This window comes from Quercus lobata, chromosome 6, assembly GCF_001633185.2.
Source record: "Quercus lobata isolate SW786 chromosome 6, ValleyOak3.0 Primary Assembly, whole genome shotgun sequence".
In the NCBI taxonomy this organism is placed as follows: domain Eukaryota; kingdom Viridiplantae; phylum Streptophyta; class Magnoliopsida; order Fagales; family Fagaceae; genus Quercus; species Quercus lobata.
The window spans coordinates 27,923,136-27,994,855 of NC_044909.1; the positions used below are offsets into that span (position 1 = coordinate 27,923,136).

At 37.7% G+C, this 71,720-nt stretch overlaps 5 protein-coding genes across 7 annotated transcripts in view; 2 read left to right on the top strand and 3 right to left on the bottom strand.

Annotated features, from left to right (window-relative positions):
- Positions 1–2,367: 2,367 nt before the first annotated feature.
- LOC115993683 (probable aldo-keto reductase 2) lies at positions 2,368–6,964 on the bottom strand. Its single transcript, XM_031117631.1, has 5 exons — positions 6,599–6,964; positions 6,316–6,516; positions 4,273–4,445; positions 4,092–4,194; positions 2,368–3,132 (listed from the first exon to the last, which is right to left on the bottom strand). Exons 1-5 carry the CDS (start codon positions 6,815–6,817, stop codon positions 2,794–2,796), a joined length of 1,035 nt encoding a protein of 344 aa, XP_030973491.1. The 5' UTR covers positions 6,818–6,964; the 3' UTR covers positions 2,368–2,793.
- A 9,732-nt stretch (positions 6,965–16,696) lies between these two features.
- LOC115950064 lies at positions 16,697–19,281 on the bottom strand. The gene is made up of 4 exons (XM_031067314.1): positions 18,112–19,281; positions 17,855–18,025; positions 17,304–17,782; positions 16,697–17,227 (listed from the first exon to the last, which is right to left on the bottom strand). The coding sequence occupies exons 1-4, from the start codon at positions 18,911–18,913 to the stop codon at positions 16,697–16,699; spliced, it is 1,983 nt and encodes a 660-aa protein (XP_030923174.1). The 5' UTR covers positions 18,914–19,281.
- A 4,392-nt stretch (positions 19,282–23,673) lies between these two features.
- On the top strand, positions 23,674–39,975 carry LOC115993597 (phosphoglucan, water dikinase, chloroplastic). The gene is made up of 19 exons (XM_031117535.1): positions 23,674–23,973; positions 24,291–24,912; positions 28,317–28,403; positions 28,483–28,614; positions 29,713–29,838; positions 29,923–30,101; positions 30,406–30,490; positions 31,250–31,414; positions 31,501–31,553; positions 32,154–32,362; positions 32,493–32,611; positions 32,908–32,978; positions 33,143–33,260; positions 35,567–35,653; positions 35,762–35,848; positions 35,938–36,014; positions 36,171–36,336; positions 36,426–36,537; positions 38,753–39,975. Exons 1-19 carry the CDS (start codon positions 23,768–23,770, stop codon positions 39,655–39,657), a joined length of 3,606 nt encoding a protein of 1,201 aa, XP_030973395.1. The 5' UTR covers positions 23,674–23,767; the 3' UTR covers positions 39,658–39,975.
- A 5,354-nt stretch (positions 39,976–45,329) lies between these two features.
- Positions 45,330–47,322, top strand: LOC115993837 (rho GDP-dissociation inhibitor 1-like). Its single transcript, XM_031117811.1, has 5 exons — positions 45,330–45,982; positions 46,083–46,149; positions 46,391–46,609; positions 46,714–46,838; positions 46,934–47,322. Exons 1-5 carry the CDS (start codon positions 45,719–45,721, stop codon positions 47,012–47,014), a joined length of 756 nt encoding a protein of 251 aa, XP_030973671.1. The 5' UTR covers positions 45,330–45,718; the 3' UTR covers positions 47,015–47,322.
- A 15,074-nt stretch (positions 47,323–62,396) lies between these two features.
- Positions 62,397–71,720, bottom strand: part of LOC115993743 (MACPF domain-containing protein At4g24290-like) — a 13,171-nt gene continuing 3,847 nt past the window's right edge. For all 3 annotated transcript variants that reach the window (XM_031117712.1, XM_031117711.1, XM_031117710.1), the window contains exons 3-8: positions 71,692–71,720; positions 67,423–67,621; positions 67,261–67,338; positions 66,984–67,167; positions 65,637–65,803; positions 62,397–63,312 (exon numbers count right to left, since the gene is read on the bottom strand). The exon at positions 71,692–71,720 is cut by the window's right edge and continues 210 nt beyond it. In XM_031117712.1, coding sequence (XP_030973572.1) covers positions 62,605–63,312; positions 65,637–65,803; positions 66,984–67,167; positions 67,261–67,338; positions 67,423–67,621; positions 71,692–71,720 — 1,365 coding nt within the window. In that variant the 3' untranslated portion in view covers positions 62,397–62,604. The remainder of the gene's footprint in view (positions 63,313–65,636; positions 65,804–66,983; positions 67,168–67,260; positions 67,339–67,422; positions 67,622–71,691) is intronic.

Sequence of the window (71,720 nt, forward strand, 5' to 3'; positions counted from 1 at the left end):
GTCATACAAAGGAAGATTTGGTTCTGAATTTATTTTTAGAGGGTGAGTATTTGCATCACTAAATTGGTGTCATGACTGTTTATGATTAATTCGATTTTAAGAAAGTCTTATGAATATAGCCAAATTTGGACCTTTAGTTGTTAAAATGTTCATTTTTAGACTTTCACATGGAGGGTTATGTGGTAGGAAAGCCTAATGGGCATCGCACTATGTTCATGTTGTCATGATTAATTCTGGAAGTATCATTTTGGCTGGTTTGACCCTATTGTAAGATCAAATATAATGCAAGGCTTTCCTTTCTAACCACATACATTATTGTAGACCAACTGTTTTGAGTTATTGGTTTGGTCTAAAAATGCTTGATTTTTTTTTTTTTTTTGGGTTGCTAAATAAATTATTTTGATGAAAATTGGTTGTTTTCTAGTGACTTTCTAGAACCTATCCTCCAATGAGAGAGAAGAGCCTCTAAGAATTCTGCCTGCCAATTAGAACTATGGATTTATTATTCTTTAGGGTAGTTAGGGTTAGATAAGGGAAGATACTAGGACACATATTTTTGGTATGAAAATAAAAAATTTAAGTCCTTGATTTTCCTTTTTGGAGGTGTATTACATTCCTAGATGCAGCTGATTGCCGCATAGGGTCCTTAATTCAAAATACACACTAACAGTAATGGCATTGACCGGAACTAAGTCCTTATTGAATACTATTATTTTTCCATTAAAAGGGTTCACGCTTGTATTATTTTAATAAAATTTGGCTTAACATTGTGTATAATGTTTAAGGTAAATTGCAAATTCTAAAAACACTCCCAAACTTTAGGAGTGTAATTTGCAATTTTTTCCTAATGTTTACCAATTACATGAGTCAATAGTGCCGTATTGATATAATAGAATAATGTAGGAATAATCTATTATTTATACTAGTGTGTAATCTTGTGCATATGCACAGGTACATTAAAAAATAATCACAATTGCACATATATATATATATATATATATATGATTTAGCAAAATTGAACTCCAATTACCCTTCAAAAAAAAAAAAAAACTCCAATTAAAGTTCAATTTAGAATCTAATTAAATTTAGACACTTTGATTTTTGTACCTAATAAATCATTTGACACACAAATTTAAAAATTAAATGAGATACGTGACACAAAATTATACTCAAATTTAGAATTTAATTAGATTTTTTCTTAGTTTTGGCTATTAATATATTCTAATGTATAACCCGTGCATATGCATGATACAATTAAAAAAAAATTACAATTACATAGGATTCAAATTATACTCTATTTCTCTCTTTTATTCTTTTATTTTTTATTTCTTTTGGATATACACATGAGTTTACCCTTTCTTTTTTTTCTTTCTTTTTTTCTTTTTTGTGTTTATTGAGTTTTTGATGATTTATTTAGATTAGATCCTTCATCTTTTGCACCACATTAACTCACCTAAAAAAAAACCCTTAATAGGAGTAGGAGTAGGAGTAGGGAGTATTTGGTTTCCACTTTTTATAATTGGCGTACCTACCCTTATATATAGTTTAGTTAAAATTGATCGTCAAAAATAATAATAAATTATGCATGCAAAAGTATTTTAGCAAATGGTTTAAAGACCATGACAATTTGGAATTAAAAAAAAAGGGTAAAATATATAGTTAAATTGAAAGATATATCAAGTATACCCTAATTTTATACATATTTATAACTAGTAAAATTTTCAACTCTATAATTATTACATAGTTACTTATTTTAAATAAATAAAAAATTATTACCAACTAGAATTAAAAATAAATACACTAGTTATTAACCATGTGCATAACGAGTTCGTGCCTAAGGCTAATAGTAAATAACTATCCTCGGTTTATTTCGCGGTAAAATTTTTATAGAAAAATATTTTCAACATTTTCTCATATTTGTTTCATTGTAAAAATTTTTAAACTTTGAAAATACTATTGATTTTCAAATCCCTTACAAAATATTGTAAAAATTTTACCATAAAAACTTAGTAAAACATTTTAAATTAACACACAGCCCCTCCCCCCCTCAATCTGGTGGTTTGGTTGCCAGTCCACAGGGCTAGGCTACCATAGCCGCTGATCCATGATTGGAGTGCTGATTCCGAATGTCCGATCATCGAACCTATGATTCCAATAGCTGAACCACCGGTTTTGGTAGTTGGCATTTAAAAAAATTTACATGTCATGCAAAATACCTAAAAATATTTGTGAAATCATTTTACAGCAAAACAAACAGAGGTAAGTGCATTCTTTTAATTCATGTCAAACTTTAAGCTTACTTTTGCAAACATTCTCTACAAGACTATAGCAATAAAATTTTCCATACAAGATCTGAATAGTGAAGCATGAACCAAATATTTATCTACTAATTTCATGAAATTGAACATAATAAATGGGTTAATTATAACTATTAACCCAAAATTATGAATCATTTACAATATGCCCACTTCCAAATTTGCATTCCACACCATAATTTGAGATTAATTTATAATATCCATCCCAAGAACTGAATTGAGGTCCCAATTAAGAGTTTAGTGGGAATCTATCCACCCTAAACAATAAAAATTCCACAATTGACTCCTGAGCACTGAATTAGGGTGATGATAACAAAATTTCGAAGTTTAGGTGTACACAATAAAGGCCCCTATAGTTTAGGAAGGAGATACTTATTTTCTGAGCAGTCAAATGCTCAACACACTTCATCAATGACATTGAAAAAATCCATGAGGTTTCCAAGTGGTACTGAGACAGAATGAAAGGCTTGTGCAGTGCTTACAAAGCTTTCCATGAAGAAAGTGGTGGAGTTTCAGAAATCTTCCAAGTTGAAGCACCTTCTGCATATCTGTCACCCTTAACGTCATTCTCGGAAGCAAATGATTCAATTTCAGCAATTTCTTCTGGTGTTAGTCTGACAGACAGTGCTCCAATGTTCTGGTTGAAGTTTTGAATCTTGGTGGTTCCTGGTATGGGACACACGTCCTTCCCTTGGTGATGAACCCAGGCCAATGCTAGCTGTGATGTGGTGCATCCCTTCCTCATTGCTATTTCATTAACACGCTCAAATATGGTCTTGTTATGCTCCAGATTTTCAGGTTGGAACCTGGGTAAAAACTGCAAGCATTGAATACATATATCATTTAAATTCTGAGTTCACTGCATAATAAATGAAAATCACTATAACACTACATATTTATAAAGACTGATGTCACCGCAGATAATTTGAAGGAAGTAGTGTTGTGCATAAAAGCAACGATGAACATACACCTCAAACAATTTCTATGGCTATAGCCTCATTCTTCAAGTCTCCAGGCATCCATGCTACCATATGCCTGTCAATTGAGGCAGGCTATGCTTACTTTATTCAGGTCATTAGCATGATGTGCCATTGAAGTATGTGCAAATATATATTAAAACGACTGATGTGATCAAACCAGCAGAGTCCAGCCTCCAAAACTTTCGTAAATGACCATAGACAACTTATGTAGGTTACAGAAAATACTTAATTACATCTCTTATGATCAACAAAATAGCAGGAATCAATTAATCTATATCCATTTCATGAAAACAAGCTTTCTGTAAAACCAAAAGGAGTTGATAGGAAAATATTCAACTCCTGGCAATATCTTTTTATTTCAGGTGTAATGAGTTAGGAGGAGGTGAAAACCATCGAAGAAAGGAACCAAATATTCTGATGGGTGACATGAGAAATTGAGGTGAGCTAGGGTTATGCAAATACATAATGAACACGAGATATTTGCACTACAAAGATTTCAGCCAATATTTAGGCATAGAAAATCATTTGTTAAGAAAAATTAGGACTATTTCTATTTGGATATTATTATCACAGAAGAAAATTTTGGGCATAAGTCAAGTTTTAGATAGAATGACGACTGCTGTATGGTTAAGAGAAACAGGAAAGCAAACTGAATAATTATCTAAGCCAATGGTTTCTTGCAAGGAAATAAAATCTTGGAGTATTCATATATATCACTGATGATGCTATAAAGGTGTCATTCCTATTGTATACTCAATTGAATTTGAAGCTCAACAGTTGTGGTAGATTCACAAACCTTACGAACATCATTGTCCGTCAGATTTTCAACAACCTTAGGCCCTGAAGTAAAGAATCCTCGTCCTAGAGGACTGTATGAAACAATCCCAATGCCCAGTTCCCTGCACAATGAGGACAAAATTAAATTTTGAATCTTAATTATTCAATACCTTAATATGCAATTGTAATTGACACCTCACCTGCAAGTAGGAATTATTTCTTCCTCCACATCCCTAGACCACAAAGACCACTCTAGCTGCACAGCAGTTATGGGATGAACCGCATGTGCTCTTCTAATTGTTGAGGCAGAGGCCTCAGATAGACCTATGTACTTGATTTTACCCTCTTCAACAAGTTTCTTGAGTTCCCCAACCTTATAATATATAGAAGAGAAGAATTAGGGGAAGCTCAACAGCAAGCTTCTTCAAAGATGCATAATGGGACACTAATTAAGGTACAATAGTGGCAACGAATGTAACCGCTAAGCTAGCATAAAAAAAGATAGCTGTAACATAACCATTCTACAAACAACAGCTTTTTTCTATGTACTTAGACTAATTTAGAATACAAGAATGGTGAATTACAAGGCTCGCCAGTCATTATTTGACAAGCATTACAGTTTAACTTATCAAGAAAAGCAGGACAATATAGGCTCATGAGTACATGATCTTTAACAAATGGTAGTTCCATTTTTCACATATTTCATAAATAATCATAAAAGAACTGAATGATGGTAGTTACTTAGATGATGGCTTCACTTTGCATAGAATTCATAGACTATCCTAAATTTCAAGAATATATTTTGGAAATCCTAAATCCAGTATATATATTAGAAATGAAATCAACATGTCCCATGCACATCCTAAATTTCAAAAATATATTCTGAAAATTGATTAATCTGGAATTTGCCTAGGATGCAGTCCAAAACATTTTGGATGTGGAAATATAAATATGAACAGGGTGAAAATGATTTCTTGTAGCCTCATTCCACATTACATAATCAGAGAGAGAAAGAGGAACCCTCATTAATTTTATTCTTTATTCAGTTCAATTGAGTTTTTTGTTTCTTAAAAAAAAATGTTTGAAACTTTGGTTGCCTCATTTTGATGAATTGATTGAAGTAAAACAAATGAGGTGAGCCTTAATTGGTTTGCTTTTGGCCCACAAAGTAATTGATGTTATATCCCTTATGACAACAAAGTCATACCAAGATATTCATTCATTGCTGTAAAACCATCATGGAAGAGTAACATAAGTTTTCAGCTCTTACAAAATGAACTAGTCATAGAGTCAAGTGAGAAAATGAAGTAATCAAAGAGGCAAGAAGATAATTTTAAATGTTTCCACCTCCACAAGTACAGAGTGGTGAAGGAAATCCATGTAGCATTTCCTGTTTAGAAGGTAGCAAGTAAAAGGCTTAGAGTAATATGCATGGGGGAGTAGTATTCCAAGATGAGAGTGAAAATGATTTTTCTTTTTTTTCTTTTTTCTGAAAGAGATTCCTCACAATTTGGATCTTCAGTCAAATGATCTTAATATCGTATTTCAAGGATATATATGATATGACTCTTAGACTCTAACCCTACGTTTGGATGGTGGGAGATGTGGGAGAGTAGAGGAGAGGGGAAAAACATTCCGCCTACTTTTCTCCTCCCCTCATAGAATATTCCGGCCATTTTCCCCTCGTCTCTCCTCCCATATCATCCATTCCAAATATACAGTAAAAGAGAATTTATCAAAAGAAAATAAATCGAAAGATTAACATTGGATAGGACTCAAAACAGATTCAGAACAAGCTGTTCAAAAAAGAATCAAGAAATTAAATGATATACAAAGACAATAAGCTAAATATCATATAAATGCATGACAAGAATGGATTTCTCTACTCCTAACATTGTGAGGTCAATCCTGAATCAAATGCAAATTCTCTGTTTCCACTAATTCTTGTATAATAAAGTCCAATTAAACCAATTTTACAAATCAACAGAGTTAGACTTTAAAAAAAAAAAAAATCTCAAATAAAATAGTTTGGGCTAAATGAATACCTTCCCGTTTTTAATTAAAGTATCAATGCTCCATCAATGGCAAGGATGGTCTCAAATCTCAAGGTTTTATGTCCAACGTTCCTTGTTGTGTTGGAATGAACAATTAATATATATTAACGTAAACATGTGGGAGTTATAAGTATCTTCCACAAATATATATGATGCTAATTGAGGAGGTAAGAATTAAGTTAAACTAACCGTGACTTCAATGGGAACACGAGTGTCTATGCGATGCTGGTAATAGAGATCAATAGAGTCAACATCAAGGCGCTTCAAGCTGGCCTCACAAGCCTCTCTCACATAAGCTGGATCACCACGGATCTCTCTCTTCCCATCCACAACCGTAACACCGAACTTTGTTGCCAATTCTACCTTCTCTCTTAGCCCTCCCTTCAAAGCCTGTAAGAAAGCGATGGTAACAGTAAAGAAAAGAAGGTGAGAGAGAGAGAGAGAGAGAGAGAGTATTAATAAGTAAAAGTACCTTTCCAAGGAGGATTTCGTTGAGGAAGGGGCCATACATGTCAGAAGTATCGAGGAAGGTGACACCAGTGTGGATGGCATGATGAATGAGAGAGATCATGTCTTGTTCGGGCTTTGGAGGGCCATACCAACCGGACATGCCCATGCATCCTAAACCTTGCGCTGACACTTCCAGTCCCTGTGAACCCAGCTTTATCCTTCCAATTCCTGCGGAGGCCATCTTTCTTCAACAACTACTATTAATTAGTTTTAGCTGCAGAATGAATGTGTTTCTTCTCTCTGCCCCCCTGTATTTAAACTCGTCGATATCCACAGCCACGGGGGTTGAATTTGAGTGGCTTTGTTTATTTATTTATTTTCTGAATTTTTAAACTTCAAAATCCAACCACCCACTGCTACAATTATGGAACTGCTGCCGTGCGTAAGGACATACGACAGGTAGCAATAATAAAATATAAATAAAAATAAAGTCTCCGTTGGCTTTTTCACGTCAAAAATGAAGATATTAAAAAAGAGTTTTACTGTGTGATTTAATTTTCATATTTTATTTAATTAATCACCGTTGGCTTTTAAGTTTTAATGTTAAAAATGAAGATATTAAAAAGAGTTTTGTTATGTAATTTAGGGTGTGTTTGGATAAAACTTATTTTACTGAAATTGAAAATTAAAAACTGAAAACATTATAGCAAAATAATTTTTAAATATGTGAATAGTACCGTAAAACCCATTTTTAATAAAAAAAATGACTGAAAAATGAAATTTATAGGTCCTAAACACTGTTCACAGACCCATAAAACTGATAAAAGTGGGTTGAAAAGTCAATAAACGACGGCTAGTGTTCATGAACAGTAGCCATTGTCTCCCAAAAAGTGTGAATAGCAACAGGAAAAAAAAAAAACGTCAAAACGTAAACGCAAGACACGGACTTGAGATAATCCATATCCAAACTCTCACTTAATCATCACATTTTATTTAATTAATTGATGATATGATAGTTTCTCCTTAAAACAAATCGAGATTTTAGTTAAAAAAAAGTAGTAGAAGTAAGCCAAATCCATTAAAAAATGCTAAACCAACAACTTTTTCCATAAGGCCCACAACTAGTTCGCATGACAAGTTATAAGTGGTGGAATAAAAGTGATGGGTTCACAACTCCACCACTAACAACATGCCACAAAAGCAACTTGTAGTAGAAGTTATGATAAAGGCATTACTCAAAGATATTTTTATAATATTCTATTATTAGTTTCGCACAATCTGTAAAGTAAACATAAGACTAACTGTGCGTTTGGCAACAATTATTTTTATCAACTTATTTTACTATTCAATTTATTTTTGCTACTATTCATGAGCCCCACTGCATTTCTTGGTACTATTCATGAGGTCTTACTGTACTATTTCAACTAACTTTTACCTTTATCTACAGTGCTTTTAACAAAAAAGTTTTTAATTTCAGCAAAATAAGTGGATCACAAACAAACCCTAAATCTACCTACAATAATAAAATATTTTGTTCTTTTTTACAATAAAGAGTAATAATTATTAACTAATAGAACTTGGGGACAAAACCAACATTTTATTTCTCTCAGAGAGAGTTTTACAAATAAAATATTTTTAAGAAAATATTTTCATGTGTTTGGTGTAATATGTAAAAAATTTCAAGCACAAATCATCAAAACCAGCAGCTTGGTCACTAGAACTGCTAGTGTAGGAGATTCGATGATCAGATTGCCATTCCGGCTACTGGAACGGCAACTTTGGCAACCAAATCGCCAATATTGGACCAACAATTTCGGGTATGTGATTTTGGTTACCAAACCACTAGCTCCAACAACCTAACTGCTGGATCAACGGCTCCTGTGACCTAACCACCATAACACAATCTCCAACAACAAGACCTTTCTAACAGTGGCTTTAACAATCGAATCGCAAACCTAAGCACCAGATTTGTAAAATGTTTTACCAAAATTTTAAAGGTAAAATGTTTTACAACTTTTTACAAAGCATTATATGATCAAAGGAAAATATTTTACAAGTTTTACATACAAACAAAAATCTAAAAATGTGAAAACATTTTATGGAAAATATTTTATTTCAAAACAAAAAAGCGTCAATTTCATAACATGTCGAAGTAATCGACTGTGAGTAGTGAACACTTTCTGTCTACTAACTTTTACTTTGACCCAACTCTTTTTTTCTATCACCCACAATCGATTACTTCACATTTTGTGAAATTAGATGGAAAAGTAGGTATGGTCAATTCTAGCTAATGTGACATATGTAATGCGTTTAAAATTTTTGTTTTAAATTGAGTTGTAAAACATGTGTCCTAATTCTTAAATTTTGTATATTCGTATTGGACTATCCTTGTATCAAAATACAGTTCTTAAATTTTGTATTTGACTAAATTATATTTTTTCTTTAGTCAATATTTGTTAAATTTTGGCATACCATGAAGAAATAATTAAGTGTCATAAAGTTGTAATTCAATATTAAGAAAGGAGACCCAAGATCAACTCAAGTAAAAGGAAGTGTCTGAAAGCTTGACACATAATCGATTTATCGAGCTATGTCTCGACAAAGTCTCAATCAATTGGGTTTCAAGAATCCTAATTCTTAATCAAACCCATTAAGACAGCTCATGACTTGGATTTCGAGCCTTACTAAAATATTTAAGAGATCATAAGAGTCAACTAAAATAAGAGAGAGGGAGAGAGACTTTTATCCTTACCTAGGGTTTCTTTAACCTAACTCTCTATTCAACATCTAACCGAAGATATCAAAGAAAATCTGAAGAACAATTTGTATAATGATTGGTGATCAAGTTGAACCCACAGTGCCTACACATACAATTTGCTTTAAGAATCTTTGAGGTGGTCCTTGAATTTGTGAGCAAGAAGTTCATGTTTGGCAGAATCTAGATTAAAAGATGATAGAGAAGCGGAAAATAATTCCCATCTCCAGCTCGTCCAACGGGCTCGTCCAGAGCCTACAACGCAGGATTGATCCCAGAGTTTATCCAGAAGAGGAAGAAGCGTCCATGAATAATAGCACCACTCCATAAACTGTCCTCCATGAGGCATGATCGTCCATTGGGTTCGTCCATGAACAATCGATAGATATCTTTGGACGAACCAAACCGTCCTATGCTAGACAGACAGAAGCTCAACACTTAGACTTTCAACAAACCCTTCGAATAAGTTAACTTCCATTAGCGGTTACAATTTTATATCCGTTGAGGTAGTTAACTCCGGAGTTGTTGGTTTCCACAAATCCTGGAACGGTTATTGGACAAGTAACCGTCCCAGGCTCCCTATATAAGGGACCGGTCTGAACCCGACAAAGGTAAGATTCTCACTCAGACAATTTTCCAAAATACTTGGAACTTCCTTCTCTACAAAACTAACTTCTCCATCGGAGGGGGTTCGACCGGTCTTCTCCGGTCTCCTCTTTGATTGCGTTTCCTTCCTTGCAGGCCATCAACCGTTTCGATAGCCCACCGAAGCCAGGCCATCCACCTTACTGATTCGGAGCGATATCAGTTGGCGCCGTCTGTGGGAAACCGAAGGTTGTTTTGCGACTTTCTTTTCCGCGACAAAGGGTTAGGATGGTCAGGACCAGGTCGAGGGCTACTAGCCCTGGCCGTCAGGGAAGCAGAGGCGCTTCAAGTGATCCCCAGCGTGATCGCCAATCTGCACCAGTCATGCAGACGTCATCCGTTCAGAATATGCAATCCATGGCGGCTGCAATGGCGGAATTGACTCGCCAAAACCAGGAGTTAAGGATGGAGATCAGTCAGAGAAGACAGACACGTGAGGAACACGCAGGACAGACACAAGGCCATGGTGACAAAGAGAATACTGAGGTTGGAAGCCAGTTTAGAGGCACCACTTCACGGGTAGTGCCACACTTGAAAGAGGAGATGGACCAAATGAAGAAAGTCATGGAGGAGATGAAGGAGAACATGAGGAGAACTAATCCTATAGAGGATTTGGTCCACAGAACAGATTCTCCTTTTACGGCTTCCATCAATGGCCACCCCTTACCATCAAAGTTCAAACTGCCTTCCCTGGACTCGTATGATGGGACGCGTGACCCCTTTGATCACATTGCAACATTCAAGACGACAATGCACCTCCAAGGGGTCCCTGATGAAATCATGTGTCGAGCCTTCCCTACTACCCTTAAAGGCCCGGCACGAGTTTGGTTCAGTAAAATCCCCCCAAGTTCCGTAAGTTCTTTCGAAGAGTTAAGCAAATTGTTTGTTAACAATTTCATCGGGGGACAGAGGCACAAACGCTCTTCGTCCAGCTTACTGACCATAGAACAAGGGGAGAACGAAAGCCTGCGGTCATTCATCACTCGCTTCAACAGGGAAGCCCTTAGCGTGGACGAGGTGGACGACAAGCTTCTACTGGCAGCCTTCCACAATGGGATTAATTCGGATTTATTTATCCACAAGCTATACGAGAAGGAGCCGCAAACCATGGCCGAGCTCGTCCATTCGGCTCAGAACTTCATGAATGCAGAAGATGCAATCATAGCCAAGAAGAGGAAAAGAGCTGAGAGGATGGAAGCGCACCCAGCTCGACACTCAGAACAAGCCCCTCGTCCAAAGAAGGGACGGACGGAAGATAGAAAGGAACGAGATGGCAGGAAGACAGGTCCCATGGGAAGAAGCCAGAACTATACGCCCCTGAACGCTCCACTTAATCAGGTGCTCATGCAAATCAAAGACGATCCTTCTTTAAAATGGCCAGAGAAGATGAAAGGGGATCCCAACAAGCGCAATAAGAACAAATATTGTCGCTTTCACAGGGACCATGGGCATGACACGGATGAGTGTTATGACCTAAAACAGCAAATTGAGAACCTTATCAGGCAAGGAAAGTTGAAGCACTTTGTTGGAAGGGATCGTACAGATGAGAAGCTGAAAGGCAAAATGGAGGAATCATCCCGGCCCCCACTTGGAGAGATAAGGATTATCGTTGGAGGGAACCTGATGGGGCGATCTTCCAAGTCGAAGAAGACGTATCTCAAAGCGGTACAAAATGTCCAGCTCTCTGGACGACCACCAAGGACGAGATTAATGGACGAGCCAACCATTTCCTTCACCGATGAAGATGCTGAGAGGATCCATCACCCGCATGACGATGCGATCGTTATTACACTGCTCATTGCAGATTATACAACCAGAAGAGTGTTAGTTGATAATGGAAGTTCAGCAGACATATTGTACTACCCCGCCTTCCAACAGATGAGGCTTGGACGAGATCAACTTCGTCCAGTATGCTCACCGCTGATAGGATTTGGAGGAATGAAGGTGCAGCCCGTGGGTACCATTACATTACCAGTGGTGGTAGGGTCATACCCGCAACAGATAACCAGGGAAGTCAATTTCCTCGTGGTAGACTGTACTTCTTCATACAATGCCATCATCGGAAGACCCACTCTTAATAGTTGGAAGGCGATAACCTCAACCTACCATCTATCAGTCAAATTCCCTACGGAGTACGGGATAGGACAAGCACAAGGAGATCAGTTGGCAGCTAGAGAATGCTACTTAGCCATGATGGCTTTGGACGAACAGATGCAGACAATGAGCATCGAGGAGAGAAGAGTTATTGCAGAGCCCACGGAAGTGTTGGAAGATGTTCTTTTGCAAGAAGATGATCCTGAGAAATTTACCAGAATTGGAACAGGTATGAAGGAGAAGGCAAGAGAAGACCTCATCCAGTTCCTGAGAAAAAGTATTGACGTTTTTGCATGGAGTCATGACGACATGCCAGGAATCGACCCAAGTGTGATCACTCATCGATTGAATGTATACCCCTTTTTTAAGCCTATCCGTCAGAAGAAGAGGGTATTCGCTCCCGAGAGGGACAAGGCAATCAAGGAAGAGGTTCAAAAACTAACCACGGCAAAGTTCATTAAGGAAGTCTATTACCCGGACTGGTTAGCCAATGTGGTGATGGTGAAGAAAGCTAATGGAAAGTGGAGAATGTGTGTAGACTTCACTGACTTGAACAAAGCATGTCCCAAGGATAGTTATCCTCTGCCACGCATTGATCAATTGGTGGACTCTACTGCTGGCCATCAGTTGCTGAGCTTCATGGATGCCTTCTCAGGATATAATCAGATCAAGATGGATGAAGCCGATCAGGAAAAGACTTCCTTCATCACCAGCCAAGGCTTGTTTTGCTACAAAGTGATGCCCTTCGGCTTGAAGAACGCAGGGGCAACTTATCAAAGGTTAGTGAATCATATGTTTCGTCCACAAATAGGACGGAATGTGGAGGTTTATGTCGACGACATGCTTGTGAAGAGCATAGACGAGGGAAGCCATCTAGACGACCTACAGGAAACCTTTGAAACACTTCGGCGATATAAGATGAAGTTGAACCCAAGCAAGTGTGCATTCGGAGTATCGTCGGGAAAGTTTCTGGGGTTCATGGTCTCGCAAAGAGGAATTGAGGCAAATCCGGACAAGATCCAGGCTATATTGAACATGGAGCCACCGAAGAATATCAAAGAAGTCCAATCCCTCACAGGACGAGTTGCCGCCTTGAACAGGTTTGTTTCGAAAGCCACAGATAAGTGTTTACCTTTCTTTAAAGTCCTCAGGAAGGCATTTGAGTGGACGGACGAATGCCAAAGGGCCTTCCAAGACCTGAAGGACTATCTCACAACTGCCCCATTATTAAGTCCATCCGTGCAAGGAGAAGAACTGTACTTATACTTAGCGGTGTCCCCACACGCCGTAAGTTCAGCTTTAATCAGAGAAGAGGGGAAAATACAGAAACCGGTGTACTACACTAGCCGGGCACTCAGAGGAGCAGAGGGAAGATATCCGCTCATGGAGAAATTGGCTTTTGCGCTGATAACGGCTTCTAGGAAGTTGAGACATTACTTCCAAGTTCATGTCATCAATGTCATGACGGACCATCCGCTTAAGAAGGCAATGAACAAGTTGGAAGCCGCAGGACGACTGATTCAGTGGGCAGTTGAACTTAGCGAATTCGACATTCGGTACCAACCGAGAAATGCAATAAAGGCTCAAGCCTTAGCAGATTTCATCGCAGAGTTCACTCCAAGTTACGAAGACCTGGGGGAAGGAGAGTACAACAAATGGGTCATCCATGTAGATGGATCATCTACATTATATGCTGGAGGAATAGGAGTTGTTTTGCAGTCGCCGGAAGGGGACAAATTGAAATACAAGGCCCGTCTGCAATACCAGACTACTAACAATGAAGTGGAGTATGAAGCCCTTTTAAAGGGGTTGGAACTGGCCAAATCTGTAGAAGCAGACACAATACTTGTCATGGGAGATTCTCAACTGGTCATAGGCCAAGTCAATGGAACATATGAAGCCAAGGAAGACAGAATGAAGAAGTATCTAAGGAAGGTAGTACGCCTTGTGAAGAAATTCAAAAAAGCAGATTTTGTTCAAATCCCAAGGGAAGAGAATGTAGAGGCAGATACTCTGGCGAAGGAAGCATCTGCGAATGAGGCGTTGGACGATATAGATGGTGTATACTACATGCCAAGTATAGACCTTCCAGAACTGATGCAGATAGAGGGAGAAGAAAATTGGATGACTCCAATAGTGTCCTACTTAAAGGACGGAAGGCTTCCAGAAAAGAAGGACGAAGCTAGGAAGCTCAAGGTCAAGTCAGCCAGGTATGTGCTTATGGACGAGGTGTTATACAAGAGAGGTTTTTCCCAGCCTCTCTTAAGATGTTTGGCCCCAGACGAAGCGAATTACATGTTGAGGGAGGTTCACGAAGGAGCATGCGGGAACCATTCAGGAGCCAGATCACTCGTCCATAAAGTCATCCGTAGCGGGTTCTATTGGCCAACCATCCAAGCTGATGCTAAAGCATATGTCAAAGTATGTGATCAATGTCAACGCTTCAGCAACATTCCCAGACAACCAGCAGAATATCTCACGCCAATGATGGCCCCTTGGCCTTTCGCGCAATGGGGACTAGACATTTTGGGGCCCTTTCCGACTGGAACTCGGCAAATGAAGTTTCTGGTGGTGGGAATAGATTACTTCACAAAATGGGTGGAAGCCGAACCCTTTGCCAAAATTACGCAGCAGAATGTCAAGAACTTCGTCTGGAAGAACATTGTATGCAGATTCGGAGTACCTAGAGTACTAGTGTCTGACAATGGACGACAGTTTGACAATACACCCTTCAGGGAATTTTGTGAACAGCTTGGAATGAAGAACCATTACTCCTCACCTTCCCACCCACAGGCCAATGGCCAGGCAGAAGTAGCGAACCGATCCTTGCTGAAGATCATCAAGACTCGGCTCGAAGGGGCAAAGGGAATATGGCCGGATGAATTACCAGGTGTTTTATGGGCTTATAGAACGACAGCGAGAACTCCAACAGGAGAGACTCCTTTTAAACTAGCCTACGGAAGCGAGGCAGTTATACCAGCAGAAGTACACATGACGAGCCACAGGGTGAGGAAGTATCAAGCTGAAGAAAACGAGGAACAGCTCCGTCTTAACCTTGACCTTATGGACGAGGTCAGGATGGATGCAGAGCAGAGGACAGCAAGGTACAAAAATCTAATGGCAAGACAATATGACGCTATGGTGAAGCCTAGGCGTTTCAACATAGGGGATCTCGTCTTGAAGAGGGTTACCTTGGCAACAAGAAACCCGGCCTACGGGAAACTTGGCCCAAATTGGGAAGGACCTTATAGGGTTATCAACTGCAAAAGGCAAGGATCCTACTATTTGGAAGCTTTGGATGGGCGGAGGCTGGAACACCCTTGGAATGTTGAGCACCTCAGGAAGTACCATCAATAAGTGCTGACTCTTCACCAGTGTCCTTGGACGAGGTATCCGGACGAGCAGAAGTGTTTACTACTATTAAGTGTTTTTAAGTATTTTAATAATCCCCTAGAAAGTACATTAGTGTCTTCACTTTTGTGCTATTCATGGATGAGTTGGTTTGTATTTCTAATTCAATAAGGCACTAGCTCATGAGCATGTGCCATGCCTGTGGACGAATGATTACATAAGTTTGGGTTTTCAAATATATATATTGTTTTAAAGTATATTATTGGAATCCTTATATGGTCATTTAGATTGATCCGCAAAAAAGAAAGCGAGCATGGACGAATGAAATCCTTGGACGAAAGGACATATCGTCCATGAGCTTTCCTCCAAAGGAAAGATGAAAAGGTACATCCGTCCAAAGCAAGAGACGAGATGAAACCTAAGCTGAAAATGAAGCTAAGGTCTATCCGTCCGTAACACAGGACGACATGGAACCTAACCCAAAATTGAAACTAAGGTTCATTTCATCCGTCCAGAACATAGGACGAGATGAAAAATAAGCTGAAAATAAAGCAAAGTTTCATCCGTCCAGAACATAGGACGAGATGAAAAATAAGCTGAAAATAAAGCAAAGTTTCATCCGTCCAGAACATAGGACGAGATGAAGAATAAGCTGAAAATAAAGCAAAATTTCATCCGTCCAGAAGAAAGGACGAGATGAAAAGGAAATACTCGTCTAGACCTCAAGACGAGATGAATTCCCAAAAGTGTTCGTCCAAGACGCGGACGAGCGAAGACTTCAAAACTAGCTTAACAATCCATTACATTGGACGAAAAATCGTTAAAAAAGTCTAATCATCAAGGACGACAAAATGATCGTCCATAGTTTCGGAATAACGAAAAATCTAGGCAAAAGGAACCAATTTACTTTCTTGGTGATGTAATAAAATTCACCCCCATGCCCAAGACGAGGTGAAGTAAATTCCTAGATGGACGAACCACACATTGATGAAAATAAGAATTTCATACATAAAGCTGGAAACATATATATTCAAACACAATGGAAGTAAAAGTAGAAGTATTCATTTCTTTCATGAAATTCTAAGGGTGGACGACCAACGTCCAAAAACCCCTTTAGTTTTGAATATGAAAATGTATATAAAACTCGTCCATAATCCTGGACGAGATGATTGTACTTGCATAAACTTTAAAAAAAAAGGAAGAAGTAAAAAGCCCAAAACAACAGGCACTTCTATGAAAAGGCAAATAAAAGTAAACTTTCTAAGGAAATAGATTTCACTTGGGCAAGCTCGTCTTGGGATCGTCCTGAATGACTTCAGTGTTAGCATCGTCCATGATGTTGACGTCCTCGGAACTCGTCTGCAACGCGGAACTCTCTGTAGCAAGAGGGAGCTTGAACGAGTTGAAGTCCAAATCAGGATACGCCTCCTTGGCATCAGCACGGAAGTCTTCATACCCAGCTGCATAATGACTGTCTAGACGATTCTTGTACTCGTCAGATTTCTTAAAAGCAGCTATTGCTTCCTCACGTGCCTTCTCCAAGGACGAGGTAAGCTCTGAAACTTGTCCCTCGAGATGGACGATGCGGGTATCCTTCTCTAAGTTGTCAGCTTTGAGCTCCTCTACTTCGTTCTTCAACTTCGTCTCGCTTCCCAGCAGACGATTAAAATCCTCTGTCAACCTGATGACCTCCCCTTTCTTAAGCAAAACCTCATGGCCCAGCTCCTTAGCCTTATCCTTGGCTGTCTTGGCCTCTGTAGCAAGCTCCTTGGCCTGGCAGGTCGCTGTATAAAACTTTGACATAGCCTGCATTTGGACGAAAAGGAGTTAGACATTTTATTCAAATTAAATGTTTACACACAAGGACGAGGAAGAAATTTACCTTGAAAAGGTCATGGATGCCAGAACGCTCAAACTCCTTCACTGACATGTTGTAGCATTCGTTAACCTCATGATCAGTGACGATCCCTTTGAACGTCCTCCATGCATAACCCTCGTCCAGAACCAAATTAGAGGGACGATCAGAGGATTCAGACGAGCCAGACTTCTGAGAAGTTTTGGGAGCTGGGGGAGGATCAGACGGAGCAGGATGAATCGTTTGGACGGGCTCCACGTCCACCACAGGCTCGTCCAAGTTCACTGTTGGTGGCACGAACTTGGGAACCTTTGGAAGGGAAGGCCTTTGTTTTTGCTTCTTGTGGCCACGACGACTGGGAAGGTCGTCCAGGTCCACAGTACTTGAAATTGGTTTTGACTTCCTCTTCCCAGCCTGGACGGAAGCCACTTTGACAGTAGGAGCAGCAGCATCTTCGTCCCCGCTAGCCACTGTTTTCTCTTTGTTTTCCCTCATCGTGCTTATCCCTATGACGAGAAAAATTAATTTAAAAAAAAAAAAAAAAACTGAAATAACAAAGTATAGTGGACGACACTTACTTCGACGAGTGAGCTCTTCGTGACTTAAATTCTCAGCAGTTGGGATTGGACCAAGTCCCCAAGTTGCTAGACGAGTAAAAGTAACCAAGTCGTGGAAAGTCCTTCCTGGAAAAGTGCGAACCACTTCTATCTGATCCAAGAAAAACTTATCCAAACGTGGACGAACGACAGCTGCATCACCAAGATAAATGGTTAGACGAGTGACAGATTAAAATTTGTTGAAGGACAAAAAAGATAAAATGGAAAGAAAAACATACCCTCAGGGCGAAGACGACCTAGAGGGCTGGTAAAAGGAGGGAAGGAGGGAATACCCACATCAGCTGGGTCCCCAGCCCAATTTCCAGAAATAATAAAAAATTCTTTTTTCCAAAGACGGTCAGACGAACTACGGCCCGTTATTAAACTGTAATACGAACCTCTGGACGAGAACTGGTAGAACCCAGCAGATTTTTTGATCTCTGAGGGCTTATAACAGTAAAGGAACTCGTCCACTGTAATTGGACGGTTCCCTTCCAATGCCTCACGCCATAATACTTGCATGGCAACTATCGTCCTCCAACCATTGGGATTGAGCTGGTTTGGCCCAATACCCAACCTTTGGAAGAGGTCTCTGCAGAAAGAGTTTAAGGGAAACCTAAGGCCAGCTAATAGGTAAGAAGCGTATACCCCTAAGCCTGAGGAAGGGGAACAACACCATTCTCCAGGCTGGGGTAGACGAGGGTTAAGCTCTTTAGGGATTTGGTATCTATCTACAAGAGTTTTCAACTTAGCATCGTCTAAGGTGGACGCTACCTCTGGGGCACAACTATAGATTACATCTTCGTCCTCTTCCTCGTCTTGAGGAGGACTTGATGGCTGTCTGGACGAGCTAGCCCCAGATCCAGAAGCCGCCCTACGTCGTTGTTCCTGAAATTCCTCTAAGGGAATGCCAGGAACCCCAGACGAGTAATGCTCGTCTGAGGAGTCACTACAGGACGAACTATCTACACTACCGTCACTCTCAGAAGAACCGTCCTGGTAGTCGTCTATCTCTCTCTCTAGACTAGAAGATGAAGGCATGGTTGAAATGTAGAGGACTTAAAACGAGAGCCTAAAAAGAAAAAAGGAAGAGGAAATACCTGATGAAACTAGGACGAGTGCTAGACGAGAATCTTGGACGAGTTGGCAGAAGAGAATGAGGAAAAAAGTGAGGGGCATGAAAGAGAATGCGCTATTTATAGGCCCCAGCAACAGGGTCAACGAAGCGACACTCACCACTCAGAGATTGACACGTGGTGATCTCTTTGGGAAACGGGATCGACGCGGCTGGCCAACCAACGGTTTCGTGACACGTGGCGTACGAAAAAGCGAAACTTTGTTGAAATCACGACAATGTCCTGGACGACCCTTTGGACAAAGGGGCAACTGATAGAGAAGCGGAAAATAATTCCCATCTCCAGCTCGTCCAACGGGCTCGTCCAGAGCCTACAACGTAGGATTGATCCCAGAGTTTATCCAGAAGAGGAAGAAGCGTCCATGAATAATAGCATCACTCCATAAACTGTCCTCCATGAGGCATGATCGTCCATTGGGTTCGTCCATGAACAATCGATAGATATCTTTGGACGAACCAAACCGTCCTATGCTAGACAGACAGAAGCTCAACACTTAGACTTTCAACAAACCCTTCGAATAAGTTAACTTCCATTAGCGGTTACAATTTTATATCCGTTGAGGTAGTTAACTCCGGAGTTGTTGGTTTCCACAAATCCTGGAACGGTTATTGGACAAGTAACCGTCCCAGGCTCCCTATATAAGGGACCGGTCTGAACCCGACAAAGGTAAGATTCTCACTCAGACAATTTTCCAAAATACTTGGAACTTCCTTCTCTACAAAACTAACTTCTCCATCGGAGGGGGTTCGACCGGTCTTCTCCGGTCTCCTCTTTGATTGCGTTTCCTTCCTTGCAGGCCATCAACCGTTTCGATAGCCCACCGAAGCCAGGCCATCCACCTTACTGATTCGGAGCGATATCAAAAGAGTCCAACGAAATTGGAGGAACATGTGCTTATGTGTGTTAGTTACTATTAGAGGTAGCAACTAGAAGTAAGGGTTTTTTTTTTCAATTGTAAAAACTTTGATTCTAATAGTAGATTTTGTCTTGAGGTTGATCGTAAAAGCTCAATGTGTTTTTTCCTTTGGTGTTAACCACAGGTTTTTCACATCGTCAACAAATCATTATATTCTTTATATTTTCCACACTTTATATTATGGTGATTTGTTGGTGTGGTTTTTAACAAAAATCCATTAACTATCATAATTCATAACTGGTTAAATTTAATAAATTGACTAAAATTTGATAATAACAACCGATGAGGTCTAAACTATAACTTCTTAATTAGTATTAGAGCGGGTTAACTCTAGTTTAGGTATTAATCACTAAGTTGATCATTGACCCCTCTTGTCATAGATAAGTCTAAATCTAGGAGAGACTCCAGCGGTAAAAAGTAGGCTTTTGTAGCCTCTTATAAGAGCGGTGACTCCCCTAAGAGTGACCATGATAAATTGGATAAAGTGTTGACCTTAAAGAAGCCTATAATAAGATTAATAGGAAATGTATTACTATGATATAAAGTCAAAAAGATTTGAGACTAAACTTGATGAATCTAACAAGTTAATTGAAAAATATAAGAAAATTGCTTAACAATCCTTAAAAAAATTAAAATGAGATTGAAAATATCAAGGAGGACTTAACAGTTAAATTTAAAGAGATTAAAGAGTTGGTAGACAAATTCAAATCTAAGAATCAGTCCCTTAAGGTAAAGGTCAATGACTTGGAAGAAGAGCTAGTTGATTCTAATGCCAAACTAGAAAAGTGTCTAGTACCTAGCTTGATGTAGAGCCCAATTCTAAATCTATACCAACTAAGCCTTCTAACTTATTCCTCCATTTAAAAGGAATCATAAAACCTTTAGATGAATCTTAGGTTATAAAACCCATCTCTAGAACCCTCCTAGGTCGCAAGGTATATTTGAGTTTGTACCCACACATCACCACTGTAGTGTTGTTGGTCATATCGGACCAAATTGTCCATTGCTCATACAAGAGTCTAAGTCATCACCATTCTTATGAGACATATCCATATTTTGCTCTAATGAAGGTTTAAAAACCATTTAAGAGAGATGATATAATATCTTTTATTTATTTATTTAGGTGTCTAGGTATAGTGTGTGTGTGTGTGTGTGTGTGCACGCGCGTGTGTGTATAGTGCAATAAAATAAAAGGGTAGAGGGGATGTGCAAGAAATTAAATGAGATGAAAATAAATTAAAAGGGGATGGGGATTGCTTGAAAGTAAATGGGATGACATAAAATTAAAAGACAATAACAGTAAATTTTCTAGATGCCTAGGTGAGATGAGATTTCTTCCTCTTAAGGGTACTTCCCATACATAGCCTAGGAGATGGTCCAATACCCATCTAGGGAAACAAACACAACAATATAAATCAACAACAATAATATGAACATTGAAATAAAGAGATAGATATATACACAATATATACAAGAGCATAGAAAGTAAAGCAAATATGAACAAGAAGCAAGATAAAAGAAAGATTTTATACATATGGAGAATGATGATTACAATATAATAAAAAGGGTGTGATGTGTGTAGTTATTAAGAAACTAACCCATCCCTATAGCCTTACCCACAAAAATTACAACAAAAATGGATGGAGCATTTTTTTTGTGTGGGTTTCCTATGGAGAGAGAGGAGAGAGACTTTTTTTGGTTGTTGAATTTCTAAAGGTATTTTTCCAGAACTTTCTTACTATTTTCTAATTTTTCTCACTTTTTTCTCAAAAATGGGGGGGAGGGGGGTATTTATAGGGGAATGAGGAAAATGGAAGGCTAGCATTAGTGTAATAGGATACACTAGTGCTAGCATCCCACTTTTGCCACCTCATTAGCCTTTTTCTTCTTTTTCTAATTTTTGTCCTGATCTTTACGCTGCTATTTGGAGGGCATTCCAAGCTCCATTTTCTTCAACTTTTATATGCATTGAAAGCTTTGTATGTCTAGTTTCCAACCGTCCTAGCCTTGCTTGATTTGGAGCTACGGTAGGAAGGTGACGCAAAAGTAAAAAAATCCTGTGACATTTTTTCTTGAAAAATTCATATCTTCCAATCCAAAGTAGATATCGTCAAGGCCTTTTGATGAAAATTAGTTGTTCTTCAAGATGGTCCAAACTACTTGTTCTAGTTCTTGCCCAATTGGTACAGTTTATTATGCAAAGTCAGGGAAAAAACTACCAGTTTTCCTTAAAAAAAAAAAATAGTAAAGTTTTTATAAGGGGTTTTAGTATTTTGGTGATATTTCATCCGTTTTAACTCCGATTTAGGCCCGTAAAATATCATTTTGAAGGGAAAAATATACTCTACAAGACGGTCTGAAATTCAACATGATCAAACGGTTAGATTAAAAAGTTAACTTTTTGACCATACCTGGTTAGGGTTTTGGTCTTAATTGCTGTAAAATGGATTTTTCAATCATTGTGACTTTTTGATTCACTATTCAAACATGTTGTACTTATTTTTACTCTTTTTGGCTTTGAAATTCATGATTTTGCACATTTTTCAATTTTTTTAGTCTTTGTTTTAACACGTGAAGACGGTATCGACAACTCCTCTTGGTCTTCTCTCAAGCTCCATGCTTATTTTGATGCAGATTGGGCAAGTGATCTGATTGGCTGGTGTTCCATCACAGGTTTTTGCTTCTTGTTGGGCACTTTTCTTGTCTCCTGGCATAGCAAGAAGTAAGACGTGGTTTTCCATTCTAGTACTGAGGTTGTACCATGCCCTTGCTAACACTACTGTCGAACTTGTTTGGCTTTGATGGCTATTGACTGACATGGATGCTTTGCAACCCACTAACACTTCCCTCTATTTGATAATTTCAGTGCTATCTACATTATTCATAATGATGTCTTTCATGAACGCACCAAGCACATTAAGATCGATTGCCACATCACTCGCCATCATCTCAAGAAAGACAATCTCTAGTTGTACTCCATCTCCTCTGCCGACTAATTAGCTAATATCTTCATTAAGACTCACTCGCTTAGTCGTTTTTGAGATCTTATATCCAAACTCTAGTTGGCTTCTTCCTTGCCATCTCGAGTTTGAGGGGGAATGTTAGTATATAGCTTAGTCTAGCCTAACCTATCAGACTTGTATACAGTAATTATAGTATACTCATATTACTTTACTTTACACATACTATACCTATATAGGGCTCTCTATTATATAAACATAGAATATACATAAATATTCAATATTTCTCTCTTTCTCTCACTTTATTTTCTTAATAATTGGCTTGATTCTCATTGAGTCTGTGACTCTGTGTAGCCTTACTTTGTTGGACATGTTATAATTTCATTGAATTGGTATCTAGAGCATCCCTGATTAACATGTTCAATTTTTGTAGTCAGTTCTTGACTATTGACTGTTGATGTATGGTCATGTCCGTAGTTCATACCTTCTATTTTAATTGTTTCTTTTGTGGCATTTGATGAGTCGGAAGAAAAGACGGAGAGATTTATTATTAAAAACATAGTCGGCTGTAGAGATTTTTAAGTGGACAGTCAGTGAGTGAATGCTTCGATAGATGCTCATACGTAGGCGAGATATTATTAACGAACACAGTCTCAGATCCGTAGAATGATCGTTTACGAGTTACGACAAATGATATTAAAAAATAAATAAAAAACTTCCCTTCGTACACGTGGCGAATACACACCCCACCGCGATCCACTCTCAAATCTTCACACTCCAGCAGGCTTCAGTGCTTGTCCTTCTCCTTCAAGTACAAGTTGCTCCCCAAACTCAAACTCAAACTCTCACCTCTCTTCTTCTAGTTCTAGTCTACAGCTTAGCAATGGATTCTTTGCGTGTTCCCTTGCATTTTTTTTCTTCTTCTTCTTCACGAAGTGATCTTCCTCGCAAGCAATTCCATTCCCACTTCCACTTCCTTTCCAATTTCTCTTTCTGCACTTCCCCAATTTCTCTCCCTCTCAACATGGACGTTTCGAAACGCTCTTCTCCAATCATCGTCTGTGGCGTTTCGTCTACCCAAACCGCCAGGTTCTTCATCTTTTACTTCTCTGTTTGGTTGCTGTCACTGTGATTATAAATTTCTTTCTTTCTAACTGGAGGCTAAGAGGACTTTTTTTTTTAGTGATTGAAATGAACACAATTACTACAAAGTAAATTGGATCGATCGAACTAAGTAATTATGATTAACAACTAGGAACTTGATTAAACTAAATGAAAGAGCACAATATGAAAGCTTACTTGAATCTGATTGAAGATCACTAGAATTAGAATAATAAGATAAACTTATAAAAAAAAACAAAAAAAAAACCCAGAATTATACATTTTTCATGTTCGATTTTTGGCAGAGAGGAGGAGAAGAAAAAGAATAAAAAGAAGATGAAGTCTAAGCCGGGACATGGGAAGGTACGGTTGAATGTTCGGCTGGATCACCAAGTTAAATTTGGAGAGCATGTTGTGATTTTGGGATCAGCCAAAGAATTGGGATCTTGGAAGAAGAATGTTGTGCTGAATTGGACGGAAAATGGATGGGTATGCCAGTTGGAATTGCAAGGAGGAGAGTCTGTGGAGTTTAAGTTTGTGATTGTTGGCAAGGGCAAGAGTGTGGTGTGGGAAAGTGGGGATAACCGTGTCGTGAAGTTGCCTAAGGGAGGGAGTTTTGGGATGGTTTGTAAATGGAATGAAACAGGGGAGGCTGTGGAGTTACTGCCTTTGAGCTTTGGGGAAAACGAGGAGCAGGAGGGAGAGGATTTTGGTGATAATGGGTCTGCTATTACTACTGCTGCTAGTCCTTTGGAAGTGAAGGCGAGTCCGTTTGTCGGGCAATGGCAGGGGAAATCTGCGTCTTTCATGCAATCGAATGAGCATCGAAATCGGGAATCAGATAGAAGATGGGACACTTCTGGTCTTGAAGGCTTGGCTCTCAAGTTAGTTGAAGGTGATCGAAGTGCAAGGAATTGGCGGAAAAAGGTACTGCTATTGATAGTGCTTCTTCCTACATTTAGATTGATGGGAATTTTTTATAATAGCTATATGTTACATTCCACATATTATTTGTTTCTTTATGTATGTTGTCTTTTTGGTATTTAGCTGTTTTGTTTGCAAAATTGATCTCAGTGTTAGCAGCAGTAGTTTCTAGAATATAAATAACTATTTATAATGCCTTCAGTTATTAATTTGTAGGCTATATTGACAGAGTGATTATTCAGTACTTTGAGAGTACAACACGGTACTCCGTCCTCTCACATAATAGTGAGTCCTAGTAATAAAATTTATGGGGGATCCGCCATTCATGTGAGCGGAGGGAGTATCATGCCACTTTACTTCGGGAGTGCCTAATAATTTTTCAGTTGGACATCAATATAATACAAATAAAAGGCATGTATAATGTCTATATATTGCATGGTTGTTGTGCTGCTCTATCATTAGTATGAGATAAATAATTATTGGGTGGCACCCAATAAAGGTTGATGGGACATCATCTGTTTTCATTTACTTTGGTTAGGTTATTTATTGATCCAAATCATTCATATAGATCTACAAACCATAAAGATGGAAAATCTTTTACATTTTGTATTAATTAGTAGAACCAAATGGTTGATAACTTGATATCTTAACAAATGCTTGAACGGTGAAAAACATTGTGCATGTGTATACACACATATGCACAAACACAGGTAAAAAATTGGAAAGAAGCACCGAATGACTATTTTTCAGGTTGTTATAACTTTAGATATAACATCCTTAATCTATTGAATAATTTTAAGTTGTTAGGGAAATCTAGTAAAGTAGGAAAGCATATATATATATATATATATATATATTTTGATAAGTAATAAAGATTCATTGATATTAAAAAGAGAGAGACACCCAAGTACACAGGGAGTATACAAGGGTGAACATATCAAAAATGAACATTACAAAAATCAAGTAAATCCAAAATAGACAAAAAAGGATGGTTTCTCCACACAGAGAACCAGTCCAATAAAGTTCTAAAAAATAGAAGCTTGAGGTCAGGGATGGAACGCTTATTGTCTTCAAACACCTACTATTTCTCTCCTTCCAAATACACCACATCAAACAATGAGGAACAACCATCCATATATCTCTATTACGATGGCAACCAAATCGACCTTGCCAGCAAGCAAATAGCCCAACAATAGACATTGGCATAACCTAATAAACTCCAAATAAACCAAACACCATATCCCACAACTTCAAAGCAACTGGGCAATGAAGGAATAGATGGTCAACAGTTTCACAATTACACTTGCACATGTAACACCAATCCAAAATGCAAACCTTTCTTTTCCTTAAATTGTCAATTGTTAGACATTTCCCCAAGGTAGCGGTCCATACAAAGAAAGCCACTCTAGAGGGAATCTTCTGCTTCTAAATGCTTTTTCAAGGGAAAAACTGCTCACTATGGCCAACTAGAAGATGGTAGTATGCACTAACCGTGAACTCCTTACTCTTACAAGGCAGCCAACATCTCTTATCCTCCCCGATCCCCTTTACAGGAGTGCTATAAATGGTATTGATGAAGCTCTTGAAAGCTTCCAATTCCCTATTATGCACATCCCTACAAAAATGTATCTCCCAATGGAGGACTCCATTGGTGTACCTCATAAGATCCGCCACACTTGCCTCTTTTCTACGACAAATCCTAAATAATTCAGGATAGTGGTCAGAGAGAAGAAGATCCACACCAACTATCTAGCCAAAATTGCACTTTTGATCCATCTCCAATTTCATACAGAATAAACCAAGATAAAGAGTGTCACCCCCTTCTAATATTTTTCCACAAACTGACTCCATGTGGAGCAGAGGAAGAGCTAGAACACCAACCACCCCAATTACAACCATACTTCACCTCTATCACTTGATGCCATAAAGCATCCCTTTCTTGCCCAAATCTCCATAACCACTTCCCTAATAAAGCTACATTGAAAGTTCTCAGGTTCCTAATCCCCAACCCACCTGAAGTAAGTGGAGTACACACTGTAGACCAATCAACCAGATGAAATTTGGGCTCATCTCCTAGGCCACCCCACAAAAAGTCCCACTGAAGTCTAGCAATTCGGTTGGCCACTGAAGCAGGAATAGGGAATAAAGAAAGAAAGTAAGTAGGAAGATTTGAGAGAGTGGCAATTCCCTATTATACAGCATCCCTATTGTTGTTGTTGTTGTTTGCTCAGTTGTGGTGTTCATGTCATCTAATCTAATCCAAACGCAATTTAGATTATGTTAGTATTGAAGTGGAAAGAAGTACCTAACTCCTATTTTCATGTTGTTATAAATTATATATAACAACATGAATAGTTTAACTTGTTAGAGAAACTGATTCAAGTAGATAAGAATATATGATTTCCTATCAATCTTGATTGGGCAATGCCCTATTATAGGGTATCCCCTATTGTTATTGTTGCTCAGTTGTGTTGTTTGTGGTATATAATAGAATAGTATTATCCAGTGAGGGCATATGGTTGGAGGATGCAGCTAAGATTCAAGAGGAATTCTTGAGGAATTTTCAAGCTATTTTTTCCCCACCTGATAGAAGGGAATGGCAGAACCTTGGTTTTGTGTTGCAGGGGCTCCCTATCCCTATGCTTACCTTTGAACAGAAGCAGTTCTTAGGCCATTTACAGAAGGGGAAGTTGCTGAGGCAGTGAGTCAAATAGGTGCTGGGAAAGCCCTTGGACCTGTAGGGATACCAGCCTTATTTTATCAGAGCTGCTGAAGCATAACTGTATGAGCTGTTAGGAAAGGATGAATTTAATCCATTAACCAATATTCTCACACTTCCCTCACATGTGGGTCCAGACTCCTCAATAAGTAGGGCCCAACACGTAAATTTTCAACTTTTAAAATGGGAGGTAGAGTGGAGAAAAACTCCAAACTTAGGATTACTTATTCTAATATCATGATAAATTACCACTTGTCCCAAAAAAATTAAGATGTTAGGAAATCATTTTAACCAATAATCTAAAAAATAATGTTTTACTTCAGTAGTCCCATAATCAACGTTGTCCTTTTTGATTTGTGTTAAAATGAATGTCCAAAGCACTAATGATTTTATTTTCCACATTGCCCTTAATCATAAAATTAAAACCAAACAATGTGTCTACCTTTCAACTGTTAGAGCATTTAAAAAGGGTAATTTCTAAAAGATACCATCAAGAGTGTGAGTTGTCATCAGAATTTTTGCTCTCTCTCTTTGTGTTTGTCAAAACAGGAAACTCATTAGGTGACAGAGGGAGTATTTTATTTTTATTTAATAGGTGATAGAGGGAGTTTATTGTCCAATTCTTTGCTTAACTTCATGAAATAACATCTCTTTTTATTCTTGCTTGCTTTCCCTTTTATTGATGAAGCTTGAAGTTGTATGTGAGCTATTAGTTGAAAGTTTACAAACTGATGATCGGTTGGAGGCTCTCATATATTCAGCCATATATCTGAAGGTTATCTCTGATACTTTGGTTCTGCTTCTATCTTCAAGTTAATACTTGCATGCTTTTCTTATATCTTCTTCTTATGCAGTGGATAAACATAGGGCAAATTCCTTGCTTTGAAGATGGAGGTCATCACCGGCCAAACAGGCATGCTGAGATATCCAGGCTTATATTTCGTGAATTGGAACGAGTTTCTTGTGGGAAAAATATTTCACCTCAGGTGTTCTACCATTTTATTTGACATGGATATGGAATAATGATTTCTCTTTGTAGTTTACTACACTCTTATATGTGTCAATTGGTAAAGGTTGGTATGCCGTTATTATTGTAGATACTGATCTGTGATGCACATACTAGAACTCTCAATCTTTTTGGATGTCTTAAACTGCAACATTCAAGTCTTTTTCTTCTCATCTCACAAGTGTTCCATTAAGTTCAATATTTATGTTAAGTATAATGTTGAGTTGGATAATATTAAAAAAGGAATTGATATTTGATCTTGCAACTTTATCTTTCTTAGTTACAATTGCCTTCATTTAACATCTAAACGGGCTCACTTGCCTCCCCATTTCTGAATGCTGGCTCACTTGAAGTTAAGATGAAGTTCATCTTCATAAGCGGTGTGATGACTTTTTTTCCCCCTTAGTGCCGCCCATGAACCTTGATCTTCTTTAGCAACAAAATAAGTCAACAAGTCTAGGGAGAGTCAGTTCATGGTTATATGTGCTTGATGTGGGGGCCTTGAATTTCAGCAATTTGATATCTGAAGAACTTGGTCTGTTGTTTTCAATAAATTCCATGTCATAAAAAAGTTGATAGAGGTACTTTCCTTCTAATTTGACTTAAGAATACCATGTATAGTTGCTTAAAAAGCTTCAGCAGTTCTTGCTTTACACATCAATCCTGGAGCTCAGACATACAAGGGCTCAGAACAAGGAAACAAAAGCTGTTTCAAATCTCAATTATAGTCAGGAAAATATGTTTCTTAGATGTGTTGCCCACCCTAAAACTGCTTATGCCTTTAGTCATTGATCACTGTGCTAGGACTTCATTGGCTTGGGAATCCATTATTTAGAATGAAGTGCTGTAGGATAAGCCCAAAGTATTTCTAAATTCATTTTTGTGACCCCCCTTCCCCCCCCCCCCCCCCCCCCCAAAAAAAAAAGAAGAAGAAGAAGAAGAGGAATAACGACCTTTATCTAGTAGGCTGCTTAACAAATGTCTTGCTATTTCAAAAGATGCATGATACATATTTATTTGTTTTATGTTTATGCTTCTTTTGTCTCTCTCAGTTAATGGCTTTTCTTCTGTTGTTCAGGAAGTACTTGTTATCCGCAAGATTCATCCATGTCTGCCTTCTTTTAAGGCAGAATTTACTGCATCTGTTCCTCTAACTCGTATTAGAGATATTGCTCATCGGAATGATATCCCTCATGACCTCAAGGTTATTCTTTGCTGAGCTTGCATGGATTTCTTTGTAATAATATGATCTGCTAATTCTATTGGTTTTTTATTTTTCAAATTCCAGCAAGAAATAAAGCACACAATACAAAACAAGCTTCACCGTAATGCGGGCCCAGAAGATTTGGTTGCTACAGAAGCTATGCTTGCAAGAATTACCCAAAACCCTGGAGAATATAATGAAGCGTTTGTGGAGCAGTTCAAAATTTTTCATAAAGAACTCAAAGATTTCTTCAATGCTGGAAGGTTTGATATGAAGTTAAAAGTTCACATTAAATTATATACACCTCCCATTGCCCGAAAGCTTTCATGACACATTTACAACAGTTTTGAATATTAGTTCTGCATCCCCAGACCAAAACTCACCTAACCTAATTTACTTATAATATATGAACAGTTTACTTTGGTATGATTATATGACTTGTCCCAACTTCCAAGTTCAAAATTTTTGAGCTGGAGAGTACTCCAATATAAAGTTTGTGCTTTGAATGTAATTGCAACATTCTAAATTGGTTGGTTAGTCATCAATTTATGACTGAGCTTTTTGCAGCCTCGCCGAACAACTAGAATCAATCAGTGAATCAATGGATGAGCGTGGCCTTCCTGCTCTGACGTTGTTTTTGGAGTGCAAAAAGGTGGATCTTCATTTTTAGATCTTCTTAATTTTCATCTGTTGAGGTCATGTATTTTTATAGCCAGAAACTGAGATGTGAATCTGAACATACAAGGTGTTGCTACATAACTACATCTTGATTGTAAACTCAATAGCTGATGCAGCCAAGGATAAGAGTCAAGTTGCTATATGTAGAACGATTTTCAGTTTTGTCAACTTAGAAATCTTCATTTGTAGCACCAACGTGTGAAGTGCAATTGAAGCACAGCTTATATTGTTTTGAATGTCTAGTCATAAGTATTCTAGGTATAAATAAGATTTTAATTTGGATTTTTGGATCTTTTTATGCATTCATGCTTGCTCTGTTACTTATGTTTTTGAGAAGTCTCTCCAGAAACATTCTAGCAGGGGAGACAAGACCAAGGGAAGATGATCTTTCTGCTTATATATGTAACTATAGCAATCTGATTTACTATTCTACAAAGTCATCAGTTCTGAACCACAAAAAAGAAAAAAGAAAAAACAGGAAAAAAAAAGAAAGAGTAAAAAGAAGAAATCATGAGCAATGGTCATCAAAGCAAGCACAAAGTTGTGCTTTCCACTTTTTCTACTTAATAGTACTTGTCTGATCTCCCCCACCCCCTCCCAAAAACAACTCCTACCTTTATTTTTGAGCTGATTTTATATCAATATATCCATTTTGTTAAGGGTTAATTAGTTATAGTTTTTTGGCATCTGATCTTAAGTGGCAAATTTTATTCATTTATTTATTTTTTTTCAGAATTTGGATGCTGTTGAAGCAAGTAGTTCTTCAGAAAACATTGCCATTGATCTGTTATTCAAAACCATGCAATCTTTGAATGCTCTCAGAGAAATAATTGTAAAGAGTCTTGAAAGCGGTCTTAGAAATGATGCCCCTGATGCTGCGATAGCTATGCGTCAAAAGGTGAGGTGGTGAGATCATTTTTCTTTGTTGCAGCATTTAGCTATGTTGAAATTTTACTGTTCTCTCTCTTTCTCTTGGGAGGACAGTGGCGACTGTGTGAGATCGGGTTAGAGGACTATTCATTTGTTCTTTTAAGCAGGTATGTAGAATTCTGGGATTTCTTGTTATGGAGGACATAAGCACATTTTTTTAATGTTTATAATGGCATGTTATTCATTCCAATAAATCTGAAACACTATTCCTTTGAACCATTTGGCATGTTGGAAACTTGTCAAGATAGTATCTGTCAACATGTGTTGGACATCTTTTAAGATTATTACAATAGAGTTTGTATTTATTTACTTCAAGAGTATGCTGAATGATGGTTACCTTTCTATTTTTATATTTTTATTTTTAAATGACTGAAAATTGCTTTTAAAATATACGATCAGACAGACCCTTACTGTAAAATTTTGGAAACTGTTTAAAAATACCGTTTGTCATTTTTAGTTTCATCAATGTTGTTCTTTGATTGTTTCATATTAATTTGAAATTTAAATACAGTTAAAATATATTTGGTCAGAATATGAGACATATAAACACAGATACATGTGCGTCAAGTGTTTAAGCTGGCAAAGGAATGCCATGACTGGAGTAGTAATTAAAACCCATGTACTATATCACTATAAATTGTCACAAAAAATTGTTAATCAATACTTCCTGGATTAAAAGCCTTGCTGACACTCATTGATTTGAATAGATTCCTCAATGTGCTTGAAACTGTGGGAGGGGCTCATTGGCTGGCAAAGAGTGTGGAAGCTGGGAATATAAACTCTTGGAATGATCCTCTTGGTGCACTTGTTGTTGGCATTCATCAGTTAGGGTTATCTGGTTGGAAGCCAGAGGAATCTGCTGCCATTGAAAATGAACTTCTTGCCTGGAGAGAGAGAGGTCTCTCTGAAAGGGAAGGTGCCATCATCTTCATTTTGCTTTAGTTCTTTATTGTATGATTAATATAATACAATATTTAGGCTTGCATCAAAATTCATAACCTGGGTCTCTTCTCCCCCCCCCCCCCAAAAAAAAATGAATAATAAAGGAAGTGAAGATGGCAAGATGATCTGGGCATTAAGGCTTAAAGCTACTCTTGATAGAGCCAGGAGGCTAACTGAAGAATATTCTGAAACGCTTCTTCAAATATTCCCTCAAAAAGTCCAGGTAAGAAAGGAAAAAGAAAAGAATTTGCTTTTCTTTTAGGTTGAAAATATCTATATATTGTATTATTAAAGATTCAAAACCTGCATATGGGTCTTCTTGGATGATTACTTTGTAAAATACTATTTTTCTTGTGTGTTAGAATTATGAACTGCAGAGGTAATTCTTTTTAATGTTTTGTGATGCTAAATTACCACAATTTGAGAAAAAAAAAATGGCAAAACCATCTCAGTTAAGTGATGCTAAACTTCAAAATGAAGTGACCTGAAGTTCATAACATTATCTCATGGCACTTGCAGATGCTAGGAAAAGCTTTTGGAATCCCTGAGAACAGTGTAAGGACATATGCTGAAGCTGAGATTCGTGCTGGGTATGACAACTTTGTTTTAAATATTTTGGAAAAAAATTCTATTTATCTGTAGGCTAATACGGTTTGCAGATTTATCTAATGTTAGTTTTCTAGACCTTATGATTAATGAATTGATTATCTAACTAGTATTCTTCTCTAACTTCTACTGGCAATGTCATCTGTAGTGTAATTTTTCAGGTTTCAAAACTATGTACCCTTCTTTTAAAAGCTGTTAGAAGCACAGTTGGTTCTCAAGGTTGGGATGTTCTTGTTCCAGGAGCTGCTCTGGGAACATTAGTTCAGGTAACCTCAATTTCCTTGATTGAAATAGCATCAAATACTAGGTTGTCCAGGCCTCCCCTAAACCACCCCCCCCCAAAAAAAAAAAATAAATAAATAAATAAAGTAAAGAAAGAAATTTCAAGGTTGATGTTCAAATTGCCTCTGATTTGGTTGATTTTTGTTCTAACTTGCAACTTGTAAAACTTTTTGAGGTCTGTACCCTTCATTTAAAAGCTGTTAGACTGTTAGAAACACACTTGGTTCTCAGAGTTGGGATGTTCTTGTTCTGGGAACATTAGTTTGCAGTAAATTGCATCTTTGCCCTATATAGGCTATAAAGCAATTGAATAGGCCTTTAAAGAAATTTCTGTCTGCTAAAGTCAAAATGAAATAGAGAATAGGCCTTTAAAGAAATTTCTGTCTGCTAAAATCAAAATGAAATAGAGAATATTGTAGAGAAGGTGGAAGCAAAGAAAGAGAGAACAAGAACACAAGGGAATTACGTGGTTTGGCCCCTTGGCCTACATCCACGGGACGAGCACAAAGGGCTACGTTTTCTCATATAGATTTCTTGATAGTACATTACAATGGAATCCATATTTATGATGGAGATTACACATAAAAGTCAATGATAATTTAAATTTGAATTGGATATTGATTGTCTCAATTCCATGATTTTCTCTAGCAATAATATGATGGAGATTACACATAAAAGTCAATGATAATCACTTATCCATTTCCCCCCTCATGCATGGGCCCTGATTTCCCCTTAATAATTGAGGCCTAACATGTGAGAATTATAACTTTCTAAATGGGAGATAGAGTGGAGATCTAATTCGAATTCAGGATTACTTACTTTGATACCATGTAAACCAGAGATTTGGCTTAGGGTAAAAAACTTATTAACCCTAATACTATCTGTTATTTATACTACCCTCATAACACATCTTAAGTGATCATCTTTTTATTAATAGGGACCACCCTTGTCTTTAATAAAATTTCCTCATTGAATACTAACTTTCCCTGTATTTCTCCTTATCTATCTTAACATTTTCATTTCATCTATACTCATTTTATAAACATGTTTCTTAATAGCCCAACATTTTGTACCATGAAGTATAACTAGTCTTATAACAGTCTTATAGAATTATACCTATTACTTAATAGGTATTCTACATTTAAACAATATTTCTGATAGGCTTTTCCACTTTATCCACCCAGTTCTTACCCTTTGATTCTCATCCTTTTCAATCTCTCCATCCTTATGAATTATTGATCCAAAAGATCAAAAGCACTCACTCTTTGGTATCTATGGACCATCAAGTCTTACAACCCCTTTATCTTTATTTCTATTTTTATTTAATTTATATTCCATTTACTTTGCTTTAGTTCTACTTAGCTGAAAACCTTAGATTCTAAAGTATCTCTTCAAATTTCTAACTTGACACTAGCTCAACATCAAGTTTCATCTACTAAAACTATATCATTTGGGAATGGGATACGCCAAGGGACTTTCACTTGAATCGATCTAGTGAGCTCATCCATGACTAGTGTAAAGAGATACGGATTTAATGTTGATCCTCGATGCAAGCCTATAGTGATAGAAAACTCACTTGTGATGCCTCTACTTGGTCTCAACCTTTTGTCCGAAGATAGCTTCAAAATAAAACCCACATCTTAAGAAGAAAATCTGGTTTGGATCTACCCAAAATATTAAGGTCTAATCAACAAATAGTAGATGAGTAACCACCAATGAATCAGTGTCAACATTTCTCATGATGGAACCCCAATGCCCCCTTCCCCTTTGTTAACATTTTAGTAAGTGCTTCCATAACAATAACAAAAATAACAGGAGAAAGGATCCCCTGCCATAAACCCTTCAAACTCACAAATAAACCAGATAGACTTATGTCTAACTAAAATTGAAAAGTGAATTGTAGATAAACAAAAAGAAATCCATCTCCATTCTTCCCAAATCGGACCGCTCTACATGTATAATATAAAATATATTTACAAAAATATATCCACCTCCATTCTTCCAAAATCGGACCGCTCTACATGTATAATATAAACTCTGAATGTACATGGTCAGAAGCTTTCTCCAAATCCAATTTGCTTGAATCATGGCCATTTTATTTCAAATTATTTGCTTCACACAAACTGATGAAGCTATTATTTCTTGTTATATATATATGTGTGTGTGCATGTCTGGTGCTATAAACTCTCTTAAGATGCTTAAGTCAGCTTGTTGCCTGTCATTCTGCTCTGTACCCTGGCCAATAGTTCATGACACTGTTACCCATTAACACTGGAATACTTGACTTCAGGTTGAAAGCATTGTACCTGGTTCATTACCATCTTCAGTTGAAGGACCTGTTATTCTTGTTGTCAACAAAGCTGATGGAGATGAGGAGGTTTAAAAATGCTATATCTCACTAACACTTATTTTTTGTATATCATCACATCATAATACATAGCATCAAGGGTGTAGACATTTAAACTTACAGTTGAATATCTACCAGGTAACGGCTGCTGGGAGCAACATAGTAGGAGTTATACTTCTGCAAGAGCTTCCTCACTTATCTCATCTTGGTGTTAGGGCCCGACAAGCAAGTCTCTTCTCACTAAGCATGTCATATTTCTTACAAGATGTTGAATGAAAATATGTTGATAAATTTTTTTTTATTGGTAATTATAGGAGAAGGTTGTCTTCGTGACATGTGAAGATGATGAGAAAGTTGCTGATATAAAAAAATTTACTGGAAAATCTGTGAGGTTATTTGTCTGGAATCTTTCTTTTTTATCTAAAATTATTATTTTTGTTGAATTAATCTATAAGTTTTTGAAATTCCATTGTTATTGATGAGCTGCATCATGTGATTTCATGATTGTACTTTTTCTTTTTGTTTCTGCATTTGTGGAATTTTACAGGTTAGAAGCATCCTCAACTGGTGTTAACCTATTTCCATCTACACCAAATAATAGCACTAGCGATTTTGCTGGGAAAGCTCTAGCAGGTAATGGTTCACCCAGGGTTGAATCCCCAGTACCTCATGAGCCTTCCTGGTCTGCTGTCAAGGCCCCTGACTCCAATCAGGTGTGATATTGTTTATTTATTATTCTGGATTCCTCAACTCAAAATGTCAGATGCTTTGATGAAGTGATAATAGCTGTATCTTTATCCAGGGTTCTTTTACTGGAGGAGTTTTACTGCTTGCTGATGCAGATGCACAGAATTCAGGTGCAAAGGCAGCCGCTTGTGGTCGCTTAGCTTCTTTATCAGCTGTTTCTGAGAAAGGTAACATATGTGGTGTCAGGATTGCATCTTTTCTCTTTTTCTCCCTAGAAGAAAATCCTTAACAACATGAGTGTCTTATGAAAATTTATCCTTCCTAATGGCCATAATATAAACATTATAGTTGTCTCCTTGTTTTCAAACTATTTACTTAATTTGTCTCCTTTTTGAACTATTTATTGATTGGTTTATGGTGATGCTAGTTTTGTAAAATTTTGTTGAGGTACTTCTGGATTGCAAGCTTATCTTAGTTAACAGGAAATCAAATGATGGGTCCGGCTCACCTCCCATTTAAAAGCCGCCCATTCTCTCCCATTTTAATACTGATGAACATGTGGCAAATACACAATCCAAGGGTAAAAACAAATCCATGTCAAATACATTTATTTCTTCTAATTTCGTTCTTTCTTTCTCTCTACAACAAAACTTACCCCGCTTATTTGCATCTCTCTCTCTCTCCCCCAAAATCACTGTCATCACCTGATCAAAGGTGCCAAGATCAGAGCTTTCCGGAGAAGAAGGGGTCAATGCTCTTATTAATCAATGATAGAGAGAATAATTAATAATACCCACTGTCAATGTTACCACAGAATTGGTCATAACATTAACATCTAATTGAAAAAACAATTCAAAAGATTTCACAAAATCAAAAAATTCCACAACCTGAAAAGCAATAAAAAATACAGTTTGATCAGATTAAAGAAATTATAAAAATAATAATAAGAAAAAAAAAAAAAAAAAAAAGCACAAAGAAACCCAAAATGGACAAGATGTGAGTCTGTGCTTGGGCAATTTATATCATTCATGGCATGTTGGACAAGGACCTGAGTGTTGTGCAGTCCAAGAGAAGGTGGAGTTAAGGACAACAATGACTACATACCTACCTCCCTCGCACAGTATAGCTTGCTTGGTTTCCCATAAAGCCTCAAGGATCTTTCACTCTTTTTAATTTCCTAACCCAGTGTCCCGTTTTGCCCCTTCTTCTCTGGCAAGCTTTGATTTCGATGCCTCTGAAGCTTAGGCAGCGGTGGTAATGGGGAAGGAGAGAGAGGCTAAGAAGAGGAGAAAGGCTTGTTGGGAAGTGCAGAAAGAGACAAATTAGGAGAGAATTTTATTTGGCATGCCTTCTTTGTAACCTTTAGATTGTGTATTTGCCATGTGTTGTTCATCAGTATTAAAATGAGAGAGAATGGGAGACTTTTAAATGGGAGGGAAGCCAGATCCTTAAATGATATGTTCATGTGGATTTGCAGAACCATCATGTATGTATAATCCCTTGATAGCTACATTCAATGCGGAAAACATGATATTCAGTTGTAATTATTTATACATAATGTTTAGAATATCATGTACTCTTGGAAAGTAGTCATGGCCTCAAAGTTGCATTTTAAAACATGATATACTTTGTCTGTTTTTCCCCAAAACTTGATCTAATGTTGATGGCTTAACTTCTGTTCATCATGCTTATTGAATTGTGGAGAATAATGCCATTACCTGTACTTCCTATTAACCCATGATATCAGAACCATTGCATGGGCACATTATATAATATGTGAAATTTCCATGGGGAATTTAGTCGTACATGGACATCATATATCCAGAGAGAAAAAAAAATTCATTTCAATCTCTTCTTGTTGCGTGCACATCATAGATGGGGGAGGAAGTGACACTAAGCCATATGACCATTAGCAATAGAAACTTCAATGTTATTTCAAAGAATATGCAAAAAGAAATGCTCCTATATCAATATCATTAGTAATTTTTTATTTTTTTGGCTGAATTCCTATACCATTAGTTGTGCTCAAAGTTTTGTGTATTGATTTATAATTACCTCTAAATGTAATGTAGACCACACTAGAACCATGACCTTACTTGATCATGATCTGTTTTATATACCACATTAGAACCACTAAGATTTTAATAGGTGCCCATCCATAATGTCTGGATCTTGCACCTTGACAGCTTGCTACCACAACATTATTTGAAGCCAATGTTATGGACACTACCTTGACTGGTTTGCTAAATAGAGTTACATGAAACCTTAAAAATATAATTTCAACAAGCGGCATTAGAGCATAGCTAGAGAAAAAATTGCTGGGGCACACTATTCCATAAAATGGAGGACTAGTTATTGATTCTCATTAATAGAAAATTTTGGTTAATTTCTTGTCTCTAATGTTTTGCTAAGCTTCTCATGGATTTCTTTTTTTAAAAACAGTATACAGTGATCAAGGGGTGCTGGCTTCATTTCATGTCCCAGCAGGGGCAGTGATACCGTTTGGGTCAATGGAATTGGCATTAGAGCAAAGCAAATCTGTTGAAACATTCAGGTCTCTCCTAGAACAGATTGAAACAGCTAAACTGGAAGGTGGTGAACTTGACAAACTCTGCTGGAAATTACAGGAACTGATCTCATCCCTAAAACCCCCAAAAGACATCATTGATAGCATAGGGAGAATATTTCCAGGCAATGTGCGCTTAATTGTTCGTTCAAGTGCCAATGTTGAGGACTTGGCTGGAATGTCAGCTGCTGGACTTTATGACTCAATTCCCAATGTTTGTCCTTCAAATCCAACAGTTTTTGGAAATGCTGTTAGCCGAGTATGGGCTTCGTTATACACTCGGAGAGCAGTTCTAAGCCGAAGAACTGCTGGTGTGCCTCAGAATGAAACTACTATGGCAGTTCTGGTGCAAGAAATGCTTTCACCAGACCTATCCTTTGTACTCCACACACTTAGCCCAACAGACCATGATCATAGTTCTGTTGAGGCTGAGATTGCTTCAGGCCTTGGTGAAACTCTGGCCTCAGGTACCCGTGGAACACCCTGGCGTCTATCCTCTGGGAAGTTTGATGGCCTGGTGCGAACGCTGGCATTTGCGAATTTCAGTGAGGAGCTTCTCATACTGGGTGCAGGTCCTGCTGATGGGGAAGTTAGCCATTTGACTGTAGACTACAGCAAAAAGCCATTGACGGTTGATCCAATTTACCGTAGGCAGCTTGGTCAGCGCCTTTGTGCAGTCGGGTTTTTCCTTGAACAGAAGTTTGGCTGTCCGCAGGATGTGGAAGGATGTGTTGTTGGCAAAGATATCTACATTGTCCAGACACGGCCACAACCTCAGTAAAAGCGTCTTTTTTCCAGACTCAGTGCTCGCTTTTAAAGTGGCACTTTGAGATCAGGCACTATTGATCTTTGCCAATGTAAATGATAGCTGCGGTTTGGAACACTTATCCATATATGTGCACTAGAACACAGTTGTATTTGCGATCTTGAGCAACTCAGTGGAAGTGTGGATTTTGTATGCTTGGTGCTGATAACTCAGATGTGTACGAGTTCCGAAGATGTAAACACACAGCTTTTTTGCTTAAAAAGTCTAAAAGAGATAAGAGTGGGAATATCTGTTGTTGCATGGAAACACATAAATGCCTTCTTTTCAGTTCATTTTTCATTGAAATGATTGGCAAAATAACTTCCACAACCACAAATAATGTTTTTGGACGTGACAGTGTTTCACAATACTAATGTTTCATTTTCTCCCCCCCAAAATTCATGATAGCGGAGGTGTTACGAGTTTCTCTTTGGGAATCTGCATATTCAAAATTGGGCACTCCGCACTAGCTTTTGTTCTTTTAGCTCACAACCGGGGCACTCAAAAATACACACAAGATTCTCGAAAAAAAAAAAATACACATACAAGAAGAACACCACAAAAACTTAAAACATAGGAAAAATAATAAATTATAATTTTTGTCCTTGAAATTTTGTGTAACTATGATTTTTATTCCTCAAATTTAAAAATTTTTTATAGGTTAGATCTCCAAAATTTCCAAAACCGGAAAATTCAGTCCCTCCATCTACATTTTTGTTTACATAACATGATCAACGCGATCTGAAGTTCCCATTTTTTAAGGGCCAAATCGAACAAACCACATGTCTATTAACCACAGGTCTAATAAGGTGAGTCCTTATCCTATACATTCGTTTTTTATATTAAAAATCTCATGTGAAAGATAAAAATATTGGGAAATTGCAGTGAATCTCTTTAAATATAGGGGCATTTAGTTTGCTTGATGTTACATCAAAGTGTAATGTTACATTATTATAATCTTTTATTCATGTAATCACATTACCTTAATGTGACATTAAGGTGTTTGGTTCATTAAATTACATTTCAATCATAACCCAAGAATATAACATTCATGTAATTGATTCATAAACATTCTTAAAAAAAAAATATATATATATATATATATATATATGAGATGGGTTCAAGTTACACCTGGTGTAACTTCACAAGAGTTACACATTTTATGAACCATTGATTACTATTAGATCTAAGGGTCAAAAAACATTCATAGTAATGTCATTATTACTCCCTAGAAATTAGTGATTTAGGCATTAACTCTTATTATTAAAGAAAAAATAAATCACAACATTAACTGATAGAGAAAGGCTGAGAGGAGAGAAAGGCTATGGCTCACCAGACTTCGTTGTCCAATTGCTCCGGTCTTTCTCGCTGACGATATTGCTGTCCTTGGCCGCGATTTGTGGTTTTTTAATAGCAACTAATATATGTAGTGTACACACAAAAACCATACCTACGAAAGCCTAATAAATGGAAATTGTAATTCTAATGATTTGATCTATGTATAACCAATTGGAAAACACTAAAGTAACTGAACAGTAAACACGATCAATTAAAGGGATGAATGGATCAAATCTAAGTGAAAACAAACAACAAAAATTATATAAATATACAAAGAGATTTTGTTTACTTGTTAGTATGATTGGTGATCTTTTACAAGAGATAGAGAGGGGTTCAATTTCAAGGCTTCATGAAGAATCTTTAACAACAACAACAGGTACATATATGGAGGTCAAGAGCAATTCTAAATGGAGGAGTACGCATGTATCAAGATCAAACAAGACTATTGGTTAGATATTCATGACAAGCTTGAACATCTATTTACAGCAATCAAACATAGAATTCTAGATTTCACTCACACTTAAAATGTGCATATATAACAAGCAAAGCTCGTAAATGCACTACGCCATTAGTACATAGATACTAGACCAAACTCTACAAGTGATATGTTCTCAAACATATACGATCAAACTTTTTAAATTTTTCATCTTTTATGTGGTTTTAGATTTTTACACACACAAAAAAAAACTTAAAATTAAGATCAAGAACAAAAACAATGCATATTAATAGATGCATAATGCAAAAATGCATGAGGATATAGCATCTAATGCATGAAGAGTCCTACAAAGATCAAAAGAATTAGATTAAGGACCAAAAAAGCATAATCTTAACCATAGGAACCCTTCCTCATCCAAACGAAACAATTGTTTGAAATGAGTGTCTCATGAGAAGTGAGACGAGGGTTGGAAGGATGAGAACCAGAGATGCACATAGACAAGATGGTAAGAGCATTAACCACATGCTTCAACAACTTACCATTATCAATCAAATCCGATTTAGCTTTCTTAGCACAACTTCCAATAAGCTCAAGTTTCTTTTTTCTTTTAATTTTTTTTAGAGCTTGAAACTTAGAGCAATGTGGTCTTAGATGACTAAAAGCACCACAATGGTGACATATAATGTATTTAGGTCAACTAGGCCTTTTAGGGAGGGATCTAGCAACATGATTTTGTTTTCTTTTCAACATGGAACATTGAGGTCTTATATGACCAATCACACCGCAATGGTGGCAAGTGGGAACAAACTTAGATCCATTCAAATCCCTAGGATGAGACCTAAAAGAAGGCTTTGGCTTAAGAGCCTTCCTCTTCACTTTTTGATTTTTTTTGTGTAGAGGAATGTACACCAATTTGTCTTTAGAGGTAGAATTCACAATAGGCACAAAATCGGGTTCCATAACATGATTGCAATAAATAACATCTTCCTTTTTAGTAATAGATTTAGCAATCAAACACTTGGCATGCATCTTAAGAGATTCATTTTCACACTTAAGATCATCAACAAGTTTGTTAGACAAAACAAGTTCAGCATCCAAGTCCACATTCAAACTCTTTCATCTTTTCAAAAGAATTTTCAGCAAGTTTCTTATATTTCTCAACCAATTTATTGGATTCATTGAGCTTAACAATCAAATCATCATTTTCACCAATGAACTTGCTCAAAACCTCATAAAATTTCTTTGACTTTTTCTTCAAGAGTTTGACATTTGGAATTTTAACAACACCCAAAGAGTCATATAACATGTCATCACAAGCATGAGGATAAACACTCATAGATGCATTTTCACAAACATGTGGCATATTACAATCAACAACATCCAAAACATGCAAAAAAGCACACAAAGTACTATCCATGGCAATAAACATAAAGGGTCAAGGATCATACTTATGGAATTAAACCAAAATAAGTGTACCCACTCTGATACCAATTGAAAGCTCAATTAGTGTGTGAAAATACTAATACTTGTTTAGAAAATTAGACCCCCAATTTTAAATTACGACTTAATTGCTTTTACTCTAACTTATCTAAGTGCAGAACAAGAGTAAAAGCAGATGAAAGGTCACACTTAAAATCCTCCATGCAGAGAGTTTCGCAGGTCACTCACGACTTGGCCTAAGTCGCGAAGTGACTCACGAAATATAGCCTGGCACTTGACTCTTCAACTTCCAACATGTGCTTCTCATATGACTTTTGCGGGTTGAACCACTAGTGAGACAAGTCATGAGATCAACTTATTGAATCTTCACCAACTTAATACTAAACCCATTACAATAAATCTCACAAAATACAAGGAAATAAATTAATGCAAATACAACACTTATTGTCATGGAATAAAGCCAACACAAATATTATGTAAAAAATCATAACTTAACAAACTGGGACATCTAAAAAGAGATATGTGGATTGCTTTACAACAATGCTACATATATAGCAATTTTCTCAACCTTCTTCTTGGAGGTGGCAACTTGTGATTAGCTAAGGCTATGTTTGTTTTGGGTGTAAAGAAAAATTGGAAAATGTTTTACACCAGTGATGGTGATTGGCAACTCAAGAAAATAAAGTCAAACTGAAAATTAATGTATTTGACCGTAAAATAACCCACCCACACATGTAAAATATTTTACTGACTGATTTTACCTTCAAACCATTTACACTCCTCCTAAAAATTTTTGTTCTCCTCACTCTCACTCTCTATCACACACGAGTCACACCAAGCCCAACTCGAAGGATGGAGAGATTGGCCTTCGATGAAGACTAGATCATCATCCGCGACCCACAGCCCCATCAGTGAAGCTCAAATCGTCGTCCCCGACCCACAGCCCTGCCATCGTGCATGCAAGCCCCGCCACCAATGAAGGTAGTTTGGGCAGATCGTCATCCACTGACCCATCCATTTTCCTCCACTGATCCACCTCCACACCATTGATCCATCCCTCTTCCTCCCCTAACCCACCTCCACCACCCATCAATTTTCTTCCACCTCCACCGATCCATCCTTCTCCCAGACCTACCTCTACTGACCCATCCATTTTCCTCTACCAACCCATTTTCCTCCTTTCTTTTCACTCAAGACCCACATTCTCTAATAGTGATCTAGGTTTTTATAGGGTTGTTCCCATTTATAGTGTAGTATTTTTTTTTTCATGATTTGGTTGAGGTAATAACAATGATTTGTTCTTGGTTGCAATTGATTTGTTTTTGTATGTCAAAAATTGAAAATTATAATTGATCCATTGATTTGATCAATCAATCCATTGAAAATTATAGTCCAATTGTATTATAGGTATTTTTTGACATTTTCTCTAGAAAATGTTTTACATTGGAGAACCAAACACCAAAAATACTTTTCCGGCATATTTCCTAGAACACAACCAAACAAATGAAAATATTTTCCTTTTCGTAAAATATTTTCTACAATCGGAAATTATTTTACATGTTGCCAAACACAGCCTTAATTGCAATATCACTTTCACAGGAGGTCGCTACCGACGTTACTTTTGTTATACACAAATCATAACCCACCACTTAAGAAATTTTTTGTGTATCGATCTAGACGTATAATTGTTTTTATGGGATGCAATAAATATAGGCACAAGATATTTTTAAATTTTTTTTTTTTCATAATATATTGTTGACGTGGCCTGTTATGATTGATACATAATAAAAGTGATGTAAATAGTAGAATCATGTGAAAATGATGTTACTCCAAACACAACATATTATGTCAGCAATTGTAAAAAATGTGAAAATTATTTTGTGCCCAGCGTTACTTTGTAACAATTCTAACATACTTAACACACACAATAGATTTGAAAATATGACATTTGCTTTATGATAGATGCTCTTTTTTATCAAACTAAGACACCAATTAGATTTTGATATAGACAAGATTTAAACCTAAGCCACTTATTTGATGATAAGGAATTTAACCAATTGAGATAACTAAAATCCACTTCTACCGTTTATCCTTTATTTACAGTCTATTTATGAACTTTTATAACCTGAATATGATGTATAAATGTCACGTTCCAATCGCATCACAATGTGATAGCTAAATTTTATTTTGATACTTTACGAGGAAGAAGAGGATCTTTTGCACAACCTTTGTCAAAAACATTACTTACCAAGAGGTAAAAAAATAAAAAAAAAGTCTACATGCACATACAAGTCATTAGACAGGGAATCACAAGAGGCCCACAGCTAAAGCACGTATCTGGTGGGAATTGAATTACTTTTCACCGAATACTACTTGTGTTCTCATGTAGTATGATAAGTGATATAATTCATAAATGTACGAGTTATATGTCTCATGGAAGAATTGGCAAAGAAAAAGCTGGATGAACCGGGAAATTGAAAAACCTGACAGATCACTCACCTGCACCTGCTCCAACTTTAGCGGTTTCTTTTCTCCTACTTTATAATATCAACCCCATGTATTCCAACTGCTTTTAATTTTCTTTACTTTAAGGTTCTCTCTCTCTCTCTCAAATCCAACGTCAACCATAATTCCTGTCAACCTCCAGCTCTTCCCAAGGATATAGAAAAAAGCACCCAATTTTAGTATTATTTGGCCCTCTAAATTTGGCACAAAGTTGGAAGTGATAAAAACCAACTTTCAACAAAAGCTCCGTTCTTCTTCTTCACCACGAACTCTTACCCATTTTGTCTTTTGGGGAAAGTTTATTTGAGGAAAAAAAATATGTCGGCTGCTGTGGGAGCTGCTATTTCTGCAACCAAGGACGTTACCTTCAATCCTCAAATGGAAGAAGAAGAGCTCAGGAATAACAAGAACAACAAGGTTGGTGGTGAACCAAGCCGGCTCCCACATAGTGATGATGGCCATGGAAATGATCACGAAGATGATGATGAGCCAGAGGAAGAGGATGATGCAAAGTTGAAATCTAACAAGGAATTGGACCTTGGTCCTCAATTTTCTCTCAAGGAGCAGCTAGAAAAAGATAAAGTATATATGATTTTCCTTTTTTCTTTTTTAAGTTTGGTTTTTGTCTTTTTTTTTTAATGCGTGTGTTGTTTAATTGCTCTTATTTTTTTGTCTTCTGAAGGATGACGAAAGTTTGAGGAAATGGAAGGAAAAACTTCTTGGAAGTGTTGATCTCTCTGCTGTCGGAGGTATATCTCTGTCTTGGGTTAACATAAATTAATTAAGACTCTTATTATTACAAACCAGCTTTCCTTTTAGCCTTTTGGGTAAATTTTAGAGTAAGTTCAGGCTAAGCTACTCATGTTAACTGCCATATTTCTTTCTTCCAAATGTTTTACTAAGCAGCTTAAATTGTTAGCCATTCTGCAGACTCATTTCAGCTCTCAAATGTTTTGAAACTAAGATATCTGCTTTCTATTATTGAATCAGAGAGTAAAGAACCAGAAGTGAAGATGCAAAGCCTCACAATACTATGCCCGGGGCGACCAGATCTCATTTTGCCAATTCCATTTGGTAACAATTCTAAAAGGGTTCTCTTCACCCTCAAGGAAGGAAGTCAGTACCGCCTCAAATTTAGCTTCACCGTCTCCAACAATATTGTCTTGGGCCTCAAATACACTAACGTTGTGTGGAAGACCGGTATGAAAGGTATACAAGCAAAGTTTTTCATTAATTACCATTCACATCATTTGACACTCTAAAACTTTTGCATCCATTCTCTTACATATGTTAGTCATGAAATTCATTTACAGTGGACAATTCAAAGAGAATGTTGGGAACTTTTAGTCCTCAGCAGGAGCCTTATACGTGTGAAATGGAAGAAGAAACCACCCCTTCTGGCATTTTTGCAAGAGGCACTTATTCTGCAAGAACCAAGGTAATCAAAGTAAACAAACTAATTTCAGAATTAAAAATTAAGAACAAATAAAAAGAATACTCTGCATTAATTTAGCTCTGTTGATTTTGTCTCAGTTTGTTGATGATGATGGAAAATGCTATTTGGACGTGTGTTACTACTTCGAAATTCAAAAGAATTGGCCAAAACCCTCTTAAGGTCTAATCTGATATTTTACTGGCATTGGCTTGGTAGTGCTTCAAGTGATCACTTTAGTTTAGAGTGATTTTCTTCGTCTGGTATGTTGTATCTTGTACAAATGGCAAATGGGGCATTCATGTCTTACTTCCATTGAACTATACCACTGTACATGTCATGCTTCCTCCTCCTGCTCATCCTTACCGTCATGTTCTGCTTATCTTCTCCTCTCTATTATTTTTACTTTTTTTTTTTTTTGGGATTTTTCTGTAGTAGGAGTCTGATTTCAATCCCATTTGTCTCAAATATAGTAGATGTCTTTTTTAAATGGACCGTCTAGTTATACATAGTGTAACTCTTTCAATGTTACATCAATCTATAATTTTTTATTACATATTTTCATTGGATTACATAACTTTTTATTAAGCATTCAATTTTTTAATATTTGAAAATCTAATTATTAGATTTTTACAAAATTTTAAGATAATAATCATATATTAATTACATTGTCATCTATTAAATGTTTAAATTTTATTGTTTTAAAAAAACACTATGAGTTTTAAAAAAAAAATACTATGTAAAATAAAAATTTTAAATTAAATGGTAAATAACATTTATTGTGACAAAATTTGATATAAGAATAAAGATAAAATATTAAAAAAAAATGTTCAAAATTTTAATCTAACAAATATTTATTAGGGGGTGTAATCCGAATCCAATAGATCTAACTTTTAACTTCTGCTTTTACGCTTTCTAAAGCAAAGTGCCAAAAGGCAGGTCAATTTGCTGGTGGTCCAAACGGTTTTAATATGACCCAATCGACTCAGAACACGAAAAGAAGGTGTAGAGAAAAGATGTTATCAGATGGGACCATATATGGTCTTTTCCTCGTTATGTATTGAATAGACTAATGTCCCTGAATTCTAATGACATTTTTTAGAATTAAATTAATTGAACTTGTTTTTCCAAAAAAAAAAAAAAAAATTAACTGAAACTTACTTATCAGTTATTATTATTATTATTATTATTTTTTTTGTAATAAATTCTATCTCACAATAGTAGTAGCAATTTGGTTAATTATTGTTGCACATATTCTAAGAAAATCTGATTTCAGTTATAATAACTGTGAAATTGTAAAATTGTATTTTCGATCTGTGTACGTGAACGGTGTGATAATCATTAGTCTAGCAATATGACCCCTCTGGTTTATGATGAATGAGATGGACAGGATGGTTTTTAGTTAGACCGTTGGTCACTTAATAATTCATAGTTGTTCTGTCAACAGAAATCTTGGTCTAAACCAGAAATTACCAATCCGTTAAACCATCCAATACCAATCAAACACTGCCACTGAGGCTTCAATTAGTTGTTGGCAAAACTAATCATCAAAATCATCATGGTAGTTAAAGAGCATGAGTGTGTTTGGTAGTATGGAATATATGGCAGCTGTGGCGGTCAGTGAAGAAATATTTACTAATTAATTCAATATGATTTTGGTTTCGCATCTACGTGTGAAATTATATAACTAATTCCTAGTTTGCTTTAATTATTACTCTTAACAAGTTTTTTTGAGGGTGAATTACTCAACAAGTTGAATTGATGTTTACACTACAGAACACTATCAAGCATTATGCAAAAAAGAATCAAGCATTATGCAAAAAAAAAGATATGCTTTATTTGAAAATTATCCATTTCATATTTCAAATATTATTTAAGGTGTGCAATGTCCGGTCATTTATATTTTTAATTAAAGCCGCATTTTTTACTCAAGATCTTAATGCTTCTTCATTTAAAATGGATCAATTTCATTGTTCACGTTAAATAGTAATTCAAATCTAAAAATGTATATAGTGTAATTACATATTCAAAAACTAAAATTTTAACAGTGAAAAACTCTCTTTTTAAGTGAAATTGAGAAAATCTTGTTATACTAAATCCAGGATATACAATTTTACCATTAAATAATGCTAGTGCTGCATCGTTGACCATTGCGGTTAGAAACTGATATGATCCTAATTGGATTTGCTCATTCAATGAAAATTCTGAATGAATGATATGTCTTGACTCTTGAGGACGGAGCACCAAACGATCTCTGCTCTCTGGTTGCTTTTTAAGCATGAGATTTTGACACTTGCATGTCTACCATTTTATCAGCAAGATCTCTTGAAAATTAATTGTACATGCCATGAACATGATATACCCATCCACATATTATTTATATATATATAGTGATAATATATTTTCTGGAAAATATTATCCCACCATTGTTTACCAAAGTTATTATCTTAGGCGGAGTTGCCTCTGAGTTGGCCATTTTTCCACATGGTGCCTCTAACTTGGCCATTTTTTCCACATGGTTTTTCCTTTCTGACTTTTTGTTAAAGGTTTTCCAACATTTTCTATTCCATGGATCATGAGTTTTCTCTCCTTTTTTACACTCAGTAAAATGAACTTTAAACGGGCTCTTTTAGACTTGAGTGGTAATAGTTACATATTGTATGTATGGGACAACTGTTGAAATCGTGTTTTCATGATTATAACTAAAATTGCATTTTTAAAACACAATTTTAGTTGAAGTGTATAGGCGGCAGTATATAACTCAAAATATGCAACACTAATTAGCTTTTGGATTATAAGCACTATGGCATACATATAATAAGAGGCTGGGGTCGTGCTGGGTTTTGGATTAGTATAATGCTATAGTGACTCAGATTTCTATACAATTAGTCCAATTAAAGCTCAGTACACTGATTCAGTTCAAGATGACTAATAATTTTTGGTTAATTTTCTACTTTAGTTCCATTCATTCCTTCACAATACATAAATAATACACATAATGAGATAACTATACTAATAATTAGGAACTAACTCCTATCAAGTACAAATTTGAAACAAAAACAACCCAATCTACTACTGCTAATTTATTATTCAAATTCAATCAAATTCAAACTTCATCAACTACTGGCAGCTGCATAATTATCTTCCATGTGGCCTTGGGACATAACAGGTTGAACACATTTGGTACCACAACCTTCGTCATTAGCCAAAGCTTTGGCAGAGAATCTAAACAATTATTTGCTTAAGTTTGGTTTCCCAGGCCCCCACATGCATGTTCTTTTCTTTCATCAGCTTCTCAAAATATTCTATCTTTTTGCTCATTTTCTTAGTGACCCTTGACCAGACATTATTATGGTTAGCACTTGGCAAGTAGCTGAATTATTTCATGAAGCCATTGGTGCTTTCTGAATTGCATCATCACATATCATTATGTCCGGGGCATCCAGTTGCATGCCTCACCGCGTGCATGGTTATGCTTTCCTTTTCACTTTTGGAGGGCATGCATCTAGTTGGCAATTCCTAGAGAAGTAAGCAGTTTTACAAAGCTAAAATTGTTCTCTCAAACGGCTCGTAACTCGTAAGTACAAAAGGATCAATAACAAAGGGTTTTTTCTATAAAATAATTTTTTATTTAATAATCTATATATATAATAATAATAATAATAATAATAGGTGAAGCAGAGAGAAACTCGAATTAGAATTCCAAATTAGAGTTCCAAATTTGTGTGTCATAAATTATTTATTCTTAAAGAGTTTTATTTTTTAATTTTAGAATAAAATATGAGACTACATCATAAATATTCATCTAAATGAGTTATTAAATACAAAAATCAAAGAGTTTAGAATAAATGAATCGTAAAAAAAAAAAAAAAAGTACTTCACAATAAATTTTTTTTTTTTTAAATGGACAATTTACATTTTATACCTAATAATATCCTTACAAAATTTTTTAAAGTGTTAACAAAATATAAAAATTATTATCAATAGTATTTAAATTATATATATATATATATATATATTGTAAGGACAAAAATTTGGAACCCAGGCCCGCACTGTATGAAATCCTGGCTCAAAAAGCCCAAAGCAATGAAATTTGTAGAGTAGGGGTCAAAGAACTAGATTTGGATAAGTTAAGTAGAGGTTAGCATGAGATTAAGTAACACACAGACAAGAACAAAAGCTGTTACGATGAAATAACCTCCGGTCCGAGGAGACACAGAATTTCATTTATGAATATAGATCACTACTTTAGGATTCTTTTGCACGCTACAGTATTCTCTCCTCCCTCTCTCCCTCTTTCCTTATGGGGGCTTCTATACGTTATATAGGCTCTTCCTTATCATCTAGGCTTTACACTTGTTGATCATCCAAGCCTCCACTTGAGCACCTATCCCATCACACACCTCCTTTAGTCCTTTGTGAGTTGTGGTAGCCAAGGTAACACTGTTCAGGGGTCTTCTCCATATTAATGCGGCCAGGAAAGTAGTTGTAGTGCATTTAATGTGGTGGTGGTAGCTTTTGCTTAGATATTTTGTGTTTTCTTCCTTTTCACGTATTTAGAGGATGCGCTTCAGTGGCTTGGACATACCTCCGCTTCGGATTTTCAGTGTTCGAGGAGGAATTCCTCCTCGGACCTTTTCTTTTTGTTTCCCGTGATAATGCTTAACATGAATCGCCTAAGCCACGTTGCCTCCTCAGACGGGCTGGCGTTCTCGAATGGGCCCAAGGCCTAACTCGTTACTTTGGGCCATAGCCCCCACAATAGCCCCTCAAAACTCCGGTTTTTATCTCCTTCTGAGGAGAAAGGCGGGGTTTTGACTTTTTAAGGGATAAGACCAATTAGTTTCCGATTCGCACGTGTGGTGACAGTTGCTTTTGACGCATTACAAGTTACGAGGCACGACTTATTACTCCAGGCGGCTTTGTGTCTCCCCCATCCAGCGGAGAAACGCAGATCTAACGGCTGGCATTCTTCCTAGAATTTTGAGCGGGAGTAACCTTCCCTTTTCTCTCTTGCTATATAAGGCCCTGAGGAAACTCTTTCCGCTTTTCTTTTCTATTAACACTCAAGAATGCCAGAGAATTCCAACGCCCAGTTCCTCATTAACGTTCCAGGCCCTCAAATTTCCGCGACTACCTCAGTGAGAAACCTTTTCCTGAGGAAATCTCTAAGAGCTTCAAAGATTGTTGTAAGGATACTCGTAAGTTCTCCTTCCTCTTCATAACCCCAATTTTCACCTCGGCCTTCCTCCTCAGCCCACAAGTTCGCCTAGATGGGTAGATTCAAGTGTCTAGTAGATACTCCAGCCGCCATGGAGGCCTTTAGGGCAAAGTACCGCATCCCGTAAGGGGTGGTTTTGGAGTACTGTCCTCCAAAACGAGTGCTGACCGATAGGGAAGTGGGTCAAGTCGTCATTCCCATGATTGCTTTTATAGAAGAAGGAATGACGCTTCCCATGCGTAGGATTACTCGGGACTATTTGCGTAACCATAGGTTGACACCGCATCAGTGCGCTCCCAACCTGTTTAGGGTCTTGGGCAGCATAGATGTTCTGAACGAGCAAATGGGTTTAGGTCTTACATGGCATGACGTAGTTCACATGTACGAGTGCCACCATCTTGACAAAGCAGGGTACTACCTTAAATCTCGGTCCAAGATCGTTAGGCTAATCCCCTGTCTTCCTAAATCCAATAAGAGTATGAAGGATGACTTCCTTATTGTCTCAGGAGAGTAGAGCGATGGTCTTCATTGTCCAACTCGGGTAAGAGATCCAGGTGCGGTGCCTTTAAAATCAATCCCCTGGGAAGGGGGTTTAGCCCTTTAGTTTTATTTTCCTTTGATTGAAGATTCAAAATTTGTAACTTAACTACAATTTCCTTCTCAGTTGTTTTGCAGATAGAGCACACGTCGCTTCTCGGCTAAGCCACGTAAACGTTCAGGCCTTGAACTATCTTTTGAAGTCAGAGATCTACGTTAACAAGGACGGACAATTACGTGCGGCTCATCTGATTTTGGGTTATCAACCCTTGTCCTGCGCTTTCCTAAACGTCGGCCAATCCATAAGAGCTGGTAGTCCAAGGTTGGCTAGGATCGACGTGTCAAAGCCAAGGTTTTTGGCTCGGGACGATCTTAAGCCGGTTGTTTTGCCTAGCATTCAAAATCCTTAGCCAGCTGCATAACCACTTCCACAAGATAATGCCGAAGTTGCAGCGCGTGTTGGAGAAGAGACCGAATCATCCCGTCTTTCACTTGAGGAGGAGATAGACGAGTTTTACTTTGATGAGGATATTCCAAAAGCTCCACTGATCGAGCTTTTAGACGTTGAGGGAGAACAGGATAGGAACTTCGTGATCGGCGCCCCTCTTGTTATTGCCTGCTCGAACGACTCTTCAGACGAGGAGGTGGACAACATGGCCTCCAACAAAGGAAAAAGTTTGCGAGAGTTGATGGCCTCCCAAGGCAAGGGGCAATCATCAAAGGTGCCTGCGAAGTCCCAGACCTCTGTCCTTCCTCCTGCTGCTCCGCAAATCCCTGCCGATCTCGGCTTGAAAGTTGATCCCGATCTAAAGAAGAAAAGGCCGATTAAGTCCCTCGAGGAAGGCGAGGTGGGTCCTCGCCAGGGCGGTAAACAACAAAAAATGACTTGGAAGCATCGGGACAAAAGGGCTTCATCTGTGGAGAGTCGAAAAGAGATGGAACGGGCTGAAATGCGCATGCCTCCGTGCACTTGGAGCCCCCAACTCGAAGTGGACGGAGCAGTCATTCCCTATAATGCTTCAATTCGAGAGTACAATAGGGGCCGGGCGGGGTATATTGCTGAAGCCTTGGAGTAGCCTGTGCTCCTTTCCAAGAACATGGAGGCTTACAGGCGATTCACACAGCTTGAACTCTTCCTATCCCTAAAGAGGGATCTTGCGATGGTAAGACAATTTATCCTCTCATCGGTAAGATCATTAGATCATATCATATTTTAACTTGTCATCTTGTCACTTCTAGGGCGGATTACTCAGTAAGTATTTGTGGCTGAGGAGTGGTGCCGCAACAATCGTAAGTTAGCTGATGTCGAAGCCTTCTCTCGTGGTGAGGTGGAGAAGGCTCTAGGAGCCCTCAAGTATGAGCACTATGAGCTATCTGAGAAGCTCAAGGAGGCTGAGTCAGGTTGTAAGAGTGTTGAGGCTAGCTTGAAGACTGCCGAAAAACAAGCTGAAGATCAACGCCAGAAACTGTACGTGACTAAGACCAACCTTGCTACTGAAAAGCAAGCCGTACTGGATCTCAAAGCCACGTTGCAGAAAGACAAAGAAGAGGCCCAGCTTGCCAAGGAAGAAGCTTAGCTAGTCAAGGAAGTAGCCGAGGCCGAAAAAAGGGCTGCTTACCAGCTTGGAGTGGAGGAGACTAAGGCAAGGCTTTCTGAGGAGCTGTTAGAAGTATACAGGGATTACTGCAGTATTTCATGGGCTCAGGCTCTTAATGCTGCAGGGATCCCTGCAGACTCTGCCTTGAGATTGCCCGAGAATGTCTTCTTCCCTCCAGAGATCCGGGAGATCCCCGCCGATGCCACTGAAGCTTCCGAGCAGCCTACGGTTGTTCTTGATGCCATCCCCTTAACTGAAATTACTAGGGGCTCTAATCAAGTCGCCGTCCAGGTTGAGGATGTGGAGGAAGAGAAAGGTAAAGGCAAGGGTAAAGGAAAGAAAACCTCCTCCAAGGCCAAGGATCTTGCTAAGGAGACAGTCACTGAGGCTGAGGATCATGGGGCAGGTCCCAAAGTCAAGGATGTTCCACCTCCTCAGCCAGAGCAAAAAGAAAATCCTCCTGCTGAGGCTTAGCTCCTAGGGTTCTTATTATTGTTATTATTATTATTATTTTTTTTTTAATTTCGGACGGAAGTTGAATTGCATTTTGTTCTTTTGCAAAGACCTCTCATTGTATTATTCTTGGTTATCAATACAAATGCATTTTCTCTCATTTTTTATCTTTATGATTGATGTTGATGGAATTTTATTATATTGTTTCGAGTCAAGGTGACTGTTTTTCTTTTTTAGTTGATGTTTGCAACAACCCTACCAATATTAACAAATGAGAAGAAACAAAACTGTGTAATGAACTTTGAACAATAAATGCTATCATGCAAGACTGTGAACATATCTTAGAATTGCATAGAAGTCCTAAGTTGTTAATTTTCCCCTAAGTCTGTGGTCCGAGAAACCATGCAGGACTTAGGTTCTGTTTAAAACTTGGATAGGTGCCATAAGTTCTTAATTTCCCCTAAGTCTGTGGTTCGAGGAGCCATGCAGGACTTTGGTTCTGTTTAAAACTTGGATAGGTGCCATAAGTTGTTAATTTCCCCTAATTCTGTAGTCCAAGAAGCCATGCAGGACTTAGGTTCTGTTTAAAACTTGGATAGGTGTCATAAGTTGTTAATTTCCCCTAAGTCTGTGGTCCGAGGAGCCATGCAGGATTTAGGTTCCGTTTAAAACTTGGATAGAGAGAAGTGAGTCGACAAATGCGCGATGATCACGGGATATAATACAGGCATAGATATTTTCATTAATAATAATATCTTCTTAGATTATTTACATTCCATGGGCGAGGTACAGTTTTCTCGTCTAGGTCTTCCAGATAATAAGCACCTATTCCTGCCACTGAGGTGATGCGATATGGTTCTTCCCAGTTAGGTCCCAACTTACCCCAAGAAGGGTTCTTAGTGTTGCCAAAGATTTTTCTCATCACAAGGTCGTCTGGTCCTAGTGGCCTTAGTTTTACATTAGTATTGTACCCCTGCTTTAACTTTTGGTGGTAATAGGCCAATTGGATCATTACTTTTTCTCTTTTCTCCTCGGCTAAGTCTAGACTTCTCCCTAGTAACTCGTCATTATTTCTTGGGGTAAAAGTGCTGGATTTCAATGTTGGGAAGCTAGTTTCCAGGGGGAGCACAGCCTCGGCCCCATAAGTCATCGAAAAAGAAGTTTCTCCCGTTGACCGTCGTGGCGTGGTTCGGTAGGTCCATAGGACGTGTGGTAGTTCTTCCACCCATCTTCCTTTTGCATCATCCAGTCTCTTCTTCAGCCCGTTCACTATGACCATATTCACAGTTTCGGCTTGTCCATTTCCTTAGGGGTAGGCTGGAGTGGAATATCAGTTTGTGATTCCAAAGTCATAGCAGTATTTCCTAAAGGTTTTACTATCAAATTGAAGGTCGTTGTCCGAGATAAGGGTGCGAGGAGTTCCGAAGCATGTAATGATGTTTTTCCAAATGAACTTCTTTGCATACACGTCTCTGATATTGGCTAAAGACTCAGTCTCAACCCATTTGGTGAAGTAATCCGTGCCGACTATTAAGTATCGCTTGTTCCCTGCTGCTTTCGGGAAAGGGCCGATAATATCTAGACCCCATTGAGCGAACGGCCAAGGACTGGAGAGGGGGTTAAGGACTCCCCCCGGTTGGTGGATATTTGGGGCAAATCTTTGGCATTGATCGCATTTCTTTGCATATTCTTGGGCCTCTTTCTGCATGCTCGGCCACCAGTACCCTTCGGTGAGTGTTTTGTGTGCTAGCGATCTTCCTCTCGTGTGACTCCCACAAATTCCCTCATGCAATTCTTTGAGCAATGATTCTGATGCCTCTGGGTGTACGCATAATAAATATGGCCCCGAGTAGGAGTGCTTGTATAGCTTATGGTCCTCTGACAACCAAAACCGAGAAGCCTTCCTCTGTATCTTCTCAGCCTCCAATTTTTCTTCGGGCAACACATCATCTTTGAGGAAACTCACTATGGGATCCATCCAGCTCGGATTCACTCTAACTTGATGGATCCAAACTATATCCTTTTTGATTGTATCTGTCTTGCATACATCCTCAACAAGGATCATTCGTGGTAGATCCTGCGTCGAGGACGTGGCAAGAGTGGCCAACGAATTCGCATGTGTGTTCCCGCTTCTAGAGACATGCGTCAAGTTCAAAAATTCAAAGTCTGATTGTAGGCGTTTGACTTGACCAAGGTATTCCTACATTCTCGCATCTCTAGCCTCCAACTCACCCCCCTCACCTAGCCTACGACCAGTCTGGAGTCCGAGAATGCTTCTATTGTCTTTCCGCCCATTTTTTGCACCATGACTATTCCTTACAACAAAGCCTCATACTCGGCTTCATTGTTTGTAGCCGAGAACCCCAGTTTTAATGACTTTTCAATGGTAATCCTCTCGGGCGATATTAGAACTAGCCCTACCCTAGATCCTTTTTGGTTTGCCGCGCCATCAACGTAGACCTTCTATCGCGAGGCTCCTTGTGCAGAGATTGTGCCAACCAATTTTCCATCCATGTTTTCCTCCTCCGCTACTGCTTCTACAGAGGGTTCAGCAAATTCAGCAACTAGATCCACGAGGACTTGGCCCTTGATAGAAGTCCAGGACATGTACTTAATATCGAAAGCCCCTAGAAGCATGCTCCACATGGCGATTCTTCCTGTGTAATCGGCGCTCCGGAGCACCGACCGGAGGGGAAGTTGAGTCAGGACAATGACCATGTGTGCCTGAAAGTAGTGGGGAAGTTTTTGCGTGGCATGCATTACCGCAAGAATTGCCTTTTCCAGTGGTAAGTAGCGCACTTCAGCTTCATGTAACGATCTACTTACATAGTACACTAGTCGCTGTATGCCATTATCAACCCGTATTAATACCAAGCTTACAGCGTGAGAGGCCACTGCTATGTATGCGAACAGAACTTCGTCGGCCTCAGGGCTAGACATGATAGGTGGCCGTGATAAGTATTCTTTAAGTTGCTAGAAGGCCAGGGCACAATCTTCGGACCATTCAAATCCTTTTCACTTGTTCATCAAGCGGTAGAAAGGTTGGCATCGGTCTGCAGATCGAGAAATGAACCGATTTAATGCTGCGATCATTCCAGTGAGTTTCTGCACTTCTTTTGGGTTTCGAGGAGCTTGTAAGTTATTAATCGCTCTGATTTGGTCCAAGCTTACCTCTATTCCCTTGTGAGTTACCATATAGCCCAGAAATTTACCAGACCCGACGCCAAATGAACACTTAGAAGCATTGAGGCGCAGCTTGTGCTCTCTTAAGATGCCAAAAATGACTTTAAGGTCTCTCAAGTGCTCGGACACCACTTTACTTTTTACTACCATATCGTTTATGTAGACTTCAATAGCCTTGCCTAGTTGTGGTTTGAACATTCTGATCATCATCCTTTGGTAGGTTAACCCTGCATTCTTTAAACCGAAAGGCATCACCTTATAGAGGTAGTTTCCGACAGTGTCATGAACACTGTTTTCTCTTGATCTTCTAGAGCCAGTGGTATTTAATGATAACCCTAGAAGGCATCTAAGAAGCTCATTCGGGGGTGGCCTACAGTTGCATCTACCAACCGGTCTATCCGAGGCAACGGGAACGAGGCTTTCGGGCAGGCCTTGTTTAAGTCTGTGAAGTCTACGCATACTCGCCATTTCCTCGTCTTCTTTCTTACCACCACTGTATTTGTCAACCACTCAGGGTAAAAGACTTCTTTGATAACCCCTGCCTTTTTCAGCTTCATCACTTCATCCTAACAGCGTCGGCATGCTCTTTCGACGGGCGCCAGGGTGGCTGCTTCTTTGGAACAGAAGATGGGTTAATATTTAGGTAGTGGAAAATGAGGTTAGGGTAAACCCCCGGGGCATCGTAGGCATCCCATGCAAATATGTCAACATTCCTTCTCAGAAACCCGATCAGTTCCCCTTTTTTTTGGAGAGGTAATTCCGAGCCGACTTGGAAAAATATTTCTGGATTATTATCCACAGCACCCTTTCTAAACTCTCACATTTTATCCCCTCGGCTAATTCACCGACTGGTGCTGCCGAGGTGGTTGATTGCTATAAGTCCTTTTTCACAAACGCCGAGGATTCTGCACTGGACTGGCGTGAGATGGCGGCCACCATGCATTGCCTAGCCATGGCTTGATCTCCCCCAATCTCTTCCACTTGGCCCCCCGACGGGTATTTTACCTTCTGGTGAAGTGTAGAAGAAACGGCTCCCAGGGCGTGGAGCCAAGGTCTGGCTACTATGGCCGTGTAGGGTGAGTAGGCGTCGACCACGATAAAATCCACCTCCACCACCTCTGATTCAGTCTGTATGGGCAATCTGATCTGCCCTTTTAGTATGACAGTCTTCCCTTCGAAACTTACAAGAGAAGAGTAATAAGTCGTTAAGTCCTCTCTTTAGGTTCAGCCCCTTGTACAGATCAGGGTACATCACTTCCACAGCACTGTCCGGGTCTACCAGTACTCTCTTCACATCGAACCCTCCAATCCTTAGCATAACTATTAAAGCATCCTCATGAGGTTGGATGGTTCCAATCTTATCCTCGTCCGAGAACCCCAGCACAGGTGAGTTTCCCTTTTTGGATCTTTTGGACTCCTTCTCACCATCCTCGGCGGAGAGCCGAGCTACAAACAGCACCTTGGAGGGAAAAGAGCCGATCCTTCCCGAAGCGGCGAGGATGACGTGTATCGTCCCCATGGGAGGTCTCAAAAATATGTCTTTCCGGGGCTCTTGAACTGCCTGGCCCAGATGACCGCTAGAGGGGTGTAGGAGGTGGCATAATTTTCCTTCTCGGACTAACTGATCCAGGTGATTCCATAGATTCCTGCAATCCTTGGTGGTATGCCCGTGGTCTTAATGATAATGACAATACAGGTTCTGATTACGCTTTGAGAAGTCTCCGGCCATTTGAAGAAAGGCTCATTTTTGACTTTCTCCAGAACCTGTTGCACCGGCTCTCTGAATATGACATTAATCACTTGCATGTTGGTTTGTCCAGTCTGTCTCGAAAAATCCCTTCTTGGCTAGTTACTATTATATCGTTCTGACCTGTAATCATTCCCTTTATGAGGGATGATCTTCTCCTTTCCTTTGCCTTGTAGCTAGTCCTCTTCCACCCTTTTGTATTTGTCAATCCTGTCTATCAGTTGGCGAATGCTGGTGACGGGTTTACCAGTTAGAGAGTTCCTTAAACTGTGCTCAATGGGGAGACCACTTTTGAACGTGCTGATGGCGACTTCATTGTGGTTTTCATCCATCTCGTTGTACATCTCCCAATACCTATCCGAATACGCCTTTAAGGTTTCCCTTTCGTGCATAGACAATGATAATAACGAACTTAGGGGCCGAGGGACCCTGTTGTTCGTAATAAAGCGAGAGCAAAAAACTTGAGTGATCTGCTTATAGGAATCTATGGAGTTCGTCTTCAAGCTGTTGAACCATCTCATCGCCACGGGTCCTAGGTTAGATGGAAAAACTTTGCACATCAGAGCCTCATTTCAAGAATGGATAGCCCTTCTTTGGTTAAACTGGCTCACATGCTCCACAAGGTCTGTTCGGTCGTCGTAAATGGTAAATGTAGGTTGATGGAAACGCCGTGGTAGTTTAGCCCCTTCTATTCTGTGTGTGAAGGGTGATCTGGAGATCTGATCCAGTGCTTTGTTCATGGCATCATTACCCAAACCCTTACTAGATGGGCTCTAATGTCTTCGTTCAGGGCGCTGCTCCTTCTCATAGGAAAAGGTTTCACTTGGGGGAGTTCTTGATCTCCGCCTGTAACTGACATCCTCTTCCTTATTAGAGGATGTGTCTAAGCTGGAAGGGGACCATCTTTGCTGTGCACGGCGCAACTTCTTTTTCAAGTCGTATATCTCTTGCTGCATGGCCTGATAGTTGTTTCATCTTTGGGATATGCAACTGCCTACTTGGGAGTGGTTTTGGCTCGCTTGAGTAGTGTGTACGCTTCCCTCTCGGTTCCTTCCATTGCCTAGATTTGGCTCAGGGTCGGGAGGATTATTTTGCCGCTGAGGCCCAATAGGTTCTGTCTGCTGAGGGTTAGCTTGGCGTGGATTTTCTTGGTGTGGACCTGATCCTGTCATGTTTAACCGTCGTACTTACTAACACTCAAGTTCTTCCCACAGACGGCGCCAATTGTAAGGACAAAAATTTGGAACCCAGGCCCGCACTATATGGAATCCTGGCTCAAAAAGCCTAAAGCAATGAAATTTGTAGAGTAGGGGTCAAAGAACTAGATTTGGATAAGTTAAGTAGAGGTTAGCATGAGATTAAGTAACACACAGACAAGAGCAAAAGTTGTTATGATGAAATAACCTCCGGTCCGAGGAGACACAGAATTTCATTTATGAATATAGATCACTACTTTAGGATTCTTTTGCATGCTACAGTATTCTCTCCTCCCTCTCTCCCTCTTTCCTTATGGGGGTTTCTATACGTTATATAGGCTCTTCCTTATCATCTGGGTTTTACACTTGTTGATCATCCAAACCTCCACTTGAGCACCTATCCCATCACATACCTCTTTCAATCCTTTCTGAGTTGTGGTAGCCAAGGTAATACTGTTCAGGGATCTTCTCCACATTAATGCGGCCAGGAAAGTAGTTGTAGTGCATTTAATGTGATGGTGGCGGCTTTGCTTGGATATTTTGTGTTTTTTTCCTTTTCACGTATTTAGGGGATGCGCTTCAGTGACTTAGACATACCTCCGCTTTGGATTTTCAGTGTTCAAGGAGGAATTCCTCCTCGGACCTTTTCTCTTTGTTTCCCGTGATATGGCTTAACATGGATCGCCTAAGCCACGTTGCCTCCTCGGACGAGCTGGCGTTCTCAGACGGGCCCAAGGCCCAACTCGTTACTTTGGGCCATAGCCCCCACATATATATATATATATATATATATATAAATTATATTATGCATTTTATTGTATATCTTTAAGTGTATCCATACATATGCATGAAGTTACAAGCTAGTTATATATAAAAAAGTAACAATTACAGAGAGATGGAGAAAAAAATTTTATCTTATGAGAGTGGTTTATGAACTATCTCTCACAATAATGGGTCCTACAAGTGTGTATGAGAGGATCAAGGAGTCCTCTATAAATTAATCTCATAAGATACTTTTTTTTCTAAAACAAGCCAGAGCTAAGGGGTTACTTAAAAATACCCTCTAGCATTTTAATATTCACTTTTTAGGAAAGGCAACAAGCTTTAGATTGTGATGTCAAACATTTAAAGGAGCTTGTATTAGTGTCCTAATCAAGGATCAAAGACGATGTTGAATACAAGTTTTTCTTTCTTGCATGACATACTCTGACGGACTAAAAGCATGCCATACAGTTCCACAATGCCCACCTTCACTTCACATGACCTATTGACCTGAAAAAACAAAAACAAAACCCCCAAGGACCTGAACAAGGCGTATAGCTTGTTTGGCATTCGAGAGCTGTTGCCACATCAATGTTGTTTGATTTTATCATAATTATCTTAACATTTTATTTTATATATTCATTATCAAATGAAAATGATCAGATTTTGTCATGTCATCTGCGATTAAAAAAAATCTTAATTATAACCATTTACATTTATGTAAATTATTGATCACATAATAAAACTCAATCCATTTATTTCAAAATAAAGGAGCCTCCAAAAAAATAGCAAGTAAAATATCCATGCACGCGCATGACTATCTGGAAGATGCCAACATTACAAATTTACAATGCCGATACAACTATAAAAATCAAAAGCTGAACTGACTAATAGAATACAAAATCGTCGAAATCAACCAACATAATAGCCACTCTGGTGTAACTTTCTGTACAATGACATGTTATAGCAATTCTAACTGTTATCTTCAGTTCCAAAATTTCTTTGATCGACAAATCAACCAATAAAACCAATGACAATTCAACTTTCCCTCTATCTGTACAATGATAACTATAATTCACCAATAGTCTAATAGAGCAAACTTTACATGCAAACCAATCTTCCCACCCTGGGTCACTAGCTTAGCAGCTGTTACCAACCAATGCCCTGGAGCATCATGGGGTCCTCGCACCACCTCAGCTGTTTCCACATATTTAAGTAGCTTTGTAGAATGAACTGGTATTGGTGGGCCATTCGGATATATACCAGAGTTAAGTGCATTAGGAGTCTGCTGTTGTGTATTAGTAACGGTCCGCTGAGTGAATGTAAATGTTGTGCTCAGATTCGTGAGGAAATTTGACTTTCGAGAACCTTCAGGTGCAGCAGCCCACTCTGTCTTGCGGATGGAGCAATTAGGTAAGTGCATATAAAGAAGACGTAGGTGAAGTACTGTTTTGGGCCACTGCCCTTTACTAAGAAGCTGAGCACCAGTCACAATATAAACACCACTTAAATCTCCCTGCAGCCAGTTTGGATCATGCTTAACCACTGCTGTGCACACATTTGAGAATCTCTTCCATTTGACTGGTTCTAGGAATTGGTCACTAAGCTCATGATCATCAGAACCTCGCCACAGAAATGGCTTGTTTGTGGTTGTGGTATCCGATGAAAGGGTCATCGTATTTGGAAGGCTTGAGAGATGCTGCAAATGTAATGCCAACTGGTTGCTTTTCTTTCCTTCTAAGTACAAGCGCAGGCCAACCACTGGTTTTTTTCCAGTTGAAACCTGAAATGGTATTGAAAATATACCTATAAACTTAAAAACACCATAATTAACGACCACTATTTTATGCCAATGACTTTTAGGTCAAATGACATTTCCTAATATTTTCCCATGGAGACATCCTAGTTTGAATTCCCCCTCCCCCACTTATAATGTACCAAAACAAATGCAATTTTATATTGCTCAGCTCATACAAATAGTAATCCCACTGTTAAAGAGCCACAGTAGAATAGAAGTAGCGTAAAAGTGAACCTCATTAGAGACCTAAAGATTTTAGACATCCTATTGTCAGTAACACTAACAGGAGATCCTCTGTTCTCTACACTAGGTCTTGAGGCTAGTTGCTTGCTCCCAAGCCTGGCCCATAGTGGGCAACCCTATTTGTTCTCACAAGTATAGGATCAGTACCAAGTGCTGGTCCCACCAAATTTGGGTCCAGCGAGGGATAGCTTGGTTATGGTCCTGTCCTTCAACATTTTTTGTTTTTTTTTTTTTTTTTTCAGCTATGAATAAACTAAAATGTTGAGGTAGTATTCAGGAAACATGCATAACTCATAGCTAACTCATGGGACAAATCACTAATACATTGTTCAAAATTTTAATTATAAAAGAATTACCATAAGGGCTGGTGGCATTATAACAATTCATGGAAGAGAGTCAAGCTCAATTAACTCATAAGGCCTTTATTTACTTAGACCCTCTGCTTCACCTATCTATATCTACACAACAAGACATGAGTAAGGTTATGGCTTTCAAGAACATGCTAAATATCTCTTAAATATAAACGAATCCCATAGTCGGACATAAACTGCATCTGATGTGCATGCATAAACTGCATCTGATGTGCATACCCAAGTCCGTGCAAACCCTAGAATTTAATTGACTAACTACAATCCAAGAAGCATGTGGTTTGTACTCACATCAATTTTATTTAAACAAAAGAACATAAAATGCTGATCATCTTTTACCACATTGTTAAATGGCAAGAAAAATTTGGTTGTTTGAGTTTTCCATATTTGGCATCTCTTGAGTGATGCCATAGATTCTGATTCAGCTGCTAGAAAGTTGACTCAAAAACTTTGGTTGTCATGAGAATATAAAAAATTTGGAAGGTTCTTCCTTTGTTTGTAATATGGACAATTTGGAGAGAGAGAGAGAGTATATATTTTAGGATTTTTTATGGTAATTTCCATCTTTCATGTCTCCTTTTTTCTGATGAAGTTATTTTACTTATAAAAAATAAATGAAAGGAAGGGATTAATGACAAGAAAGTCACTCATCAAAAAGCTATAGCCAGGCTAGGACTTGTTACAGGAAAATTAGGAAATGAAAGAAGTCTATAACTAATCTCATCAGCAACAGCCCAAAATTGAAATACATGATATTTAAAGAGGTTTTGCATCCATATGACCCCTAGGTCATCTCTAGATATTATGCAGCACAAGAAATCTATGACTCATTAGCAACATCAAAACCGTGTGCGTGCGCGTGTGCATCTCTCTTACTCTAATAAAAACCTATAATTTGTAAAATAAGAATGAACAAAAATTTCATCTAGAAAAAGAAAAAGTTTTGCTTTTAAGCTCTATGTATCTCCTTCGTTTCCAAATAGTATTGAACATTATGTGGATTAATTTTAAGAAAAATTCAAGACCTAGAGGGTGTTTGGTCATTGATTTCAAAACATATTGTTCAGTGTTTAAACACTGAACAATATTGTTCAAAAACAAAAAAAATATGTTTGGTAAACCATTTTGGAACAGGGCTGTTTGAAAAATATTGCTCAAAACATATGTTTAAAACAATAGTTTTTGAAATCACCTTCAGGTTGATTTTGAACAACAAAAACTATTGCTGAGTGGCAGTTTTGTAATTAAGTTGAACAATATTAAGGCCCACCAGTCAGCTTTTTGAAATAATGCTCTCACGCCCACAGACACAACAGGCAGCAATAGTAAATAATATTTTATATTTATTTTGTACTTTACTGATTTAAAAAATATTTATTTTGTACTTTGTTCAACTTTTTTTTTATCATCTAACACACACATACCAAACACATATTTTATGTTTTTGAACACTAAAACATGTTATTTAAACCATGATACCAAACAAATTTTTTTGTTTTATAAATACTAAAAACATGTATTTCAATAACACTTTTTAAACTACAATTTTCACATCTTTTTAAACAATAATTTTTGAACTCTATAACCAAACGGGCCCCTAATAACTGACTAACCCATATAAATGTCGGAAAAAGAGTCTGACAGAACAAGGGCACATGTGCTGATGGACAAACATATATATAGGGTGAGAGACAGTACCTGGGTAGAGCTGACATAAATCTTAGGACCCAGGAAACTAAACTGCAGGAGAGGGCAAGAAGCCTTTCTCCGTTGATGCCCAAGAGGCAGCTCACAAAACATAGGTGCCCATTGCCTGGGAACTTGAAACTCCAAGAAGTGCTGTAAATCCTCTGGAGAGGGCTTGTCTGAAAAGAGAATGAGTGAATCAAAGCTCCACTTAATGATTTACAAGAAGTCAAAGCTCTACTATTACATAATATTTCAATACAAAGATAGTGAGGAGATGGAAAAATGTAATTAGGAACTCAACAAAGAAAAGGTACTATGACACTTTACAAAGCCATACTGGAATGAATTCTACTAATTCGTAATATCCAGGTGGATTTTAGACATCAACCAAAAGTCAGTCCTCTGGGGAAGACAAGCCAATCTTGTCTCTTATCATTGTAACATTCTCTTGTCAATATTCTTTGACATAACAATATAAGCTAATAACATTTTTTTTCCTTCTTTCCCTTTTGCCAGTACGGTTGAGTTTCTATCTTAACATCAAGATGTTATAGAAGTTCTCAAATTTTGTATACATTCTCTGGCAGTACCAGTGATGGGGGAACATAAGTGGCAGCCCACTTTGAAGACCTTTAAGAGGCGAGGAAAAGCTGGTTCTAGTGCTCAAGCCTTAATTTGGGATGTTTCAGGATGTTTCGGATGATGGGGCACTCTCTTGGGACCTTGCTTACTCTAATTTTAGAATAAGGGTAATTTGGTAATTTCTAGAAATCTGGAACATGCTGTCCTTGGCTGTACCAAAGGCCCATGAGTCTTACTTTATGTTTCGAGTCCTCCTTTTTGGTTTGGGAGTTATTAAGTCTTTTTTATTAATTGTCCTTCTAAGGTATTAACAATAGCCTCTATGCTCCATTGTAGTCAATGTTAATTCATTAGTGATTGATTAATAAAATTCCAGCAGCTTATTTAAGCCTTGACAGTGTGATTGCCTTCTCCTTCCTAAGTGTGATTACTTAGGAAGTCCTAGGTGTGATTGCCCAGTGTTTTATCTTTCTTATTTACTGTTTTATTCTCTGTTTCAGCCCCAAAACAGCCATCAATATTCATTCTTTTCTAACCTAAAACCATTAAACATCAATCCTTACCCAAAACTCATTAAAAAACCTAGTATAGTGCTGAATTCTAAAAGATCCTGCATCACCCAGCCAATATACATTTTTAACTATTGAAACAGAAATTTCAACTAGAAACAATCACAAGTGAGTTATGTAACAATTTTAAGTGGGCAATGGATGGTGAAAATCCATGGAACTTAATATTTATTTCTATTCCATTGGCTTGAACTAGAGCACTTACAGCGAAGATACAAGTTGATTGCATGACTAAGATAACCACTGCCTGAAATCCCAGTCAGAAGAGAAGTAATAGGAACAAACTTGAACAGGATTGCTTCAGGTTTAGCAGGCACAGTCTGGAGCCAATTGGAGTGACCGTGCACAAACACATCCCCTCCCCTTTTCGAACAAACAATACTGAGGCCCTGTTCCAAGTTTAAAATAAAAAATATAATATATCCATTGCCCATAATTTTTATCCATAATATATACTAGATTTTCTTGAGTTGTTGGCTTACATCCTTGCTTGATGTTTCTGAAATACTGGTCAACTGCATTGTGTTTGATTGTAATACACGATTAAAAAGCTCAGGAACCTAGAGCATTAATTCACATTCATTAATCATATACAGTATATTCTATAAATTTACAACATGAAATAACAAGATGAAGCACAATACTTTCTGTTTGCCATCTCTTGTTTTCATCTGCATTAGTGAAGGGCTTCCATCTGAAAATAGAAAATCTCCAAGATCTTCCAAATGTCTTCTTAGATCAGCAGGAGGAATTGTTGATGAAGGCTTCTGCTTAACACAAACTAAATCTTGACCTCCAACAGCCATTCCTACTATTATGTGTGTCCCATATGTCTGGATGAATCTGCCTAATAAAATTTATCAGTGTCCATATAAGACAGCAACCCAAGGTCAAGCATGACCCAATGTCCCACATGATTTGAGGACCAACAAAAATATCTCACAGACTAGTCAGCCTCACATTTGGAATACTCAGATTCCATTCTCTCCGCCACACCTCCACCTTTCCCCAACACAGATACAAAAACAGGTAAAAGTAATAGAAAGAAAAGAATATCCAAACAGGTAAAGTCCAACTAACACTGAAAGCTGGGCTAAAACATCTTTATCATATTCTGTTTTCCAGTTTTTCCCCTTCAGCTCAACTTCACACATTTTCCCAAATTAAAGGACAACAAAAAAACGGCTACTTCCTAAAACAAGGGAGAGGGGGATCCTTAGTTTTTTATTACCTTTAATTTTCCTTTTTTACCAATTAGCTCAAATCAGAGGTTGAGCTTTGGTGTGATGACAAATGCACCAAAAGCAACAGGTTGCAAGTTTGAGTATGGGAATCAGCCTTTTCAAAATAAAATTGGTTGTAAGGCTGCCTACTAATCACCTCTACCAAACCCGTAAAAGTTGGAGTTTTGTGCCCTAAGTACGACCATTTAGCTCCAAACAAAATGTGATTGTGCTAAGAATATGTAAAAGTTTATCATGTAAGTCCCCTCATTTGAGAAACATAAAGAGTTTGAACAGTCGAACTGGAACAATAATATCTTCACCGCCATGACTTTGGTTAATGCATAGAACCCCTCATTTGTGCTTGTGCTACTGTCATGATTTCACATATAACAAAGAAGATTTGAGGATACACAACATGAAAAATTTTATGAAGGAAAACATGACTTCTTGAATAGTATGAGGAAATATTTATAGCTAAGCAGGAGCATGGAAATCTTAAGAAGTACTAGAATTTGTTCAAAGGAATCTTGATGAGATATAAAAATACTCCCACTGTCCTAATAAAATAGATGGGTTTGTTTCCTTTTCAGGCTATCCCAAAACATATGGAAGATTCTTAAAATTGAAGCATTTATCCATTTAACTTCTCATATTACTCTTGAATTTGAACCCACTTAAAAAAAAAAAAAAAAGACCTTTCTTAGTCCACCTTAGGGAATTTTAGGAAGATTTTTACGTATATTTTGTTTCATTAAAATACATGCCATTTGTGAACTCCCATATTTGGAGATGAAGTACATCCTATGGCCAATGAAATTATAACTTTTTGAATAATGGTTAAGTCATTATATTCACCTTTTCCTATTAGCTTATGTTTTATGGGACAAGTGGTAATTTACCATGATATCAGAGCAGGTAGTCTTGAGTTTGAACTCTGTCTTTACTCTACCTCCCATTAAAAAATTAAAAACTCCAAATATTGAGCTCTAGTTATTGAAGGAGAGTCTAAGCCACACATTTGGGGGAGTATTAGTATAATAATTAAGTAATTAAATTCACCATTTCCTATCAGCTTTTACTTTTGCAATTAATGGAAATTTATCAATATCTATGTTCTTAATTTCTTCTTTGTTTGGTTTTCCTATAGAACCATAAATTTCACAAAAGTCAGCTTGGGTTTAGGAAGAGATCTCTAGGGTCAAATATGCAGATCAGGTGTCTGATATTTTAAAAAATAAAAATAAAAATTCTAGGGAAATAGGAAATATGAGATCTCGAGAACGCAAGAAGTAGTCAAAGTTAGCTTGAGGAGGTTTCACTGACACTACTATGCTATGATTGCCAAGCAGTTTTTTCCTATAGAAATCCAGTCCAACTATAGATTTTGCAATGCCATCTCTAAGAGTTGTTGAATTGACACCAAACCATGTAGTTCTGATGGTACATTCGTTTCTCCCCAACAGGGAGAGTACAGGTTCAATCCACTGGGAGTGTAGTCCCCTTAACCTTTACTGCTAAAAAACAGGTTTAAAGATTCTTACTTTTTTTTTTTTCCCTCAAGTGGCATATTTAGTATTAATAAAGAGTATTTATAACTAAAATCATGGGTTTTCCGTATGTTGGGAACAAAACATAATCATTAAACAAATTTACCAAAAATAAAAATAGAATTTGCCACATGTAAGCACTAGTTATTTCAACAAAATGATAACTTTTCATAACTTTAACTTACAGACATAAAAGATGCCCCGAAAAACCAAAAGGAGGGCTAAAAAAGAATAACAATTAAAAAAAAGTAAAGGATTTCAAGTATGCAGTGGTTTTCTTAGGCAGTCAAAACCGATGTGATAAGGATTTTCATTCTTTAGGAGCAACAAACTGCATCAAGAAAATATTTCTAAAATGTATTCAGCTACCAAAAAAGAGGATCAATATATTCTTCTTCCTAGACTCTTCTACATCCCATAATTATTAGTTTTACAAGTATCAAATTTTATCTTGAATGAAGATCCGAGAATTCAACCTACTTCAACTTGGAGACAAGATGAGTACACAGTTGAATATACAAGTCAAAATGAAGGATGGACTTATTTTCAAGACTCTTGTAATCATTGATTTGTGATTACATATAAATTTAATGATATGACAGAAACGAAAGATTCTTTGTGCATAATGCTTCTAACAATGATCGAAGAGGTGGTGTAAGTCTCAAGCTCAAGAATTCCTATACTTAAAACAACTTCAAACTCGAGGCCAAGTTTTTTCCCAACTAAGGGAGAATGATACCAATGAAGATTAATTTTTCCCCACTTTGCAAGTTTGTCCATTAAAGATTTATTTTATGAAATCAATGTATGAAATTCAATTGAAGCATGCATCATATTATTTTAAAGATCTAGTCATACATGTTCGAGGTAAAAAAAAAATTTAATCCGTGTTTTTACTTAGAAGTTACTGTTATTTTAATAATTATGGGCATAACTATAATTTCTGCAATTCTTGCAAATTAAGGGTATTTTGGTCATTGATTTGCGTCTAAAATATTTACCTTATTAGGTTTTTATTTTAGTAACTAATACATGCAATTTCAGTGAATTAAAGGTATTTTGGAAATTGAAGTGCATCTAAAATATTTACCTTATTAGGTTTTAAGTTTAGTAATCAAATTAGGAATCTTATGTTACTAGTACAAGAAAGAGTCTCAATATACTTGATAAATTGCCGCTTGTCCAAAAATTAAGTTGTTAGGAAATAATAAATTTAATAACTATTATGCTAATACTCCACCTCATGTGAGGGCCAAACTATCCCTCAATAAGTGTGGGCCCAACACATGGCTATTTTTTAATTTTTAAATGGGAGGTAGAGTGGAAATAAGGTACTCAAGACAATGGACCATGATACCATAATAAACTCCCATATGTCCCAAAAACTTAAGTCTTTGGCAAATAATGAATTTCATCATTTAACCATTATTCCAACAATATTAAAACAATTAAGAGAGTTAATGAATAGAAAATTGGGTCTTTTGGTTTATGAAAGACTTGTATCCTTAGCATTTGATCTTTTTCTTCTTTCACAGGTACTTTTCAAGGTAATGTTCAGGCCCCAAAAAAAATTAAATTTAAAAGAAATTCACTGTTTTCCTCCTCCTTTGCAACCCAAATTTAAACTTTTTCCTTCCTCTTATCAAACCCTAACACCACATATTCTCCTACAAAATAGCCACAAACCCTTCAAACTCTAATTAATTCTACAAAGCCTCAGCGTTTCTTCTAAATCTAACACCTTAAATTACTTATAATAAAAAAGATTCCTAAACCTTAAATCAACAAATTCCCCTAACCCTAGGCCCACCACAAATAAAAGTAGACAAGATTTTCTTAAATTTTTCCTATGTCAGATGATATTACTGAGTTCCCAGGTATCAGAATGGAATTGCCCAAAGCCAGTCCTACTGAAGTGGGATCCTTAAAGGGATAATCTAGTTACAACCCTGACCTTCAGCATTTATGAAAGAAACCTGTGTGCGTGTGTGCGCGCGCGCGAGAGAGAGAGAGAGAGAGTTTGTGCATATGCATGTGTGTGAATGCTTTTCATCATATCATATGTGCAATTTCTAATACAAAATGAGAGGTTTTTAGTGTCAAATGATAATTATATAGAACTGAAGATTGGAAAAACCACCTAGACAATGAAGCTGGATCCCAACGAGA

Coding starts and splice junctions, on each gene's coding strand:
- LOC115993597 (XM_031117535.1), top strand. CDS start 23,768: ATGGATTCTTTGCGTGTTCCCTTGCATTTTTTTTCTTCTTCTTCTTCA. Junction 35,849..35,937: donor TTGGTGTTAGGGCCCGACAA/GCAAGTCTCTTC, acceptor TGGTAATTATAG/GAGAAGGTTGTCTTCGTGAC. Junction 36,015..36,170: donor TTTACTGGAAAATCTGTGAG/GTTATTTGTCTG, acceptor GGAATTTTACAG/GTTAGAAGCATCCTCAACTG.
- LOC115993837 (XM_031117811.1), top strand. CDS start 45,719: ATGTCGGCTGCTGTGGGAGCTGCTATTTCTGCAACCAAGGACGTTACC. Junction 46,610..46,713: donor GTGGAAGACCGGTATGAAAG/GTATACAAGCAA, acceptor ATTCATTTACAG/TGGACAATTCAAAGAGAATG. Junction 46,839..46,933: donor CTTATTCTGCAAGAACCAAG/GTAATCAAAGTA, acceptor ATTTTGTCTCAG/TTTGTTGATGATGATGGAAA.
- LOC115950064 (XM_031067314.1), bottom strand. CDS start 18,913: ATGCCTTCATCTTCTAGTCTAGAGAGAGAGATAGACGACTACCAGGAC. Junction 18,026..18,111: donor AGGTCGTCTTCGCCCTGAGG/GTATGTTTTTCT, acceptor TTGGTGATGCAG/CTGTCGTTCGTCCACGTTTG. Junction 17,228..17,303: donor GCATCCATGACCTTTTCAAG/GTAAATTTCTTC, acceptor GTCCAAATGCAG/GCTATGTCAAAGTTTTATAC.
- LOC115993683 (XM_031117631.1), bottom strand. CDS start 6,817: ATGGCCTCCGCAGGAATTGGAAGGATAAAGCTGGGTTCACAGGGACTG. Junction 6,517..6,598: donor ACGAAATCCTCCTTGGAAAG/GTACTTTTACTT, acceptor GCTTTCTTACAG/GCTTTGAAGGGAGGGCTAAG. Junction 4,446..6,315: donor GTGTTCCCATTGAAGTCACG/GTTAGTTTAACT, acceptor ATATATTATAAG/GTTGGGGAACTCAAGAAACT.